At 39.2% G+C, this 72,089-nt stretch overlaps 1 long non-coding RNA gene across 1 annotated transcript; it reads right to left on the bottom strand.

The window, feature by feature from the left end:
- Nucleotides 1-13,161: 13,161 nt before the first annotated feature.
- On the bottom strand, nucleotides 13,162-28,146 carry LOC108448021. Its single transcript, XR_001863795.1, has 5 exons — nucleotides 28,046-28,146; nucleotides 23,406-23,409; nucleotides 17,996-18,000; nucleotides 17,062-17,070; nucleotides 13,162-13,172 (listed from the first exon to the last, which is right to left on the bottom strand). It is a non-coding gene; the product is annotated as an uncharacterized LOC108448021 (long non-coding RNA).
- Between the last annotated feature and the right edge of the window lie 43,943 nt (nucleotides 28,147-72,089).

The following is a 72,089-nucleotide window of genomic DNA, read 5'->3' as shown; positions in this document are numbered from 1 at the left end:
TCAGTTAATGTGGAATTTTCAGGGACTGATTGTGGGGATAAGCAGATATCATATTTTCCCTCAGAGACCTGGGGCAAAGTGTAGGATTGTGTCAATAGTATTCCCAGTGACACCCACTGGGGAGATGTGGCTGATGTGAAGCAGCACAAGGCTGTCAAAGAGAAAGAACCAGATGAAGAATAGAGGGGGGACGAGAGCCATAGAAATGTGTTAACTCTGAATTGCACAAACCCATAGAATTTTTTTCTTACCAGTATTCTTTTATAAATAGGAAGCACTGCTCTGAGAAAACAGAGGAAAAGCTCCTGGGATTACTGCGGGCTGTTATTAGGCTAAAGCTGCGTGAGAAGCACACACAGCTGTAATACATGTAAGGCTTTGCCTTTCCAGGGGAAAGAGGGACATGCTAGTGTATTTCTCCAGGACCATAACAAGGCGTGCAATACAACTCTCACCAGCTGTTTCCAGGAAAGATAAGATCCTCAGACTGAAATCAGAACAGGAAAAAAAAAAAAAAAACGAACAGAAAATAAGTTTCTAGAATCAGAAGGGAGAACTATTCAAATTCACCTAAATTTGTTTTTTTTTTTTCAAAAAAGGCTCAAAGGTGTATGCTTGCTTTCTATACTTCGGGATCAGAAACAGCAGACCAGCTAACGGATTTTTTGAACTAAAGGCCAAAACTGGTACAAGAGCAATTGGGTAGAACACAGGAGGTACTAAATGTTGATAACTGGAAGGCGACTTTTACCTTCCAGAACAGTGATGTTCAGTGATAGCCTTTGGTAAGAGTGATGGAAGTAAAAACATTATTTCTGAGATGAAATTACTTTGTTATGAGGATGTCTTTGCTGATCTTGTTGCCTGTGACAGCTGGTAAGTCGACACTGTGACAAGGGTTATCTCTTTCAATCTGAAGTTCCTGGCTTTCCTGTATTTAACAACCACATATATCTATGAAACCACAACACGTTAAACAATGCACCCAGTGCCCTACAACATATCTCAGCTATTCTGTTCTTCATTCCTTGCAGAGATGGAAAGCTAAGTGTCTTTACAGCGAGACAGCGTGCTGTCAATTTTCTCTGATTTCTAAGATTCTGTTTTAGATCTGTTTCAGAAATCCAAAATTTTGTGTTAGAAATGTGGGACTTCCCACGATGATACTTGGCACAGCAGCTGATACATGCCTCTAAGTGATGCTATCTGGCTTGACTCTGAGACTTAGGTAAAGAGTAATATATTTTTGGACCCAAATATCTTGGACAGATTTCTCTAGCTATTGCTAATCTAATGGTAAACATCAAATGATATTGTTATCTAATAACCAGCAAGATAATTGAGCTATTTGTAAGTATTTATTGCTAGATACTGTTAAATGAAGGAAAGCACAGAGGCAAAGATATAGCCATTTCTTTGTGCAGTTTCTCATAACACATACTAAGCAAAATTCAATCTCACAAGATTTTATAGGGCTTACTGTCTTGGGGTGACTTTTCGATGTGTATCCCCTGTCGCCGCTCTATGCCCAGACACAAATCCTGTGCCTTTCTGTGCCTTTAAAACTGGGTGCGAGAGAAAGAAAAAAAAGCCAGGCGAACTTTTCCCAGCAGTTTGTGCTCCAAGGTCACTCTACTCTGTCTGCTTCTGCGGCAGCAAGCATGGAGGAAACACCCTTTTTGCTGCTTTTCTGCCAGCTTTCAGCCCTGTTTCTCTGGAGAGAGATGGGGAGTTAAACTTTTTTTTTCCCTGGGACTTTGGCTTCCTCTTCTTCTCTTCTGGAACTGTTCAGAACACACCGAGAGACTGTATACCATTGATCCGGAGGGGCGCCCACACTGACCCAGCCCTGAAGAGGGGAAGGGAGAGACCACACCCACAGAAAGGACTGTGAAAATTTACCTGGTTCTCTCCACAGCAAGAGGTTTTATTATTTACCATTATTCTTTTCCCATTGTGCATTGTGTCTGTTAAATAAATAGGTTTTTTTCCTTTCACTTTCCTCCTTGGGAAATTCTTTCCGAACCTGGTGGGGGAGGGTGGCTGTAACCTGCCTTCTATCAGAGGACATTCATTTTGGAAGTTCCTCCAAATTTGTCTCAAACTGGGACAATTACCCAATTTGAAAAGAATTCAAGCAAATTTTTTCAGCCCAAGGCAAATCATCTTAGTCTCTCCTTGCAGAGACACTAGTGGAAGTAATATGATTCATCTTTGTCATATACCTATCTAAGAGAACATGAATTGCCCCTGGACTTCTGTTTCCCTGCAGTGCTTATAGGAGCCAAGATGATTCAAAGGAATTAGATGTCTAAATTTCCAACAGAGAAAATTAGCTTAGAAGAATTGCAGCCTCAACTGAAAGGAGAAAAGTCTTTCCTGATAAATATTGATATGTTTTTTCATCCACTAGCAGAAAGTAACATATACAGACATGATCCAAGAGGACACACAATGCATCTGGACCAACACTAAAGGGCTGAAAGATAATGTGAGTATAGGACTGCTGCTTTTGGAACTGCTCTTCTCAGGGACTGAGGATCTAGGTAGATTCCAAGTGAGTGCAGAAAGGAAAAGGACTGTGATTAATATCAGAGCTGGAAATTTAAAATTGTTTCCTCCAACTCAAGCTGGTTTGCTGAGAACAGTAAGAGTTTGTAGGGGAGGATGGGCCTAGGTGGGAGGATGGCTTTAAGGCTGGTTTTCCTTGCTATTGCAGACATAGCCCATAAGAGATACCATTTTCACCTTTCTTATGTGAAGGAAGGGTATATGCCTGGGCTTTTATATGTGTGATACCTATAAATCATCTTGTCTTTGACCTGAAAAATCACTTCCAAATTAATACTTCAAGTTAATGAAGACTTTCTGTCCAGGAGGGCCTATATAAATTCTGATGGCAGCATGTAATGCAGTCAGGGAGGCTAAATAAAAACTGATGACAACACATTATCCACTTGTCATGTTCCTTGAAGTTGTCACTGGAGAGACAGTATATGGATTATTATATTATCATGTCTGCTAAACACTTATCTTTATAAAGGATTGGGAACATTCAGATCCATTCTTAATGAGTTTAATCCGTTGAAATAAGAGTTGAAGAGAAGGTAGGACAGATTTGACATATTCCCATATTTTACAGAACAGCAATTGTGTTTCTGTACATGTTTCATAGGGTGGTTCAGAGATGAAATTAACCTGGCATGGGTAGAAGGATGAGAAACTACTGAGAAGCTTTGAAATTTGCAGCAAGACGGTAGAAAGTACTGAAAGGACAAAAAGAAAAAATTTAAAATTAGGGCTATCACTATTCTTTTTAGGGGTTGGGGAGGAAAGGTGTGGAGGAGTGGGTGTCTGGGGGTTATTTTGTTTAGTTTTTTGTTTTTCTAAAGTGTTAGTTTTAGCAGAAGACAAGCACCTCTGTCTTAAAAGATTAAAAAGTTATAAATTATAAAATGTGGCAAATCTTTTTTGAGATTATAAAATTTACTGCATAAGTTACCATTTAAATATTGTGGCTCTGACATCACAGGCAACAATACAAGAACCTGTGACAAAATACATGCCCCAGCCTCTGGACATTGATCTAAAATGGCATTGCTTTCTGAACCTCAGCATAGAGCATGAGACAGAGGATATTACAACATTCCCCTTTACATCAGTTGTGGGAGCACAATTATTCAATGCGTAATTTTTGCTGATTGAATTTAACATTGTGCTGGTTTTGGCTGGGGTAGAGTTACTTTTCTTCATAGTAGCTAGTCTGAAGAAAAAAGAGTATGGGGAACCCAGGTGAGTTTGAAGACAGAGGCACAAACAAAAATGAGCTGTGAGGTTGGCCAGTCACTCACACTGCAGTTTCTTGAAATAAGGGTGAGCTGAACTTCTCCTCTCCATCTTCCTCAATGATTTAACTTGCAAGCCCCAGTGTTTGTCTCCGAGCTGCATTAATTGACCAACATGACAAAACAAAAACAAACAAACAAACAAGACCCACAAAAATAAAAAACACCAAAAAACCTGTAGTGGTTCATGCTAAACCATGACAAAAACAAAAACCAAAAAACTTTACAAATAACTGGGCCTTTTAATGCATTAAATAAACCATGGAAGAGTCTGATGAGGTTCAGAGCCAACAAGAGTGTTCTTCTAATGCTACATTTTGGGGCCGTTTTGGATTTGTGCTGTAAACACTGAGGATAACGGTTCTGATCCAGTTAATGAGAGATGCCTCTGCCAGAATTAAGATGTAAATAAGACCATATGCTGAAATCAATAATATAGATTTTTTTAACAGTAAGGTAGAGAGAGAGATCAAGTAGAAGATGGTCACCACCTGTGGATCTGGTGGTGTCCCATTGGTCCTTCTTCACCCTAGGCTTCTCAGTGGTGGGGGTCCCAAGGTAATTCAAAACTTTTCACTATTCATACATCTTAGAAAACAAAGGAATTAATGCTAATTGGCTACACAGTTCTCTAATGCTAATTAGTCTGCATGCTCAGTCTCCCTTTTCTTTTGGTTTTCTTGGGTCAGTGGGCAATGAGAGTTGTGATCTCCCCCTCCTGGAATTACCTTTTTCCTAGTTGGAGCTGATTTCAGCACAGTTGTTGAGTTGGCTTTCCTTATGGCCTGTAAATTCTGCATACTTTGTGTTGATTATTAGTAATATATTCTTCTCCCCCAGCTGTGTTAACCTCCCTCTAGGTCTGAGTTAATACCAGGACAAAAGTAACACCTTCATCTTATCTCAAGTTCCTGCTGCGGCAGCTTAACTTAGAGTCCAAGTTCCAGGTATCCATATCCATGGATGCATGTTTGGGGGGCTTTGGTGGTGGTCACAGATGCCATGTGCCCCATAACTTGGGGTGATCTTTGTTTGACTGGAGGTATGTGTACGAGAAGTTGCTTCTTTACACAGTTTTCCACATAGGGAATTTTTGTCTGGATGCATTACCCAGGATGTAGTGGTCAGATCTTGTCTCCACCAGGCCTAGAGTCAGCGCCATCCCATTGCTCCCTTCTGTGCTTATCTCATGGCAAAGTCCTTCTGTGGCCTTAATAGTGTTTGAGACAGGCAACTGTGCTCTTTAATTCCTTGCAATAACACAGGGATATTGTCATTACTGCTATGAAGCACTTGCACAGGTAAAGGCCTTTTCCGCCTCTCACCCCACCCCACCAGTGAGAAGGCTGAGGGTGCACATGCAGGTGAGAGGGGACACAGCCAGGACAGATGACCCCAGCTGACCAAATGGATAGTCCATACCTCATGGCTGAAGGAATGTTATCTGGGAAGCCACTGCTTGGGAATTGGCAGGACATTTGTTGGCTACATTTGTAGTCACCAAATATTTTCATATTCATCATTTGTCTTTCTTGGACTTATTTATCTGTTATTTTCATTAAAACATTATTATCTTATTTTATTTCAATGACTATTTGTGTTTATCTTGACCCGTGAGTTTTCTCACTTTTATCCTTCCAGTCCTCTTCCTCTCCTTACTGTGGTGAGGAGTGAGTGAGTGGCTGTGTGCTGCTTAGTTGCTGGCTGGGTTAAACCATGACAAGCATAAGGTGTTCAAGTTTTCAATTTGAGATTCTCATTCTGAGTCCAAAAGTAATTTCCAATTTAGCATGATTTATCCTGCCAGTATGAAAGAAATAAAGCAGAAAAAAGGTTCTAACTTTCTCCTAAAAAGACATGGACAAGCAGTCTTCAGATGCTTGAAACCTGTGTGAGCATAATGGTCATTTGACATCTTGCAGGAAGCACAGTTTGACGCTTTTCTTTTCCTATAGATTTTGAATCCTTCAACATTCACAAAGCTAAAGGCACTGGAGGAAAAATATCACATATGCGTCATTCTCCCCATGAGCTCGAGTCATTAGTGCCAGCAGATACACTTTATAGCAGTCTGGCTTTGGTTTTAGTATCATAACCAGATGACAGTGAATCATACTTTGTAATTTGGTTAAAATGTTTGAAAAATAACCATTTTGTCTGGCTCATTCCCTCTAGCTTAATTTTTTCTGTGAAAACATAGCTATTTCATAACTTGTAGCATGCAGTGAAGGCAACATGAAAAGTGTAAAATTAGGAACTCTTCTCACACTGGTTCTTTTGGGAAATTATGGTCATAGAGTTGGAGTTCTGAATGTGCTTTGTGGGTGGCCAGGTGGAGTTCTCCTAGCTGCAGGTTCTTCTGCATCTTCCAATGAGACTGAAAAATAAACTGGTACTTTGCAGTAAACTGGGGGAAAATAAATTGATTAGAGATACTGAGAGGCAGTGGAGAAAAAAGCTTAGACCAGACACCTAATTTGTAAGTGAATTTAAGTATGGTGGTTTCTATATGGTGACTGTGGGTAAGGACCTTTTAAATAAAGTTCTGTAACTACAAGATATGTTATAAATATCGATGTGTTTTAAAAGATATTTTACATAAATAAGTACTGTCAGAAACCCTATTTTATAGTCAGGAAAGTTTGTCAGCCAAAAGATATTTCAAACTAAACCTTTTATTCTCAACAAAAATACGTTGTTCACAATTTTGCTTTCTAGTGAGGTTGCATGGGCTATTAATTTATTAACTTCAGCAAAATTATTCATATTCTTCTTGAAAACTATGTTGTTCAAAATGAACATAAGTCTGGTGGACATCTAGAAATATCAGCCTAGCATAAATAGAAGACATTGGAGCTTTCCTTCAATTCAGTAGACCCAGGGCTGAATTCTGCTTAAAAATGCAGACAGGACATTCTTGACTCTCAATGTGAAAATCGGAACTGCTAAAAGAAGAATGATCTTCTGGAGGAAAAAAAAAAATTACATAAAATCAAATATTTAAAGAGAATGCCATCAGTCATGGTTACTGATTTTTTTTGAAAAGTCTTCTTTGGACCAAAGTCATCTCCTATTATATGTCAGAGTGAGCATGAAGGAAAACAAAAATACAGACATTCCTGCATAGCACAAGGCACTGGTCAGTCTTTAAGAAGATGTGGAATTAAACAAAAAGACTCAGTGGGAAGCACAGATGATATTGAACTTGCAACAAAAAGGACAGCATGCTTCCATGGTAGTGGAACATGGTTGCTAAAGAGAGGAAGAGAAAAATAATCAGAAAACAGAAAGAAGAAAGTTATAAATAATTTAGTTAGAAAATTGAAAGTTATAAATAATTTTCAAATGGGTAAAGTATGGCTATTATAAAGAGGCTACACTAATGCATGATAAGAGAAATCTAATTTGATTGACATGCAGTTTAAAAAGAGTCAAGAAATGATCAGTTCCCTTGAAATTCAGTTTTGAAACTCGTTCTTATATTTGAGTAATGTGATGAATTACAGTCTTCTCCCATATGTCTAAAGAATTTACGAAGAGCAGTATCTTTATTCTCGTTCTTTAGAGAAAAAACATGCAAAAGACAGTAAGTGTTAAGGCAGGAATAAGACATGACATCCTAAATGAGGAAAGACAGAATATCAAAAACTTTATATGAGAAATAATTCATGTCCCAAGTAAAGCCATGTCTTAAAATAGATATTGTTTTTTTTCCAGAAAGAAAGCTTGTGCTTTCTTTTTTATTTTGAGGTAAGTTTTTCCACCTCAAGTACACTTGCCTAGGGAAAGCTGTTCAAGCTACTTCTCTCCCAGTTTTATCACTGCTGACAGCAATTATGACACTATAGCCAATAAATAAAGGTTTTTCTGATAACAATCTTCCAAACTGTTTTAATGCTTGATAGTTGCAGTAAAGCACCTCTGAATCCACCTAGGAGCTTTTATTAGCCAGCAGTTTTGCTAAAAAACCAACAGTTTGTCAGGCTGACTTTAAAATCACCCCACATTCACAATAAAAGTAAGAAACATAATTTACATGATTTATCTTAGTAAATTTTATGACTGATGCAGCATTGGACATCTCCATGTTCTCTTTCACATTTCTCAAAAATAAAAGCCCTTAGAATTGAAGACAGGAGTAGGTCAGACTCAAGAAGGCACTTCCAGAAGAAGCCTGAGCTGAATAAAATGAGCACTACAGGCAAATTAATGTCTGTCATATAGCTGGATAATGCTTTTATTCCCATAAATCCTCTGCTTCATAATAGGAGTGAACTATGTCAAGCAATGGTCCAACAGAAATGTTAGTATTTCAGCATTTCTTTTTGCAAAAAAAATGTCTTTATAAGGTCTTAAGAAGTGGCAAAAACAGTTGTTCTTGTATGGAGCCTTAGGGGTCATTTTATGAGGGGTACAATGTAAAAAATTTTGGTTTTCATGACTCACTTTAATATGAAATAAAAAGCATTAAGAAAATCTGTAAAACTATGCAAGTCAAGTATGCATGTTAAAATTTATGAGACAGTTTTCTAAATTGATATCAGACACATTTTTTTAATACAGATTTATATTTATGCCACAGGCAGATATAACATAAATTAAACCTGGATGCAACTTTGGTAGCACAACTTTTGCCTATGGGTTAAAAGAAAATTTTGTAAGAAGCAACTCACAACATCTGTTCTCTGGACAAGGATGAACCTAGTTACACATAGACAACAATCCTAATGTAAGTTAACTCCCATGTACATGAAGAGTAAATCTGACTGTCCAACAAAAGGATCACTATGCAAATCTGGCCTGAGTGAAATCAGAACTGTGTGCTGCAGACAGCATCTCCTTGAGCTCATATATTGACAGACTTTTATGCTTTTGTCTCTGGTGAAACAGGAGAAATGATGAGCTGAGTGAAAACGGGGTCCATTACGATGTCCTACTCCTCACTTGGAACATTCCAATGTGCCACTTGACTTTAATTGAAGATGAACATTGCAATTAGAATTGTTAGTAACTAAAATGGCAAAGGACTGATTTGGCCAATGACATTTTAAAAAAGAGCCAAGACTTACACATTCAAAGTAACTGATGCTTGTTCTTTCATGGCACAGAAGATGCAGCAGATAAAGCTTATACCAGACTTTCTGTGACAGAAGGCTATGAGGCACATCTCATTCCCTGTAGCATGAATCCACTGGAGCGTGTTAAGGGAAAATACCACCATTTGGGTCCTTCTTGCAGAGTTCACCTGCTTCTGACTAATTTTTCTATGAACTTGGGTTATAAGAAAACGTGTTATCCCCTTGATAGGTGTTCATTTGCCTGTGATTTAAGGTGTACTTTTGGTATGGCACAGCTATATAACCTTGTCTCAGGATCCTGAGAAAGTTGCTAAGCTCTAAGCTGTGTGAAAGTACCTAGAGCAGAACCATGTGTGCCGAGAAAAGTATGATGGATTGAAACCCAAGACAAGATTGCTGAGGTGGAGACAGGCCTTCAGGGGTTCAAGAAGAGAAACATTGGCATGAGGAAATTTAAAATACTAATGAAAATCAAGGGATCTGAAGGTGCCCCTTCATTCCAATTGATACCTGTCCAGCAAAAACCCAGGGGTGTCGTACAAGGGTGGTAAGAGCACTAACACTTGGTCTAGGAGCTTTCTAGTCCTAGCTGTGTGTTGCCTCTATTAGAGATGCCTCTATCATTTATTAGATGATAAATAATTGGTTTTTTGTGAATATCCTGTTTGCAAAATGTCTCTGTGCAGTGGAAAAGTTTTCTGAGCAAGTTCTTGAAGTCTAGGAGTTATGTAGGTACCAGTCAATTTTGAGGGCTTCATAAACATTTATTTAGCCTATACCCTTACAGCTGCAAGCACATGAACAGAGAAGGTTGAGAAGATAAATCTGGAGAAAACAGTTCTGACAGCTGAGAAGAAATAGACAGGTGTTCCAAGCATTTGGAGCAGCCAAGACTGACAAGCATGAGAAATGTGTTCCTGGTTTGCCCATTGTTGTAATGTTGCTCTAAGAAATATTTACCAAGGCAGTATCACTGGCAGGGTGGAGCCAAAACTCTATAAAAATCATAGGCTTTTAGTCATTTAGAACCAGAACCTCTTGATTTGGCATGGACTAATCCATTTACTCATTCCTCACACTCCTTTTTCAATTGCTCCTTACTTCACTTCACAGGCAGCTACAAATTCCCCTGTCACAGGAAAAGGTAAAAGCCTTTTAAAAATTCAATCTCTCGAGCAGCCCATTTGCCTTTGGGTGTAATACACACAAATGCCTCTTGGGCAAGCCTAACAGCAGTATATTTTAAGCCAATCCAGAAAATATATTAATAATTAACATTAAAAAGAATATTTATAGCAATTTTTGATGATGATAATAATAGTGTCAGTATACTATATTGTGACAATATACAATACATAGGAATAATGTTAGGATAGGATAGACCATAGGATAGGTTAAGATATGTCCAGCAGCAGGAAGAAAAAATGAGGAACAATCAAGCTCTACGACACACTTCCCTCTCCTCTTCATATATTCATAACAGAAACACAGCCACATGTTTATGCCTTCAGTAGAAATAAGACAAGATGATTTCTAGTTAGCTACATTAACTAGGAGCACATGCTTTTCATGAAATATTTTCTCTATCCAAGTGTCACCTTGGCTTTCACGATCATATCATGTACTTTGGTGGTCTCAGAGGTGTTCCTCCAGGCAGCATCTTAACAGCGGGTTTGGCAGGAAGGCCAGAAGGAATGAAGCAATAGGCATGGCTAACAAGCACCACACACCTTGTGCCTTGTACTTTTTGAGAGCTCAGCAAGTTCCATCACTGCCTCCTTCTCCCATTCTCTGTGTCAGAGACCCATCTCAGAGACTCTCCTTGTTGTTTGTCTCAGGTAAGTATTATTCAGATTTTTCCCACCAAAAGACTTTTATTACTGATAATTACTTTCTGAGATAAGGACACAGGTCTGCCTTAAGTTCTACTCTCTGTTTGAAGAGGAAATTAGCCCTTACCTGCAAAACAGCATGTTTTCCCAAAAGCACCACTCATGCTTCATTTCACAGATTTATCATCAGAAAACAGACAAGATGGAAAATTACATCCAAACCGAAGGAACCAATAGAAACCCACTGCTACAAAGGAATGGAGACAAAAGCTGCTTGTTAAGCGTTTAGGGTGAGATTAATTTCTTATTGTCTAAAGAAGGCTAAATTGGAACAACAAGCTGGAATAAGTTTGAGTTCTATCAAGAAAAAGAATAATTTACTTTCACATTGAATTGAATTTGTAGTGGTGTTCTCATTCCACCCAGCCTAATGATTTCCTTTTCATCTCTAAATACATTAAATCACTTTTTTTCCTTTGGTTAGATGAATATTAAAAGTGAGAATTAGAGACCCAGATAAATTATCCTTTATAGACACATATGAACGTCCTGCAAACTAATTCATCCAGGAGGCATGAAAAGTCATCTTACAATACCTAGAGAAATACACGTATATGGAGACCAGATTTGCAGGTGTCATGGTGACCCACCCTTCACTTTTGTAGGAACCCTTTGAAAATTCAACTATGTATCCAAGAAAATAGTGTCCACACAGCAAAAGCTGGGATCACCCTACAGACAGGTAGAGATGGGCATCTCTGGAGCTGGAAGATATGGATTCAGTAGCATCCCAGGCTAGAGGGTTCCTATGCACATGCCATGCCTTCCCTTTATGATCTCCAGTGCCCATTTACACACTTCATTTCATTACAAATTGCATTATTCCGATAACCTCTGCAGCTGCTACTGAAATGAGTCACATTTGCTGATGTTAGGTTTCAAGCTGTGCTGGTCTCTGGTCCTTGGAGCAAAGGCAACACCATCCACTAAGCCACACGTCACATGGTGCCTTAAGAGCCTCAGCCTTTTGCACTGCTAACAGGCCTCTCTCTGAAGCTGCATAGCTGGCTTTTAGCTCTGTGCCCGGTCACCCAAGCCGTGGCAGCCTTTCCCAGAGCTTCTGGGGCAGCACTTTCTCAATATTCCCACGCTACAGACCTCGCACTGTTATCCTCCCTGTCCTGCACCTGCAGACACGACAGCACTGTTACAGGGGGTTCTCATGGGAAGTGACTGCCACCAGCGTGAGAATCACCCCTGCTTCCCCTCCCTCTTCCTACCCTGTGGTCAAAGCTTCTGGTCGACATTAGTTGACCCAAAAAACACGCATGACCCAAACTTAATCGCCAGTCAGTCTGCAGCCTCAGCAAAATATGCATTCAGCAACACCAACAGCCTCATAGGCAGGAGCAACTGGTAAGAAGAGAGTCCTGATGAAAACTGGGTTGATACTGTAGAAAAACCATTACAGGCAGAACCATGAACCAGGCACTTGAGCAGAGTCACAGAGAATGATGCTTGCCTGGAATACCAGGAACACCCTCATTGCTCTTCTTCCATCTCACACACTTTAATTCACAGTTTATTTGCTGGTTTGTTGGTTTTGGTTTTTCTGTAACCTCCATTGTTACTTTTTCCTGCATTCATTCTTTGGAAGCAGTTCTGTTAACAATTCTAAAAACAGTTGTAGTATCATCCCCTTTCTTTGCAGAGAGATGTTGTTGCTTGCACCACTTAAACATATGAAAATTAACTCAAAGCTTGCTTACACTGTGCTTACATGGAGACTAAGAGGTGAAGTTTTGTGTAAAGGAGGAACAATCACAATTTAAGAACCTGAGAAGCTTGTAAATTACTCTCAATTACACAGATCCTATAAGCAGTATCGGTGTCAGAAGCTATTTCCAAGAAGCAGCCAGTGAAACAAGAGAGCTCGCTGTACCAAGAGTGGTACAAAGTAGCTCTACCATGACAAATGTAGAGGATTTCTATTCCTTCTGTCACCATTATGAAGAGTGAGAATAACTGCGTGAAATCAGACAGCTTTTTAAGATATCATATGCCAGAGGAGCCTTTTGCTGATTCTAGAATTGATGGTCATTACTTTGACCTCATTTAGTGAAAGAACTTGATTGTTGCAAAGCTTGAATAATGAAAAAAATTCTGTTTCATACTCATATTCAGGCAAGACTGAAAATAATTTATTATCACATGAAATATCAATCTTTCTTCATCTTATGCAATGACTCCTGATCATCATTGGCCCAAGGGCAACGACAATAAGCAGCTGAGATTCTGCAGGCATCCTGTTCTGACAGGCTGCTGAGCCTGATCTGTGAAAAGCAAGGACAGGACATTGAGCAACATCCCAAGGTCTTGCAAGCAACACGTTGCTGGCACCTACAGACAAGGATCATCTCACTGGTATCAGATATTAACATTGTAGAAAATGTGCAAGTATGGTTATGTGTTTGTACAGATACAGCAACACAGGAAAGGAGTGACAGATTTTGAAAGTTCAGTGATAATTTCACCAGTATTTAATATTTCTTAGTTTTATCCTTTCAACTTTTTTGGGTCTTAAGTACTCTTAATATTTAAACACAATGAAGCCTACATAATAGAATTCGGTAGAGAAGTTGCTAATAGTCAATCATCAAGAACATTATTTCTAAATATTGTTTAAATTCCTAGTAATTTGTATTTCTCATAGCAGCTAGTAAGTCACTCATTTTCAGTTAATTTCAGAGAATTACAGTTTCAAAATATTTCTGTGCCTAAGACTCAATGTTTTCAGTCCTTTGAAAGGAACTGAGTCAATCTAACTCCCACAAGAGAGCTGTTTCACTGCGTAAACATCTTCCAGAATTTTGCACATAAAAAGACCTGTGTAATACAATTGAAGAGAACAGAATGAAATTTTTGATATGTTTTTTAGAAACCAGCCTTAGTTTTCTACCCTTAAAAATGCCCCAGATCCTCCTCCCTCCTTCTTTTGTGTGAAGTGTTGGCATTCAAAACCGAGTTATCTCCTTGAGTTTCATCTGCCCCATTTCTCTTCAGTGATACCATTCCTCACACACCTACCAGTTCCTACTGCCACAGGCTGGGTTCTTCCACCTCTCCTTTTCATAGGGAGCAAGTTGGTGGGAGTGGAGCCAAGGCAGAACCATAAGCTGGTGGCAATTGATACAGATGCCATTAGCAGGGCTAGAACTTTAGCAATAGACCTCACATCACATTTTTGGAGAGAAACAGTAACTGATCACATCCATAAGCTGGCAGCAGAGTGATGAGAATCACCCTTCTGCCAAGGGTTTTCTGCTGACAAGAGCAGTATCTGCAGCAGCTGCCTGTGCAGCACTAGCGTGAGGTCAGCTGCTGATGGTTTCTGTTTGCCTCATGTGGTTATATCACCTCAAAGCCATCACAGGGCAGTGCTGCAGCTCCTTTCAACCACATTACAGAGCTCAGTGAGTATGACAGCCACAGAGCAGTACCAAGGCCCAGGACAATAAACATTTTCAGCTTCTGTCACAGCCAGTACCTTTCGGCCAGGCGTCATGGGTTAGCAAGCACTACACCAGGGCCATGGCTGGTCCCAGCATGCCAGATTCTGTATGTGCAAAGGATGGACAGAAAAAGGAAGGAACTTATCTCTTTGTTTTGTTAATTTATTCTAAGATGATTCAACATTATTCTTCCCAAAAAATTAAAGTGTGAATTAGTGATCATGTTAATAGGTAGTCTGATCTCATCTGGAAATGAAGGTTCACCAAATGCAGGGGACTTTCTATGTACCCTATCACTCCTGAAAAAATAGAAAGAAAGAATATCCTCTTTTAACATCTCTTACTTGTGAATTGTTGCATTTAATATTCTGCTTTCAGCTCAAAGATCTGAGGGTGGTAAGAGAAACCCTGTGTCTATTTTTCAGGAACAAACTATAACAAATCAATTTAATTTCCTTCTTTGATGGAAGTCACTTGACAAAGAATAAATAGAAACAAAATAACTTGAATTATACAAAATTCCAGCAAACCAACTAGGAAAGATGGTGTCAATTAGACTACACTCACAATGAAATAATGGTTGAAAACCTGTTCTGAGAAGGTGATTATCACTGATCTACTATCAGACTAGAGAAATATCAGGGGACAAAGCAGACTATGTCCTGCATAAATGCTTGCAAGAATCTTCACTAATTGTACAAGTGCTGGAAAAAGCACATACATAGAGAATTTGGAGAACTGAGAGGTATAATTTGTAGCTATCTTGTACTCAACCGTATTCCTAGAAATGCTGAATGTAGACTGCAATTCTTAGAAGTACTTGCAGTTCTAGGTACCTGCTATTACCACGTATCTCTAAACAAGGATCACCAATCAGAGACCACTTTAGGAAAAATGTCATTCATATATTTTTACCTTTATGAGATGGTCTTTGTATAATGAACTTGTTTGTTCTTTTGTTTTACAGGTATACACTTTATCTTATCATAACAACTTTCTTTTTTCCTTTACCACTGACACTTGTTTGCTATATTTTAATTTTATGTTCCATGTGGGAGATGTATCAGCAAAACAAGAAAGCAGGAAGGTAAAGTATTATTCGTGCTTCTCTCATACTCTGCACGGACTGTAAAGGTTTTATATGTAATAGGGCAAAAGTGACAGTCCTAAAACAATATTTAGGCACTGCATCATGTAGCTTTCAGTCCTCCAGACACTGCATTAGGCTCCAAGGAAACAGGCTACTGATAGGATTCAAGGGAGGGAGCCAAGAGAAACCATTCAGAAGGAAACACTCTGAAGACAGTTATGCCTGGAGTACACCATTCAGGACAACAAAAAGGTACAACTCAACCCTGCCCTTCTGGCTGCAGGAGGACAGCTGCTCATCTTATGACTCCAAGTTCTCAGTTCAGAATTTAGAAAGCCCTGGGAGAATGTGGCTGCCAAGACTAGTATCAGCTGTGGTGCTCCAGAGAGCTGCAGATCAGGTGCCTCCAGTTTGGATTTCCTCCCTTGTGAGAAGGAGACTCCAAGCCTCACATGAATCCCTAGCCACTGTTCACAGTCTCAGAAAGTCTAGGAAATAAAAGAAAATTGGCGCTTGAAACAGGCAAAACACAATTTCCCAGTTTCAGTGAGAACAGCTCCTGGCCAGTCTGTTTTATTTCCAGGACAACATGCTTTGGATTTTGTCTCATAGTAATTTTCTATGGAAAGGAAGTTGATTTCCACTTGAGTGTGGTTTTCAGTTCCTCAGGCAGAAGGATCATATACTTCTTTGCTCTAAGCCTCCTTTAAGCTCATAAGAATCATGTCTTAATTGGATATCTCTGTACCAGTTGATAGCAAAAAAAAAAGTCATAGGTGAAAAGGGATGCAAAGCAATATAGCTCTCATGTTGAAAAAGAGCAAGCATTTTTTATGAAAATAATTGTCAGTATTTCATCAAATACCTGTAAACAATACCCAGCAGCTCCTTAGTGTGTGGCATAGGATCATAGCAGAAAAAACAATAATGTGCAAACAACAGAAAAGTGAAGCTCATGAGGGCTGTCCTTTGCTTGCACTGCTTGGTCTCAAATAACTGCTGTTCATGACTGTATTCAGTCCATGCCATCATCTTCTCACGTTGATTTTCCACACTAAGGATTCTTCCTTGTTTTGCAGTTACACCACCAGTATCCCCAGGCAAAGAGTTATGAGGCTTACTAGGATGGTGCTTGCTCTATCTGTGTGTTTGTGATAAGCACTGCCCCCTTCCATGTGATCCAGCTCATGAATCTTCTAGCTTCTCAGCCAACCCTGACCTTCTACATGAGCTATTACATCTGCCTCAGCTACACCAGCAGCAGCGTTAATCCCTTTCTGTACATCCTGCTTCCAGAAGGATGTCTGGCAGAGCACAAATGTGGAAGACGAGATGGTAGGACAGAATTTCAACATCACTAAATACACCCTCAAGTCAAGTTTTTGAAAGGAGATTCTTCTTCCAACAAAAAAAATGCACTATCTATGTGTAGATTTTATTGGTTGCAATAATTGCAACCAATTATTACAATTGATTTCACTTCCTTCATGAAACTCAGAAGTTTATTGCTGGCTTTTTTGCTGGAATCACAGCAGTGTCAAGCTGATGAAAGAGAAGGATCTGCACCACTGTTTCCAAGGTTAGAGCTCCTAGAATAGGGAATCTGCAAAAGAATTCCTTTCTACTGTGGCATTGTCTTTTTTGTGATGATTTGTACATAGGTTGTCTCCAAAAGGATGGAGACAAAAGTCAGTTTTGAAAGACTGTAGTCCTCTGATAGTAAGACGATAAAATGACTGTGGAGGGCATTTGGGATCTGACACTGTGTGTGAAGTCATGGAAACTGTACGTTAATGACAGCAAAAGAGGCTTAGTTACTGATAACTCAGAAAAGGGTACTATTGATTTTCATCCTAACTACAGCTGTCTCATCTGGCACTCACTTCTGAGCAATTAAAGTCAAGGGAGAGACATGAAAAGCCCTTGTGGAAGAAAATTACTTTTGAATAAACATTTGAACATAATCTTGTAAACAAAGAAGAGAATTCACAGTGTGTGTCATTGGAAATTATTAAATCTAAGTTTTGAAAAGACCTGTATGTGTCAGGGATATGTCTTTGCTCCTCTTTTCTCAAAATCCCTGTTTTTGGGACAGCCCCAAGAAGGGTGCTCCATCCTGAAAGAGCTCAGCACTGGTCTCACTACAAACGCCGAGAGGAACTTGGTGCTTGCCCACGATGTACTCTCCCTCATTTCTAGAGGGGTAGAAGAATGTCTACTTGTCAACACGTAATCTGCAAGGTTTCTAATAGTAGGATGTAATCCAACAACACTATTAGGATCTTGTCAGCTAATACAGAAAATTGGTGAAAGAAAATTCTATTGAAAAACTAATGTTCTTGAGAGTTGTTTGCATTTTTGGTCTTCATCACACTGTGCGTTTATCCACATCATGCTCTCAGACCACTTTCTCTTATCTCAGGACTTCATTTTTCATTTTTTTGGGGTGAAGATACTATTTCACTAGGACCAGAGATTTTATGACTACAGTTTTCTTGTTATTCAGAGACCTGATTAATCTGAAAAGTTTAGATTACACCTCCTCACACTTGCAGTGAGCTTCCCTCTTGTTCATCCACCCAAATGGGCCTTTTATTTACTTATTTGCAGCACTGTGGAGGTCACACTTAGTGATAACACTCCCTGGTCTGCCAGCCTACTGCAGGATTCATGACACAGGGAAGAGGAAAATGTCTTTCAGTGGAAGAAGTCTGTGCCACACATTCCCAAACTGAGAACTGAGGCACTGCTGTCTTATCCTGCCATCACATGAAATGTGCTAGTCCTAGAGGGTCTGGCAAACACAGAAAAAGGCGATCAAGGAGTCTGAAATCACCATTCATAGTTCAAAGCCAAAGTTTTACACAGAAAATACATCACAAAGCATTTGTGTTGGTGTTATTGTAACCATAGGAGCCATGGGGAATACTCAAGATAAACTTTATGAGTGAAAGAAATATCTTAATTAAACTCTGTAGGATAGCTGCAAAATGGTAAGATTTCAATCTGTAAGGGTTTGTTCAGATCTGAAAAGTTTTTCTGCTTTTCCCAGCTGTACAAATTTGTCAATTAGAAGTCTGATCTTGACCTACAGGCCTTGTCATTTAAAATAAATTATTTAATTAACAGTTTGCACACAAGGTGGCTTATCAAGTATTACCAAGATATGGCTGTGCTAAGTATGTTTGTCAGCTCACTGTTCCAGTTTGTGGAATGTGTCACATTTGTTTCTGAATTAGAACTGTGACTTTACAGATTTCTCTTTCTTTTCTTTTTTTCCCTTGTTTAAAATGCGGTGTTTCTGATCAGGATTGTAACATTGTGCTGTAACTACCACCCAGTTAAGCATTTCAAGCTTTTATTGTATTTGAACCTGCGACAATATGTTGAGGGTGCAAATATTCAGCCATTAAATCAGAATATTCTAGCTGAAAGTTTCCAAACCATCAGAAAGCCAGCCCTGACTGTACTACAGGGCACTGTGGACCAGAAACATCTTCCAGAAAATTTAATGTCAAAACTTTGGGGTTTAATATTGTATCACCTGCTACATAAATTGTGATGACTATTTAATCCCACCATCCACTCTAAAACACTGCATGCATGAGCAAACTGGATGCCAGAGTGAAACTGGATAGCTTAAGAGTTGGTAATGGTATGATATATGCAGCATTCCCTATCCAGAAAAAGCATTTAACAGACTTCTTGAATTTTAAGCATGTAGATAGTCTCACAGAAATCAGTGTAGCATGCAACTATGTGACTTGCCATACTGGGGCCCAAACCTTCTGTCCAAATGCCAGTACCATCTGGAGGTGAATTCACAGGGTATAGTCAATTTAAATGTATGTACAAAGGTAGAAAAGAGAGAGGAGATATCTCTGCACAGTTTGTAGCAGGTAAGTGTTTGGAAATAGTTGCAGACATAATTAGCACTTCAGAGGTGATCTTGCAGAGAAATACAATAGGAGGGCTATTCTTGCCTTCAGAAATATTTCCTGGGGCTGGATTGCAAAGGGTTGAGTTTATACCCACATTTGTATTTGACCAGGATACCCTGTCATGGCCATGATTCTGTAGAGCTGTGGTGCCTCCTGTTCCTTGTGCTCTCTGTCAGCTTCCTCTTGCCTTGAAAGAAATTTGTCGCCCGAGTGGCTCTTTAAAGGAGAATAGCACCATCCAAATCAACTTGAATCTCACTAATGTGGTGGTTTCCTGTTTGTGCATACAACACATTTGCACGTGGATATTTGTGGGGGAACTTTCCACACAGCTAAGTGTATTATGTAGAGCGAGAAGTGTGTTTACTGTCCAGTAATTCAGCTAAACTATGTGCAATGTAGTGTTGATCCAATAGTAATGAGAAATCATTTCACCATTAAGTTATTGCAATTAATCACCAAGACCTGTAGGTATCACTAGAGAAGATCCCTGATACTGAAAGAACCTCCAGTTTTGTCCTTATGCAGAGTGACTTCTTACTGCTAAACCTCTACCATGCTGCTAACAATGACCTAGGCCTGTTCCTGGTGCTCAATAAAAAATAATAACTTTTTCTCTCTGACTGGTTCTATGTGAGATAATAAAACATATTTCTTAATTGGGCGTTTTACCATAAAAATTGAAAAGAAACACCTCTGAAGGTGACAAGAGAACCACACAAACTCTTAGGGCCAATAGGTTCTGTCCTAGCTTAGACTTCAAACTTCATCAATATGCCTTTTTTGTACAATTTTCTATATAACGGGAGGATATAAAAGCTAACATTCTTGTTTAGGTCATTTGGACTGAAAAGTAAAATATAGTAAAAGCCTTAGTAAAAGAATTTTTAATATGTTGTTTAAGACAAAAGTTAAAATTTCTTCTGTTTTATCTACTCTAAATACACTGTACTTGCAGCTCTTATTCTGTTACATACTTATGCACCTGCTTCTGCCTATCCAGTTGGTCTGGATTTAGGAATATGTTTGAATATTTTGGCAGGACTATCTTCTGGTCTCTTGTAGAGAAAAGAGAATACCAGAGTTCTCTCTCTCACTATTTGGGAAATCACTCCTTGAAGACAATGAAACTTTGTCTTGGTTTTGTGATATGATGCACTTCTTTGTCTCTTGCATGGTTTGAGATGTGGGCTTTGGCCAGCTTTGCAGCCTCGTGCTAAGAGAGAACAGCCAGGACACAAACCCGCACCCATCAGTTCAGCAAATGAGTTGGATACAGATGAAATTTGATCAAAGATGCATCCTCACAAGATTTTAAGTCATTTGTGTGACTTAAGATGTAGGCTCAAAATAGAAGCCATGCCTGTGAGCCTGGATTTCCCAATTCCTTCATGTACAAACACCTCAGAAAAAGATAATTTTGAAATAGAGCCCATTGGCAAGAAATTAAAAGCAATGCACATGTGGTGTAGAGAAAGGAGAACATGATCAGCAATATTAGATGTTCCAGGCAGGCAATCCTTCCCAGGGCTTCCTCCAGACACGGAGGGGTGGTGAAGTGGTTTTGGGCTGGGAATATGGCAGTGGGCAGCAGTGCCAGCTCTTGGCAAGGAAGGACCTGGGGACTGGCATCTTTCCCTGGGCTCTGGGAAGAGAGAAGCAAGAAACACCTTCCCGTTCTGTTTATCCATCTCCTTTCTAGCTTCAGCTCCCAACATTTATTTTCCTCTCCATGTCCGTGATTCAGAAATCACAGCAAAGGACAGGAGGGAGCAGGTAAGACAAAGTGGGAAAATGCATTTCTTCAGTATTAGAAGAATCAGAGCATGGTGTTCTTGAAAGCATTTTCACTAAGGAAAAGAGAAAATACAGAAATAAAATAATTAATAACAAATGTGTTCATTTAAACTTGAGGATAGGTTTTTTTTCCATTTTTTTTTTCATTAGTGGTGTTTTTAACTGCTGACATCATTAAGCCAGAAGCAAAAGAGAACAAAAGTAGCTTGGATAGTCTCATAATCTGCTCTATTCAAATTAATTGGGGTAAAATCTCACCAAAAAAAAATTTAAAAAGAAAAAATAAATTAAATCTCATTAAATCCTTGCTTTTATCTGGAGAGAGAACTAACAGTTGCATTCTTGGGATATAAGCCATTTTCTCTAAAGCTTATATATAGAGTCTAAAAATTTAGTAAGTATTAGTGGCATAAAGAAAATTGAGAGGAGAGCAAGGTCTGGCTTTTGTCAGCACTGTGCTCTACTCCTAATTTGTGTGGATGTAAAATAGCAATTTAACTATAGAAAAAGAGATACAGTAGAGCTGTGCAAGCAGAAAGAGAAATTAATTTACTTTTTTCCAATAATATCTTGTACAAGAAACCTGAAAGGTTTTCGATTTCAAGGCCTAACATTAATAATTTGACAGCTACATCAGTGAAACATTTAATCTTGCAGTTTTTCCATTCATTTTTGGGCAGAAAAAAAATTACTGAGTTGTAATCAGATTTTTTTTACATACACACTGCTTGGCATTTGCTGCATTTCCTTGCAACCACCATATTCACCAGAGTTTGCCTTTACTTTGACTTTTACTACAAACAGAGACAACTGGACTAATGTGGGTGCCAAGCTGTAGCAGCACTGACTCTTCAGACATATTTACTATGCCTTTTGGCCCTCTGGATCACTTTAAAAAGGTCTCTGATGGAACATATTGGGGGAAATTCATATGACTTTTCTATTCTAGCAGGAGCTCCTCCTTTTCACTGTATTTTTACAGCACAGAATAGCTTTGTGTATTTGCCCAACGACCTTCAGCACAAAGCACAAACAGAAATGTCCTAGTAATCCTTTCTCTAAATTCCACTATTTCATTAGTGAATTCTGAAATACAAGTTTTTAAAATAAATTACTGTGGAAGCACATTTAATTCACCTTTAGTAAGACAACTAGCCACTTTTCAGAGCCTCATTTACATAAAGAGAAAAGCAGCAAAATATATTTTTGGAAATCCTTTACAGGTTCAGATGTCATGAGTTTAGCCCCCAGTTAGTGCATCATAAGGGAGATTGCTGTTACAAGTTTCTGAGCATTCACCTTTTCAGTGGAGGATCCTTCCTGTGGGCAAAATTCACAGTGCACATGCACATACCCCTTGTCCAAGTTATCACCCCTTTTCTCCCAAAAGATTAACATGAATGAAAACATTTCAAAAAGTTGAGCATTTTCAATGAGTCAGCTCAAAACTACAATAAAGGGAAAAGTTCCTGTAGCTCATAGAACTGCTCCATTTTACCAGAACAGGTTCCAAAATTTTAGTAATTATTTTGTGTTGAAAAATACCATCTGTTTCTTGGAAAAGAAACAAATTTTAATGAAATTCACTGTGAATGCAAGCTGCAAGCAACAATAATGAGCAGTCCGGTGATGAGCACCCAGTAAGTCACTGAAAAACCCCTGTACAATTACAGTCTTCAAGATCTCTTGGAATGGGCTCAAGTGATTGAGAAAGGGAGTCTGACTTTTCTATTTCATGTTTAAATACTATTTAAACACTTAATTTCCTCCAAGGGGACCTGAATTTGTGTTTCAATAGCTAAGATTTGCCTGGATTTATGGGAGAGCCATCCTTAGCTTGTGACCACTACACAGAAGACTTAAAACAGGATGCCATCCCCAATAAAAAGGGTGAGTAAACAAATGAATGCAATTATGTAGCTTATTCTCAACTGCAGCACAACAATATTTTGTGAGTAAGCTGATATACCTGGCCATAAGTCAATTCATGCTATATGGTGCAAATGATCCTATTTACATTAAAAGGCCTATTCAAACTACTACTCAAAGTCAGTAACCCTAGGAAATAATTGTTTGATCCTAGGGAAGCTGCACTGTATTTTGAATCATACCATCATTTGTTATTTCACACCTCACCAACATGTCATTTAACATCCTATATTAGATTTGTGGTGAAATGGACAAGAAGGTTTTGTCATCCTTCTGCTAACTTTTGAAGGCTAAGGAGGGGTAAATCAATGTCTGGCACAATTCATGCCAAGACTTACTGTAGAAATCTGTATTAGAATGAGATGGATCCTACCCATTTACTGTTCTTTCATTGAGTTTAGTCTAAGGGGTCCATTCAGATTAGACACGTCCACCACAAATGCAGCATTTCATTAGTTGAATCACACCTAATAAGTCAATCTATGAGTAGAACATATATAGACTACCCATGTGTACTAAATACTATGCCATTTATTGCACTATTAGCATTCAGATGCTCTCTTGATGACATTAAAATCAAAACAGAATAGAATACAGTTGATGATTTATACCAGTTACACAGTTGTGATCACAGTCATTATGGTGATCCAACTGAAGCAAATTGTGGCTCCTGAAAAAATACAGTTAACAAAAAAATTTGACTTCCTATCTTTTGAATTATTTGATCCTTGAAGGCTGGGGTTGGAATATAGCCTGAGAAAGCAGATCTCATAGCATCTCATGTCACTTAGTGAAATTTATTTTTCCATTCATATAAAAAAGACCAAAAAGTTTTGAAGAATTTACACGATACAAGGCTTCTGTACTGAATAGCATAAAATAATTCTTTTTAATATAATTTTAATGTAAATTAAGGAAGAACATTTAAAATCTTTTGTATGTTATTACAAGTTTGGATGAAGTTAGGTGCATGTAAGGGTGACAGAAGAGAGGGCATATGTCAGTCTTTTTCACCTGGACACCTAGAAATACACAGGTACATTTTAATTGGTTCTTTAATTTAGAAATAACTTGGTTTTAAGAGCTGATATTTTACACTAGTATGTATTGTTATTTATTATGATCTCTAAGACACTCTGCTGTGGTTCAGGACCTACCCCCAGAATAAGAGCTAGCTGTGCATAGACTAAGGATACATGATTAATGAGAAAATACTAAATCACATGCTAAGCAGTAGTTTCAATGCCACAGCTCACCTGAAAATCAGTCCACATTTTCTCGGGGTCTGATATTAAGCACACTGAGCCTGTGAAAGACACTTCTTGTTTTTGCCTCCTCCCCATTGCATGATCACAGCAATGCATATGCTTATTGCTACACCTATGGTTTCAGTGGCACTGCTCTACTTGCTTCAGGGCCCACAGGTACTGCAGGGTTCTCTCCTTCAGCAAGAGGTGCTGGTCAGGAACCACACCCAGACTTCTGCGAAGGGAGCTGAGCTGTTTGTACCACAGGGCAAATGAGGTGCAGCATTACAGATTTATGAGATAAGGAAGTTACCCAGAGAAAGACGCTCCAGAAATATAATTTGTGCTAATATATGCAACCAGTTGAAAAGTGTGAGATGGTGAAGTGAAAAGAAATCCTACTGCTGATTCAGACCTTATGAAAAGCAAACTGTGTTCAGTGACAGATGGAACAAATACGAGCTAATATGCCCTGTGGATGATCATAAGACTTACCTCAGTGTTCCAAAAAAAAATATGGGAAAATAAATATTGGAAAAGACTTGTAAAATTACTTCAATGACTGTTTGAAATGAACATTAAGATTTGAGCTGATTGTTGGGGCAAACCTGTAAGATATTTAAAAGTAAAAAAGTATTTTTTGACAGTGGGATATGCAGTATATACAATAATCTCAATCAGACTGCCCTGTGCATCTTAAGATACAAGGGACACCTGTCTTGCAGCTGAACCTGGATCTTACATTGCTACATTTCATCCCATTTAATGGCCAGTCCCTAAACAACTGGTCAGGTTTGGGGCTCCCTTCGGCTGTCTGCATGCCCTGGCAAAGGCCACCACCTGGAAGTGTAGGTTGTTAAGCACTTGTTCTTTTTAACTGTCCCATTCTGCCATGTCCATTTTCTGCCATATCCATTTTTTGTGTTGTCCATTTGCTGTCAAGCTTTGTGAGTTTCCTGAAATTTATAGCCAAACACAGGATTGTCATAAGTCAGTTAGACATGAGTATTTCAACTTGACATTTGATGATAAATGGCCAGGGCATCCTCTGCCTGTAAAACTGCAGATCTGAAACAAAGAAAATTTGTCCAATTTGAACCCAGGAAAATTGGTCCTGCATCCTGGCTATTCAACCCCGACAAATTTTTTGGTTTATTTCAGAAAAATTCCATGAGGGGCTATAAAGAATGAGGTAAAAACATTCAAAGCATGGCCAGGTTTGCAAGGGCAGATTAACCTCATCCTTTTAAGAGTAAAGAATTATGACACCCTCAACCAGGGATTACACGACTGCCCAGGACACCACTGCACAGCTTGACTAGCTGGCCTACTGATACCACTAAGAGGACAAAACCCCAACTGGACATGATTTGCAGCACTAACCCTAACCCTAACCTTCCTGGGTTATGCTGTTTGGAGTGACTTTTAGCTGTACTGGAAAATGAGTCAGTTTTTCTGTATAAGCCACAGGTCTATTAAGGAGCTTTGCTATCAAGACCACACTCTTGACAGACACACCAATGGTGTGCAGACTGACCCCAAAGCTCATGTAGGAAAGACGGGTCTTAATTTGTTCAAGCAATTCTACTGTAGTCCAAAACAGCCAAAAATGTCAGGATGTGACCGTTAAGGTGAGAAAGAGAGGGTGGGTTTATAAAAGAGTTTTCAAGATATCTGACAGTCTTCTTTTTGGAAGACTTGGGTTGTTCAAGCAAGCAAAATAGGCTCTGAGAGCAGGGGATGCAGAAGTGTGACCAGGGATGGAGGCAGGCCAAACATTGGCTCTCAGAGTTTAGAGCTGGACTTCCAACAGATGAGGAGAAGGGAAAGGAGGCACCTGCCATGTGTGGACTGCCAAGACCATAGAACATGTGGAGCAGTTTTCCAGAGGTTGTTTTCTCAGCCAATATCTTGGTAATCAACTGCTCTATTAATAGCCCACACCACCTTCATCAATGACCTGAGTAAGGGTTGCAGGATTTAGATATCCAAGACCAGACTGACTATTGAGAAAAGGTATCCTGCTTCCAAAGGTTTATTGCTACTGCCACTTCTTTAGCTAAGTTTGGTCTACTGAACTGGCTCAATTTAAATTTATCATTGTTCAGCACTCAAAACCTGAATTTGACATCTGCACTGCAGTGGCATCTTCACAAGTGTACAATCTGTATATATAAAGTGGTATACAAAATATTACTGTGAATCTGAGGAAAATGTTTTTATTTTCCCAGTGCTCTGAGCCATGTCAAGGGTAAATCTAAACTCCCAGTCTCTGGAGTCACGCTCAATGAGATGTCAGTGTTATACCGGGCACAGCATACCACATCACTAAATATTATGCTGTCAGAGAGGAGAGACTTGCTTCAGAACAATTTTATGAGTGTACAAAGCTACTATGTATGACTTTTGCAATGAGTTTATACTATTATTAATCATCTGTATTACATGAGTTTAGTGGTTTTTCAGTACAGAAACTGTACTGGAACTATATTCCTGTGAGGAGAACACAGAGAAGATGTTGGATTCCTAAACTTTAGAACAAGAATGGGCTGCTAGACTGGGGGAAGTGAGGTTAAATTACTTCTCTTTACACCTGTAGCTTCTGCTTTACAAAATGTAAGCTATACTCAGCTAAAGCATTTTTCCGAAAGGTAAAAGGCATTAATATGCAGATATCAAGAGACAGAAAATATACTGCCTCTCTAGACTATCCAATCAATAGTCACCTTCAGTACAAAAAATGTATACCAAGTCAATCATTTGGATTTATCCGATTCCAGATTTTGGCAATTGGTCTTTATCTTTAGATCCTAGCATCTGTTTCTGGGACTGTTGGTGTATTTTGTATTAAACGGATTCAGAAATACATCAGGCCTAAGCTGTTCTGAATCCATCAGATTTGGTGTTTGTGGTCCTTTTCTCTTTGCCTTTGACTTTACATATTTCTGAAGCTTCATTTTAGCTCCTCACGCCCAGTCGCACCCAAAGTCTGTAACTTGATGATAGGACATTCCCTTTGAGGGAGTTTTGATTAATCTCAAATAAATAAATTCCAATTCCTGTCTTCCCTGTTCAGTGTGAGTAGGGAGGCACACGAGTAAATATTTTTGGCAAAGAAATAGTTTCTCTAAGAATGTCTTCTAGAGTAGAAATGGCATTAGTTGGCACTTTCACTTTTTTTAAGAATGCTCATAATGAAATCTCACCTTGTCTGGTATTGCTGTGTGATGGGGAGTTTCCATGGTGATCAAATAAATTTTAATTAAGATGCAGAAATCTTGACACTGTGTTGCTTGGCTCAGTTTTATGACATTCATAATGCCCCTTAGCTTCAACGAAGTAGTGCTGCAAGTAATTAGTGACAAGTGGTAGATCTCAACACTACTTAATCATGATCAGTTCTCCTGGAATAACTAATTTTTTGAAAAATTATTCTGCAGAACACACCAGCATTTCTAAAGGAAAAATGAAAGAAAATAAAGTTTGAAGTATTGTAAATATATTAAAAGGAAGAGGTTTGATGTCAAGACCTCAACTAGTGTTGAGTTTTGCACTGAGGACCTGACTGAATAGCATCTGCCAATTTTTTTTCAAATCCTTGTAACTGTAACTTTAATAAAAAACAAAAAAAATTTTTAAAAAAGGAAGCAAATCTTTACTTATGATGTGGCATATGTTTAAATTGTTTTCTTCCAGCTTATATTTGCAAAGTTACAGAGGAGTATTTTCAGAGCCTGAGTCCTGCCCCCAGGGCCAACAGAGTCAGTTCCTGACCCTGCAGAGAACCATCCCCAAGGGTCACAGCATGCGCCTGAGAGCATTGTCCAAATGCTTCTTGAACTCTGCCAGGCTTGGTGCTGTGACCACTGCCCTGGGGAGCCTGTTCCAGTGCCCAACCACCCTCTGGATGGAGAACCTTTTCCTAATGTCCAACCTAAACCTCCCCTGACACAGCTTCAGACCATTCCCACAGGTTCTATCACTGTCATCTGAGGAGAGATGAGAGCCTGCCCCTCCGCTTCCCCTCCTGAGCAAGCTGAGGCTGCTGTGATGTCTCCCATCAGTCTCTTCTTTCAGCTGAACAGACCAAGTGACCTCAGCTGCTCCTCATAACTGACAGTTTATTTATTGTGATTTTTAGATATTTTCTTTTGCAGCTAAAGTTGCTCAAACCTGTCAAGTGCCGCGTGATGAGACAGGGTAATTAAATAAGATACTCCAGGGTGGTATCTACTACTCCTCTGCCAGAGGCTTTTTTCACTCAGCCCCCTCAGAATCAGCAAAAACTGACCTGTGTTCACTTGTCTGTTGCCACACTTCCCAGTGTTCATTAACTTCACCTCATTGTCAGGCTGAGACCCATGGAGCATCAGACGTGCACATGCCTGCTTCTACTTGCCAGAGAAAAGGGAGGTAAACTGAGGATCATAATTCCTTGAAGTATCCTGCCACAAATTGTGACTTTTTTTCTGAATGGTTTCTTATTCACCCAGTTAAAAAAGTGCATCATACAGAGATACAGCAGCATTCTTTTATTATTCAAATGCATTTAAACTGTGGTCTAGATTAAATCAATGCCAAATCGAAGTTAGTGTTAAGGGAAAAAAGTTCCCTTGACGAAATTCCAGGATCTGCTAGACCTTCTCCTCCATTGTGCTTAAAAATTAGTGGCATACCTTTGGATAGATCTGTATTGCAATAAAGCATAAATCTAGTAACAGTGCATCCTGCCTTCTCTAAAACAGACATTTCTATATGAACAATTCTTTTGAACGCTTGCACTGAAGACAACTTCAGCTTCAAAGAGCAAACCACTGACCTGGGTCAGTGCAGAAAATTTGAAGGATTTATTATACAAGCCTGGATAGCAGCCTTAACTAAGTACATTTGAAAACTCTTTTTTTCTGGAAGACAAAACAATTAAATACTATATGAGTAAAATCACTATGACTGAAAATTACAGGTGTGGAACATCCCTTGTACTCTTTGTTATACAGCTGAGAAAAAGCTTGCCAATTTTATGGTAGTGGTTCCTTCCTACAGTTCTGCTGCTGACTAAAATCAAAGACGTAAGGAATTTCTCTTCCAGCAGGAAACAAGTATAAGATTTTAGAGCCATCTGTGTCCCCTACACACCTATGCTTTTAGGTTTTGCCTTGGTTTAGTCTTATACCTGAAAATTATTTCTATTTTTATTCTTATAACACAGAAGTGGTTGAAACATTTCTGTTATGGCAGCTTCCATTATAAAATTATTTTACTCTAAATGTCTGTGGGAGATCTTTGTAAATTTTTAGGCAAAGCAAACCTCTATTACTATCACTTTCGGACGAAGAATTTTCAAAAGAATAGGGGAAATATTCTGCTGATTTCATATACAGAAAAAGAAAAACACCAAAAAAAGGGCCAGGGGAAAAATGGAAAAGGTTGACTGAAAAGGTAGAAGTGTTTCACTTGAAACCAAAATAAGTTTGGACCATCCATTTTCTTATCATCCCCAATGGTATTCAAAATGCAAACATCTGTTGCAAACATCCCTCTTTAATTATGTCTTTGGTTATTTTTAACTAGACAAACTTATCTCAGACATTCAGATCCATGCTAAAAACTTTTCATCTTAGATCTTTGCTCATATTCATACTTCAAGCACACTTCAATGTCTTCCCCACTTTTAATGTACCTACAGTTACAATGATGCTTTGGGGTAGGAAAATTTGCCCATGTCATTCAGCAACTGGTTTCTAGTCAAGATTTTGAAGAAAAAGGCAGATGTTAAGATAAATAAGGTAAAGGAGTATGGCATAAGTGAAAGGATGCAAAAATGAAAATACTCTTGTCTTACAATTCTCCAAAGTTAGTTATGAGGTAAGATAATCTCTCTGGTTTTTAAACTGTTACTGTTAGTAGCTGACATGCTCTTTATATACTCATAATTGCTTGGCTCCAAAAAAACATTGGAGGCCAATACATGCAGTTCCTTTCCTATTGTCTCTATAAAAATATCTGAAGATGAATAAAGTAAATTCAATGTAATTTGTGTCATCCCCTTAAAACAATGAGTTACCTATGAGTCTCTTTTACTATACTTGTCATTTTTATTACATTATGATGATTTTGATCCATCTATTATTGTGCCTGTAAATTCATGGAAGGCATAAAATTACACTTCCCAGGATAGTTTAAGCTTTTTGACATGAGATGTTTTCTTCATGTAGTATGCTCTCAAATATTATCTGTTCCCCTGGGAACATCTTTCAAGCCTGTATAAAACTTTTGGATCAATGCTGCCTTTCATACCTGCACATCTGAGTTGTGTCAGAGTCCCGTGACTCCCCTATGGAGCAATGGACAGAGGGCTAGATCAAATTAACGACTTATGCTTAAAATTTGTATCAAATATGAGAAACTGTATTGTAATGACAATGGTAAATCTAGACAGCCTTCTGTTTTCTAAAAAATTAAGGATGAATCTGCAGCAAGTGAAATCTCTGCTCTTAAGTGGTATCAGCAGCAGAGTGCTTTTTCTTCCTGTAGTCAATGTCCCTTATCTAATAAACTGCTTCACATTGTTCCAACTTTTATGAGCCTTTCAACTCTCATCCCCAGCCTCTCACTCCTGGAAACCCTGCCAACCTGAGCTCTATGGCTTCCCTTATCAATTTTCCATATTTCCTAACTTAAAGCTCTTGATTACTTCCACATTTCTTTTCTTCTTATTATCTGGGGGAGGTTTTAAAAATAAATAAATATATCTATATATATACATATGTATGTATGTATTTAAGGCTATAAATCACTGTGCAATGACTCAGAGCAAATGTGCTCTTAAAAGACTGGAAGTGCTTGTTATCCGGGAAGGGAGTACCTGATGATTCAAACACTGCAAGGATCTACTGTAACATGAATGGCTGAGAAATTTTTGTCCAATTCATTTAAGATTACCTCATAATCTAGTATGGTTTACAAAAATTGTATGTATTAACATCGAATGCACATTGAGATGCATAAATGAGGCAAGCTAGTTGCTTTGTGTCACAGACAATCTGCATAGCTTTAAATACCTATGCAAAAATAAGAATGTTATATTAGAAGTTTTCTGTTGAAAATCAGAGAATGTTCCCTACTGTGTTCTGTAACTTGAGGATATGAAAAGTGTAAACTAATTTGTATGCCACAAGTATGTATCCAGACCAGTAGTTTTTGATCAGGAAACTCAAATAAATTAAATTCAATTCAAAAAGGCCATTTGATTTTCATCATATTCACAGAATCCAATGACTTGCAAAAGTTTTAAAGACTTGGAAAAATAGATAAGTTTAGTAAAAAAAACCCCTCTAGGCACAAAAATCCAAAGTCCACCTTCAATAATGATGCCAGTATGAATTTCAGAAGACACAGCTGGTAATTATTTCAGACTTTATGGAAGCAATTTTTCATGTACAGACAAGCTTTTGGCAAGGCTTGCTTCTCAATAAAGTGAGTTGGACTGCAGATGCAACATGAAAACCCGAAGTTAGCTGAACATTTTGCATAGCATGAACAAGATGCAGCAAAAATTGCTATGGAATGTCAATAATGCTCTCCCAATGTGTTATGAATGATGGAGCTTTATGAAAGATAAGAATTTAATAGTAGCAAGTAGTTATTCCTGAGCTGTGAACCAGGTTTAAGGTACTGAGTCCTCCTGTTTAGCAAAGCATTTACAGACTTACTCAAAGACAAATTAAATGCTTTCCCTGAATTTTAACAAGCTGTCTGTCAGACTCCTCACCAGTTCTTCACTTAAAAAACACAATTAATTCCACTAATTTCGGCTAGACCACTCTCACTATGCCCTTAACTCTATTGTTTAAGAAGAGTCTCAGTCTCATCATGTGCCTATTGATTGCTGAAACTTTATCAAATGTCTTACTCCGTGAAAGACAGGTTACTATGCTTCAACATAAATTTTTCATTTTAACTAAATTATCACCATTTAAAGCCTAATTGCACAAAGGAAGTATCTGAAACTTCTGTAAAATTCAGACACTGTGGAAGGGAACAAATTATTTTTGTCTTCCATGCAATTCTAAGTGAGGGGTGACTGGAAAGCTTAACCCGTTCTGTTGTGCATCTCTCTCCACTGCCTAAAATACTGATCCTCTTTTGAAGCAAATTCTGAACTTCTGGAGTTTACTGCCTGAAATGACAAACCAAATAAATCAGAGGCAGTTTTACTAGCAGATGTCCATGCAGAGGTGTTAGAGTTCAGCTGAAGGTGGCAATTTTGCCCAGCAGCTCCATGGAATCATCTCGACCACAGCTTCATATAATCATTTTATCATTATGTGAACAGCAGTGAAGATATCTATTTTCTTCTGCAGGCAGCTACATGGGGAATCAAAACAATCGTAACTACCATTGGACTGGTAGTCATGCATATATGCTCTGCCATTACAAAGGACATTTATTTATTATTTTGTAAGAAAAAGATATTGTGTTGAATCTTTATGCAGTGGATTCTTCCAGGAATGGAGAAAAGATTGCACAGCATGTGAGACCAAAATATTGTAGTTCCTAGATAAAACTGAATCCAGGAGTCAAGTTAATCTCTGTGTTGCTGAGAACTTCAGGGGGTTTAAAATGTTTGTCATAGAAGAAAAAAAATTGTGTGGTTTTTCTGTGAAAGAAGAGACTAGATGACAACAGAGAAAAGCTAAATTGAAGTCTATTGAAAAGTTTAAAATATTCAACAATTTTTGTCCGACTTCTCTTATTGCTCAGGTGCTCACAGTAATTTTATCATTTGTCCCAGAGCAATTCCTTAGCTGATCCTACCAGCAATGAGGCCAATGCTCAACTAGAGAAAAAGTCCAAATACATAGCCACCAGAGAAATCCCTCAGGATTGTGCTTTATGTACATCAATTTACACAATCACAGAATATGCTGAGTTGGAAGGGACCCACAAGGATCATCCAGTCCAATTCCTGGCCCTGCACAGCACCATCCCCAAGAATCACACCATGTGCCCGAGAGCATTGTCCAGATGCTTCTTGGACTCTGCCAGGCTTGGTGCTGTGACCACTGCCCTGGGGAGCCTGTTCCAGTCCCCAAACCTCTGGGTGAAGAACCTTCTTTTAATATTCAACCTAAACCTCCCCTGACACAGCTTCAGGCCATTCCCACAGGTTATTGGCATACAGCTAAATTCAAGTCCAGAACTAGCAATTGGGTGCTCTAGTCTAAATTCTTTTATATCGCAAACTATAAAAATTTAGCCAGATGCCATGGAATAGAAACCCACATCTTGGATTGACTGATTCTCTCTGTCCACATGAGCTGTTCAAACTTTCAGACATGTAATTCACCAAGTAAACCAGCATCCTCTGTCAGTGCTAATTTGCCAAAATATGTCAAACACTGGCTTTGTTGGTATTGCTATGAGATGCAAAGATTTGTAGTGAACTGCTCAACCTTTCTAACTTATGCAGAGAATATATTGTCTGAATATCTTGCATCAGAGGACTTCTGCTGCAGTGTGCTATGTGGCAACTCATCCTAAATTAATATTCTATACTGCACACAGGTTTTCTTTCTCCCCTCTCCTTTTCTTGTCCCCTTATGCAAGTCAAACACATGCAGTGGCTTGGTCAGAAAGTGATCTAAATGTCTTACAAATGTTACTGAGAACACTCAACAGGGACACCAAGGACATGTGGCAGATATCAAATGCTTCCCTACTCTTGTGGGTACACAAGATTTTTGGAGGCTCTAGGAGGCCTTCTGCAGAATGATGTAACCATACCATCTTGAGGAGAAGGGATGGCTTCCAGTGATGTCAGAACTACCATATGAAGGACTGGAGATTTACAGAGCTATATAGAGTGTCTATCCTAAGTCCATGGTCCCACAACAGAACTAAGGTCCAAGACCAAAAATAGAGATGTTTGCTCTTGTTCTCTGGCAAGACCTACCTGGTGAACTGTTTCTGTCTCTAACAATTGCATAGAGTTGACCAGTCAGCTGGCAAGATGCAGGCTGTTGGTGCCATTATGAAAATTGTTTCCTTACAGGTTTTGAGAACAAAAAATATACCTCAAACAGTGACTGTCTTTCAGAAAGGAGATTGTTAGTGGTAGGGCCACATTTTCCTGGGGCTACCATATTTATTATGCATTCTGAGGAAAAAATGCATTATGACTGCTCAGTGGACCCAGTGGTTTCCAAAAACAATAGATCAGTGCAGAAGTATGACACAACAATTCTGTACATATACAGCACATGTTGCATTTCCCGCTCATAATGGATTAATTATACTCTCACAGAAAAGCAGTATTAATGCTTGTGCATCACAGGCAGTCTGTGTGCATATGGTCAATCTGGTGCTTGAAAATGTACTCTGCCTTTGTAAAATGTCTTCTACATATGTACATCAGTAATATGGTGGGAGAGGTATAACGGGTAGCAAGGAAGCTAAATATAATTGAGTAAGTGACACTACAGGAACAAACAACCTAACTTGTTACCAAGTCCCCAAAATTATATCCAAGAAGTGAATTTTTCTGGCTGAATAAAGTGTGCTTATAGTCTTCATGTGGTCTGTTTTTTGTAGGCAGCCTTTAGTTATTGCTTAAAGTGGCCAAGAACAAGCAGCTTGGTACAGTCAGTAAAGAGCAGGGCAGATTTATGACATTGTAATTTCTACTCTTAAACAAACCAAAACCCTCTTTCCTTAGAGTTACATTGGTAGGGATGGGAAGATGCGATCATCTTTATTTTGGGGAACTCCTCTTTTTTGCCATGGTTTCTGAAACCAAACATAAATAACATGGGACAGTCCACAAAATTCACATACGTGATGTGACAATAGAAAATCAGCCTGGAAAAGCTGAAGGCAAGAGAGACCTCTCTCCACATCACTATATTCAAACAAAAAACCATTGTCCTCCTCCTTCTAACACAATGTCTCCAAACCAAGGGACTTTCTCTCTATGCATTTCTGAGGCATTGTCATCTGAAATGAACCTGGACGTTCAGGTTTCTTTACCCAACATGCTCAACTAGAGACTACTTCCCTCTTCAGTACAGGGTCCCAGGGTCAAGAGGAAAAGGAATGGCATATGTGTTTACATTCACAGAGGCTCAAATATCTTACTGATTTGACATGCATATGGATTGCACATTACCTCAGATATACTTTTCTTTTACAGATATGAGTTTTTCAAACTCCTGTATTATTTGTAAGCTGATTTTTTTATAGGTTTTAGATACATGATATCAGCTAACTATAAGAGTATGACCCATTTTTTACTTATATGTCATTTAATAGATCGATGTGTCAGGTGAGTTCAGGGGAAAATGTCCCTTGAAGTGTTACAAATATCTGATGGAATTTTGTTATGAGTTCACCGTGGCTGGAGGCACAGTCATTGCAGTCATATTTTGACACACAATACTCCCTGAAACCCTCTGTAAAAAGCTCCCATTAGAAAACCCTTTTTTTTTAATGCAATCTCAATGCTCAGTACCTTGCTGGTAACCAACTTAGAGACCTCTGGCTAGCAGGGCATGCTCATCACCAGCATCCTCTGTGTTACAGCCAGACTCTGTAAACTGTTTAGCACACCCCCAGAACTATCTGCCAGGAAAGTTGCCTATGGATGGCTTATCATGGCAGTAACTTATTTCTGCTACTATTGCCAACCTTTTGACTGGATCACCAAAAGCCTTTACACGCTTCCTGTTCCCTACTTCAACACAGTGGGAACATCTCAGCTTGGCAGAATGTACTAGTTTGAAAACTAGTAGGAGACACCAAGTCAGAATAAAAATTAAATAGGGAAATAAAAGGAGGGGGAAAAAAAAAAGTAAAGGCGGATAGCACTGGGTTAAACTGACAGAGTCAGGATACAACCTGGCACCTTGTTAGGCAGGGTGGTGGCAGCAGTCTGGTAGAATGGTAGCTGCAGTCCTCCTGAAGCGGTGATCCTGTAGAAAAAGGGTCTGCTCTTCCTCAGGTACAGTGGTCGCTGTGTAGCTCCTGTCCTCTGGAAATCCAGTGGAAAGGGTTGTCTCTGGTGTTCAGAGTCTCAGATTATACCCACGATGGGCTGCTTGGTTCCTCACTCTGGGTGGAGCATCTCACAATGGGGTAACGAGTCATGAGGCCAAGTGTTGATTAGGCTCATTAACAGAAGATAGTCCAGAGGGAGTTATCTCTGAGTCATGCGGCAGGACAATGATGGGCCATTAACAGAAAGATAGTCTGGGGGGAGGAGGCAAGGAAACACTGCCCCACCTGGTTTCAACAGCTCTTGAGGATGGTAATAGAATACACTGCAACCCAGGACACAGAAAGATAAGGATCTAAATACTGTGTGATAAAGTGCAATATCTACTTCCAGGAAGCAATGTCTTTGGGACAGAGCAGCTGGAAATGACAGTCATTATACCAGACTGTGCTTATTCTAATACCAGGGATATCAGACTGTGCTTATTCTAATAAATACTGGAAGGAAAACAACAGAGTGTTCTGCTCAAAAGTATGAGCCCAAAAATTACATGTACACAAAAAAAATTATTTGAACATTTAGAAATGGACACTTTTAGTGGTGGACTTGGCATTGCAAGGTAACATTGAACTTATGAACATTGATGATCTTAGATGTCTTTTCCAACCTAAGTAACCCTATAATTCTAAGGTCTCCACATTGCTTCTCTTGGTAGATTGTTCAGTCATCAACTTTGCTATGATGTTCTTGAGAGTTCTTAAGGAGGACAGTGCTAGAAAGATCTTTATCATCTTCTTTTTTATGAGTTTATTAAACTCTTCTCTCTAAAAAAGAATGACAATTGCCACTTCTGCCCTTTGAGTCTTACCATTCCCTATAATTCCCTTTATTATTTTAGGGGTTTTATTCATCCTTCAGATTCTTCTCTTCCTTCTTTTTGGTCCTATAAGCCATTGGTAGGTTTTTTGGTTTTGTTTTTTTTTTTTTTTTTTTTTTTTTTTTTCTGAAATCCTGATTCTTGTAGTCAAAGCCATAACTGTATGCTGTGAAAAAAAATTTGTATAGTTGTTCTATTTTTACAATATGTCTTTAACCACCTCTGTTAATCAGTGGAAGAGCACTGGATTATGTGAGTCCTCATCTGAATCAAAACAACCATTTTTATTGCCTGTTGAATTCTTAACAATTTTGTGCATAACAAACCTACTAAATTACAATGTCTTCTTTTGATTTCCCCTACTTCTGGTTGTGGTATATGGATTTATACTCAAATTTCTGTCCAACTCATTTTATTAACAGTATTATTGTCATAGGTGTCCTCTTTCCTACAGGAGCTACAAGACAATGCAGTAAGTTTGTTGCTTTCTACAAATGTTTCCCATTTCACGTGGTTCAAAGTTTTCAGTGGTATCAATCTGCAAATTTTCCTATGCAAACATTAATCAGTTAAATGAACTGTGAATGGGAGGGACTATGTAAATCTGAATCTTCTCAGAGCTTTTTAGACATCCTACACTTCACTTAGGGGTGGGGAAGTTCATGCCTTCCTGGAGTGTTACATTTATACCAAACACATAATCCTTTCCTCATCTAAGATCCACCCTCTTGAAAGGGAATTGTTTTGTGTTCTAATTTCTCCTCAGCAAAACATTTTAAGAGCTCTCACAATGACTCTCAATAGACTTATTTACTTCTGACACAAGAGCTTGCAAACATACCATTTTCAACACACCTGCAGAACCTTTTTCTGCAAATTCCATTGTTAAAAGCAGACCTGACAGTGGTCAGCCTTGTGATGCTTTATGAAGGGCCTGAATTTGCAACTTAAACAAGACAAGTCTCAGTCAGAACGAGATAGGTATTTTGGATGTTCCCATTTCTATGTCTGTCCCATTTTATTTTGGGTTTCACGTGGGATATTTAAACACTATTAAGTAAAAACAGCAGGCTGGTTTGGATGCACATATAGGTTGGTTGGCTGATTGCTATTATTTCACCTCTTTTCCCTTCAGTTTCTGGGTGAACCAACATTTAGGGTCTAAGTATATCAGCTTTGCTAGAGATGCCTTTTACAGCCATCACGGGTATGAAAGGTAAAGGAAGGATCAGCAGTACTTCTCCATTCTAAAAGTTTTTCCACAATTGTTTCAGTTTCCCAGTCTGGAACTCAAACACTTGTCAAGGAACCTAGACCTGAAATCAATTCTTCCTATAACCTGTGGAGACAGAAGACATCTGCTAAGACGGTGCCCTAACAGCCAGGCTGTGCTCTTTGCATTGAAGGTTCTCCATCCGTATTGAAGCAGTGTCACTACACAAAAAAAATCATGATTCATGGGTCCAGAGTGGTCTGGCTCCTGTATGAATATGAGGCACTATTTCTTTTTCCAAATGCCTTTTAGAAGAAATGGGCTGCAATCACACTGTGCAGGGCATCTTGTCCTAGTGGCTGGCAAGTGTGCAGTTTGTTCTGCAAACAAGACCAACGGAGGATCAAAGTGAAGGGGAGTCTGGATTTAATTCGTAACTTGATTAATAATTTCTGAATTATGATTAGCCATGGATTTGAACAAGTCACTGGGATATTTGGACTGGGGCAAACAGAGGTGCAACTGCAATTTCAGAAACAAAGTGAAGGATTTGTGTGTTTCAGTGCTCTAAGGATAATCAGCAGCTGAAAAGGCTATGTGCATTTTTTTTTCATTTCCTCATTTTTGGATTCTGGTTGACCAAATTCTCACTTCAAGAAATAGGGCACAGGATTTGAACTGCTTTTTTGGGGGAATAGGTTGAATTTACGTGCCTAAATCCAGGAGAACAGCTCAGCAAGTTTCATGTCTCATATACCAGTGAATGTTAATAGGACAAGGCTCAAGATTAGAGAATACTTGACTGCATGCAGTAATCATAGCTGATAGCACTTCAGAGAATTGCAAGAAGGCAGCAAGTGTGACTCACAGCAGTGGGCCACAAGACAGGCTGAAAGATGTGAGAGGAAAGGCATTTTGGAATCACAGTCCTGTCACTTTGAATTTTGTTCCTTCCCTTCACTAAATTAGTATGAATGTTTCTCTTATGGTTTTTCTGACTCATTTTTTCTTGTATGTTTTTATTTCAGATTTTATCAGTGTCATATTCAATCTTTCATGCTCCTTTTTTCTTTTTTCTAGTTTGCATTAATTTGTCTAGCAATATAATGACTAGTGGCATATGGGGTTTTTTCTTTCTTAGAAAGCTGTATAACAGGCCTCTAAATTTCCATTTTTAAAGCCTGCAATATTTCTAACAGCACTAACTATGACTCACCAGCAAAATGTCTTAGCAGCTCTGGAACACTGACAAGAGATCCACTTCCAAAGACTGGGTTATGGTTTAGGTCCACAAAATTTGCAGACTTTTAAAGCTCTGTGTTCAACATTTCATTCTTTTAGGAGGAAAATGAACAGATTTAGACTGTTCCTTGAACGAATTACAGTAATATATTGCTGTAAAGTGCAAAAGCACCACAAGCTTTTACAAGCACATTTGGTCTTGCCAACATTATTAAAATAGTATCATCCAATTAGACTGTGAGCATACAGCGTCTAGTAACAAAAATGAAAACAAAGCCCATCAGGAGTCTTACTGCACCAAAAGTCTAGCACTGAGTATAAATTACATCATCAATGTTAGCCTGTGACCCAGCATTCATACTGGCCCATTGGCATGTGTTATGTGAGTGAAGTGCTCCATCTGCTGTGTGCCCAGGTAGGCAAGGCAGGCACTTTGGGACATGTGTTCACATGCCACTCAGGGCTCCAGCACTCTTTATTAGCTGCATTTGCAAGCACAAAACCTGTGAGAGCTCAGAGTCACCTGGTGTTCAGCCAAAACAAAAACCAAAAACCAAAACAAAACAAAAACAACAACAAAAAAAGGAGGCACAGATGATAGGTTACTTGTCTTGTGTAGGCAGTTCCTACAATGCTTTGCAGTTAGCAAACAGGACACTTGAGAGCATCACCTACCTGTGTGACAGAGATATTTGAGCATTAACAATTGAAACATGATGTCAATGTGCTGTGATTTGAATGTGCTTAATTATTTTCCCACTAGATTCCATTGCATCATCCAGTACACTAGGTGTGCAACAACCCAAACTTCAATTAGTACTTGAGCTCCACAGAAAATCAGGAGGCTGTATCCCCAAAATTTCTTTATTTATTTACTTTTATAGTTATTTTCATTTAGATCTAACATATATTTCAAGGTAAATTACTTGTCTTGGTTTATCCTGAGAATCTTTTCTACATTAGCAATTTCTGAACTAAAACTTCCTTTGTCACAGCTGGTTCTGCTATATATTCCCCTTTGGGCTAGCCTTGGTAAACATGCAAACACACTAATTTGGTCTAGATAGAAAGAGATGCTTTCATCTTTGCAGTACAAACTGTTTTTCCCATTTGAAGAAACCCCAAACTACTATCCTTCCAAATAAATATATAACTGCAGTACCAAACACTTAAGCAAATTGTTGCTTCCATTGAAGTTAAAACTGTTAAAATGACAGTATTTCATACTGGAAATAAAAGATGCATTTTGTGTTTTGTGGTCATATTGAGGCTTGGGAAATATGACCTACTTAATAAGGCTAGAACAGGCAAACACCAGCTGGTTATTCCAGATTTCTAAGGGGGTTTTTTGTTAAATACTAGGTGGTTCCTAAAACGTGCTGAGCAAGTAGTTGACACTGCTGAAAGCTCACTTTTCTAGCTTATGAGAAAGAATTGTGTCTTTGAAAATAATTGTATTTTTTTCATGTGCCTAGATAAAATAGAGTTTATGTTTGGAAAGTCCTTGCTGTGGTTATGCCTACGTTTCTTGCCTAGTTTTAAACTAAAGAGGGAGAGACTTAGATTAGATGTTAGCAAGAAATTATTTACTCAGAGGGTGGTGAAGCTGGAACTGGAATAAGTTGCCCAAAGAGGCTGTGGATGCCCCATCCTTGGAAATATTCAAGGACAGGTTGGATGGAACTGTGCGTAACTCAGTCCAGTGGGGGTGGCATCCCTGTCCTCGATGGGTGCGGGGAAAGGGCAGGGGGTTGAAGTAGGGTGAGGGGCACGGGGCTGTAACAGGGAGGAATGGTTGGAATAGATGAACTTTAAGGTTCCTTCTAACTCAAGCCATTCCAGGATTCCACGGTTCTGGGATTTCCCTTTGGGTTTTTTGTTTTCCCTTTGATTTTCCTTTCCACACAAAAAAAATCTCTAATAAGTCATCTGTCTTTTGGGAACTTAGAGGGATCAGAAATGCACTGGATGTCAGATAATATCCAAGCAAGAAGGCCTGCTTACAAGTCAGAGTTTGGTACAGCTCTCCAGTGACTTGAAAAAAGTGGATTAAGTAGAACTGACCTAGTGCCCCAAGGGTTCTTGCTGGGCTGTCACAGTATTGACATGAGAGGTTCAAGGCTACCTGTGTAACATAAACAACGCAATCTGAGGGCTGAGGATAGAGGAGCTAGCCAAGTTTTGGACGTGTCTTTGACAAGGAACATGGTTGCAAAGAGCAATGATGGGTACTCCCCTTAGAGACCCCTTAGGTGTCCGTGGTATCAAGTGTTCTACTCATGTTTGATACACAGTAAATCAGATATAGGGAGAAGGAAATACAGAATGGCCTGGCTGGAAATCTAGGACTCTCACTCTTCTCCCACACCACAGATTGCACTTCATCCCTTCTCCCCCTCATCCAGACGTTACCAGCTTCCAACAGGCTTGAACTCCTCTCTTGTACATCTGTACATCCCAAGAGCCTGCAAGCTGTCACTTCCAAATGGTTTAGCAGGATAACCAGCAGGCTTCTTCATCACCACCAGAGAGTTCGTGTGGGTAGCCAGCTGGTCTGTCTTCCTAGTTAGGCTTCAGAAAAGGGTGGGAATTTCAGAAATGCTTAGCAACACAGGAAATATTTGTACATTATTTGTCCATTCTAAAAGTGATACGTCCTTTTTGATTCGGTAGCAAGATCAAAATGGCTCTATTGATTCTTGATACTGGCAAATAAATTGTTCTGGGGCTAAATAAGACCCAGTAGATATCACAATATAGTGTGATGTCACAGTGAAACAACTTGTTGGAAATTACTCAGAGCTTTTCTTGGAAAGCAGTAGTTCAAACCTGAAGGAAACAAGGGCTACATCTTAGCCCAGAAACACAGACTTTAATAATTTGACTAAAAGACTCCTGGATCACTGTGATCTACTCAGTAAATCTGTAACAGCCCAGGACTACCAGACATGATGAGTTTGCTGTTTTTTGAACTCCTAAATTATTTAGAGAGCAAGAATTGAAGTCTAGATCTCAGACCACAGGTGTTATTAATCTCATATTTTTATAAACTACATGGTTTTCTTGAAGGTACTTCTCCTAAATTAGCATGACCCAGCAGGCATTCTTCTTGTCTCCCCATAAATTTTTGGCTTGAATCAAATTCCTACTTGGAGGAAAATATTTTTTAAAAAACAAACACTACAAATAAGATAGTGGTAATTAAGAGGAATTAAATAAATAAAATGCAAGCCATCAGGCACCAAAGTGTCTGTATACTGTATACTGTTATGCCTGTCTTGCAGGGAGAACAGTTGTGAGCTGATTGTTATGAAGACATAAATTTTTCATGAAACAAAGATTTGTAGGAAAAATAATTGTCCACTAATTCAGCTGGGGGGAAGGAGGGGCAGGGGTGTGGAACAAAATAAGGCAAAGAAGTGCTTGGATATGCAAGCTTTCTTTCAGATTCGAACATCTTTTCTCTGTTTCAGTAGAATATTGTCATATCCAGTAAGCATCCCTAGGGAGAGCCTGGGGCAAAAATCTAGACCCACAATCCCCACACTGCATTGCCTGAAGTTAATTGGGTTTGATCATAGCACTATTAAAGTCAAACCACCACATAATGCATGAATGGAACTCATTCTCACCTTGTAAGATGGTGGTACAGCTGTATCCTTCACTTTACAGTAGAGATTTCAGTCCTTTCTGGATCTTTAAGCTTCAGATAAAATTTTCAGCTGGCTAAGGCTCACACAACGCCACATGCTTCAGAGAGAGGGAAGTCTGGACACTGAAAGCCATGGATCCACACTGGAGGGAAGGTGCTCCACCACACATCTGACAAACTGCATTTTTAATATTGATTCACTTTATGCTGAAGAAATTCAGAAGTCTTGCATAATCAGAGTGACTGGGAATGTGTATACTGTAACTGAGACAGCACACAACTCGATGGAAGTTTGTATTGTTGGTGCTATTTGTCTACTTTGGAAGGGGTGAAATGTAGAGAGAGTACAAGTATGATATGAAAAAACTGCTTAACTGTCAGAAGAAAGCTTCTGAAGAACAGTGACCCTAATTCAATTTAAGGTTAAAACACCTAAGGTTATGTTTCCACATTTAGAGATCCATGTGCTATTCAAGTGCCTAAATTCATATTATGATCTGCAGATAAAAAAGATCAACAGTATTTAACAGTTATTGGGGAGAAATTTAGTTGACCAGCTACTAAGAATCTTATCTTGAGATGAGATCCTACACAATGAGTTCAGGAAAATATGGGGTTTGCTGATAGTGATAAAAAGCTGCTCCCTGCTTACGTAATACCTCCAGGAACCAGGACCTCACAGCAGTACAAATCCAATAGCTATCAATACTCCCGAGAAAATACAAAGTGTGCTCTTTGTGTCTTCCTTCCTCACAAAAGTGCCGTGACAGGAACAGAAAAGATACACAATCTTTGCTACAGGCATCTGAAAAGTTGGCAATATTCCCAGAAAACAGGGGTACTCTGGGCAGAGACAGCATTGCATGACCATTTGTGCCACGGAGCAGAGGGTCCCAAGGGATGCTCTTGAGGCAAGAGGCTCTGCACAGCCTTGAAGGCCAGCCCCTATCTGAAGTAACATAAGGCATTGAGCCTGCTACACATCCCACAGAAATCAATGATAATCCTTTCAATTTCATGGGTTTGATATGCCATTGCTGTCACTGCCCTGTTCCTACACACTTCATCCTGCCTTCTCCCTGCCTCAGCTGCATCCACCCACTGATGCCTCCCAGGAAAAACAAGGTTGCATGAATTTGCAGGCTCAAGTTTTGTGCGAGGAACTTAGATATTTAATATGCAGCTTGCAGTCATTTCTCCCAGCTTCAATAGCCATCTGGAGAAAAGTTTTGAAGCTCACTGACATGCTGGAGAAGTGGACCTGATTGAGAAATGATGTTCAACAGCTGCCAGAGGGGAGGGGGATTGGAGCTGAAAGTTTTCACCAATGACTCTGGCATTGCCCCACAGTGCTACTAGCAAGTAAATATATGTTTGTAAATATCAGAACCTACTGATCGTGCCCAGTTTGCATTTCATAAATCAAAATGTATCAGCTGTTTCTTAAAATTTTATTTTCAGTCTTCTTTTGGTCACAATTTGGCCTAAGGACTACATCTGTTATGAATTCCTTGTAACAGGACCTTGCCATTTGGACTACAGTTGTCATCAAAATATTCTAGCGTGCTCACACAGGCTGAGAGAAATATATTTTTAAAAATATTCTATCACTCAAAAATTAGTTTAAAAAATCAGTATTGCTTACTGAGTTGAAAAATAGTCTGTATTGAAATTCAGTTTCTGCCTTGCTCTGATTGGAAATGTCTATGTGTCTGAGTATATATATATAAACATAAGCACAGCCACACAATAGCAGGGATATGTACAGATAGTAAATAAACCCGTGTAATGTAGTTTTCCAAAACGCAATTTCTCCTCAATTTTAATATTGCATAGCAGCTTGAAGACAACCCCAAGTGTTTGTTTTGACACATTATTTTCTCAAATCTGATTCTTATTTATATTTTGAAATCAAGGCTTGCTTTTATCAAGCTGTATGCTCAGTGCAACAAAAGGTGGCAATTCAGGTGCAAGGTTCTGGAGAAAGACTTGCATTTCAACACTGAAAGGTCCCACCTCCCCTCTGAACACCCCTGTGCCTTTCCCAGCCCTACACCAGGGCATGTTTATATCAATCTGCCCAGACTGTTGAGAATGGTGGCCCACCAAGGCCGGCACGTCAGGAAGAGCTCCACTTCCAGGAGCTGCAGCTGAGGTCTGCTTCAGATGAGGAGTTGCAGGAGGGACAGGGAAGCTGTATGAAATGGAGGTGGTTCATCACTACTGAGTATCTAATGGATTTCAGGAGGGCTGTCCTTGTGGAAAATTAATAACCAAGGTTGTCATTAGATCAAAGGAGAGAATTAAAGCCAAACAGGGATGGTTGTGACATTATTGTCTAACAGACCACAGGCCAAAGCCACCCATTGTGCTGTCCCCATTGGCTGTGATCATACTGAAACAAACTTGGGAGCTGTGGTCCATGTGGAATGTGGGAGTGAGGCCATTGTTTTGCCTCTGTATAGCTGGGCAAGTACACTGCTGTCCAGCTTTCTTATGATTCCTCTCACCTCAACATGAGTTCTTCCTGAGTATTTGTGCTACAAGTGATCCAAAAAGCCCATGAGCTTTCTCAGTCTCCTTCTTCCTATCCCCTATGTCTGACCCCCCTGGGGAAAGGCAGGGTGTGAGATGCTGTGTGGGAGTTTGGCTGCCATGCAGGGCCAATCCACCACACACCAGAGTGGAGGGTCCAGAAGTTTGATTGACTGCTCCCTAGACAACAATAGGATTTCAGGTGTCACCACTCCTGCTCCAAGTATAAACAAGCAAGTCAGCCAGCAAATATTAGCTTTTGCTTTTCTAAGTGCCTCTTCAGCACAGTGTCACTTCTCTCCTATTCATCTGCGGAGACCCATAATGAAGTGTCAAGGCAAACACAGCATGATGTGGAGAAGGGCTGAGAACCAACATCTGCCCAAGCCCTGCTCTTCAGCTGCTTACCACAATACCTGTGCAGAATAAGGAGTATGAGCTCAGACTGGCAGCAAATGAAAAGGGGACAGGAATTTGCCTATTCATTTTTCTTCAGATAATAGATGCCCCTACCAGTGAGAGCAGTGGAATAGGACAGCATCCTCCCATTGCTCCAGGGGTATGTTTACACTGCCAGGTAGCTCTGTCATGTCTGTGCTATCTCTTCACAAACTAGTTCAGGTACTAGTTCAGAGTTCTTGAGCTGTGACTACAAGGCTAGCAGGATAGATTAGCCCCATGGAGCTCTTTGGTGTGCCTAGGCTTACTTGCAAATTACAACATCTTTGCCCCTGCCCTTATTGCGTAATTTTTTAAAGGCTTCATGCTATCAGTGCTTTTCACAGGAAAGTCAGGCCCCACAAAAGCACAAGTGAGAAGGAAAAGACAAGAAGATCTAGGCCCCAGGACACTTTCTAGTAAGTGATATCAGAAATACTTTTCTGAGGAAACATATTTGCATTTCAAAACTCCATGGCAGAAGAGACCTGTTTGTCTCTTCTAGTCCCCATTGACTCTACTAACCATTCCACAACATTTTTCATACTTTGACAGCTTTGACATCTTTGCTGCTGTCATATGCGGGTACACACAGTAGTCCATAGATCATAATCTCCCTTTATCCGAGGAATCATGTCATTGCCAGGGACAGGGGCAGGGAGTTTTTCCAAAAAGGGGTTCCTTCCAGTCAGGGTAGCACGGCCCCGGTTCCAAGCCAGAGGGGTGGGTGTAGCATGGCAGAGGGAGAGGTGGGGTATTGCCTATTACCAGGGGTTTGCACAGTGAATAATAATGTTCCTTTCCTTGTGCACTCTATCATCAGTATTGTTGCTGTTACTATTCCTTTTCTTATCTCATTGCTGTTTCCAGTAAACTGTTCTTATCTCAACTCATGATCGGTGCCTTATTTGTCTCCAATTCTGCTTTCCATCCCGCTGCAGGGGAGGGGGAGAGGAAGGCAGGAGGAGCAAGAGAGCAGCGTGTGGTTTGGAGAGTTTCAGTGGGGGCAATGAATTGGGAAGCACCATTCTCAAGCCACAACACCTTTCTAAATGAGAAAGAAGTAGGCATAGAAAGAAATGACAGCCACCTCAGGAATACTCATCTGAGACATGGAAAGCCCAATTACACAGTTGTCCTCTGTTGCCATCTTCAGCTCCTCAGCTGTGTCAGCACTTTCCCTTGGTTTACACTGAGGTTCAAACATGTTCGGTCCTTTCCTGTCTTCACTGAAACATTTTACTGCCTGCAAGCAGTCCCTGCTCATGATATTCAAACAATTGATTTTTCTTGGTTTCTCACCTGCCCAGTGAAAAATTAACATTTTGGTACAAGCTATTTTTGTTACAACTCCCAGAGGAGGAATTAGGTAGGTACAACTTCAGGGCTTCCATTTAGGTGTACCAGGCTCAAGTCTGAGTCATGTGGGAGTCAGACAGCGCAGGCATCCTGGTGCTGTTCTATTAGATGTCTATCCTAGCACTTCACAGTGCATATCACCACAACTGCAGGATTCCTGTACAATTTGAGTTTTTAAAAGAATAAAATCCTGATCAAGTGTTTCTCCTGTGCACTTCCACCTTTCTGGCCTTTAATAACTCTTGGTAGCTGGAAATTGATTTGGAAAACCCAACAGCAGATAAAATTGCTTAGTTGGATGAATGGTCAATTTCGGCTTCCATTTTTTGATCAAGTTCTCATTTATCCTCATAGTCTCTGAAGTTACTGATTCTTTGAACCTGACTGCTATTCCACATAAGTAGTGTTTTATGTATAATCAACTTCTTTATTATATGACAACCAGTAACATCTGAAAGCTTTAAACATATTCTAACATTTTAATGATAGCAAGGAAAGATTTATGGGCAGAGTAAATATCTTTTATTGGCCCGATGATGTAGCTGGAAAAATGCAGACTTACTTTTGGGCACCCAAACCTTTTTCTGAATTTGAAACAGAAGCTACAAAATTGTGGCTTGATGGTTGCCATTTCTTTTTGTTCTGAAGCAGATCATGGGTGTCTGAAGTCTTGACTGGTTTCCCAGCAGTGCAGATAGACAAAGCATTAAGTCCCTGCAAACCTTAATTTGGTTATACCCTTAGATCATCATGGATACATTACACAACTATTTTAGAATATTATCAGATTCATTGTAGATGGAAAGAGTCATATACTTGATGATCTTGCCCTTGAATTGTCATATTATGTTGTGTTGTTTTTGAGTAGTACCTTACCTCAAAAGTCTTTCTAACCAGCCTTTGTAGATACATAATAATTGATGTTATTTTCTAAGTTGTATTTCTTTTTTTAAACCCATAAAAAATGTTTACTTGCTTTTAGGTCTCCTCCGTGAAATTTTCTCCTTAAAGGGAAGGAAAATGCACCATCTGTGGCATAATTTGTAGCTGCTTATTTGAGGCAGACTGTTCAGAAGGAAGTAAATCTTTCCACATTTTAGAAGGCTTGTGAGGGAAGGAATTTATCCACATTTAGCAGACACTGGGGTAAGTACATTCTTCTGGAAGCCGCAGGTTTGGGGGGCAATAAATCCTTCCATTGCTATTAGACAGGAGGCAATAAATCCTTTGATCTCTACCACACTCAATGATTTTACTCCACTCAGAATGTACATTTCATTGAGGTACTGTCTTCATTTTCCCATTTTCCTGGTATTAATTTATCCTCTTCTTCTAGGTTACTACCCCTATTTTTAATTAATTGGTTGTATTTCTCAACTGTTCACTCTAAGGGCATGGCATTCAGTTACATTATCTGTTAAGAGAGAAAATACTTTTTTTTTACTTTCCTTTCATCATCTGGGCAAGAGACTCTGAAGTTGTACCTGTGTATTCCCTCTCTTAAGAGTAACAAAGTATTTTCTCTTTTAGATAAGCAGGTGCCCTTAAGCTTTTTGAAAGAATTTTTCTCTTGAAGAGCTTTTTTACACTTTTGGCCAATTTCACATCGGACATTTTCTCTTACATCTAGCTACAAGCATCACTAGGCTTAGTGTTGGCCTGAGAAACACTAGAAATCTAATATTTTAGGTGGAAAATCTGGAGGAAAAGGTTTTCTATATTAATTCAGCACTATTTTTATCTGCAGCCTGGATTATGATGCCAGTAAATAAATGTAAATGAAGAATTTTAGCAGCACAGCATGCCTCAAATGCTGAGAAGTTACATTATTTTTCTCATTTTCCAACTGCCTTTGGTATTTATATTAAAAATGAAAGCATTTAAGTCCATTTAAAACAAAAGCATCCCACTCCAACATATCCTTTAAAACTCCATCTACTGAGAGGCCAGATGGAGAATTTTAAAATGAAACCTGCATCTTCCAGCATACGAGCCGAGAAGGCACCCGGAGGTTTTGAGCCTAAGTTTATTTCTGTCAAACAGTGACACCCGGTGGTCAGTCAGACCAAGGCATTGCGCCTTACAGCCCCAGCCCCAGTGCCTGCTTCTGCCCTTGAGAGACGGGGCAGAAAGCAGGAGGGTTTCCGGCAGCCAGACGCCTAATTAGCAATGACGGGGACTGAGTAGCAAATGAAACAAGCACATGGTCGGATATATAAAGCGTGAATACACTGAAAAATCTATCTTCCATCTTTTTTCTTCTGGTGTTTAATAGCATCATATTAGGCTAGAGAGGCTTATCTGTTCCCCTAAGGATAAGAAATATTTTAAATTTTGCTTATAAATATGTCAAGTATTCCCTTCTGTCACTGCATTCTTGTACAGCTGGTAAGCTGGGGACAGTTTCCAAAAACTGCACTACAGGGTGAAACTGTGTTGTCAGACTTTATAAACCATCTGGAACAGCAAGCTGCTTTTCATGCCCTGAAATTCCCAAGCCCTGCTTTTTCACACCACATGTAAAATTGATATCTTCCTATAAAAGTATAAGACTTAACCTATGAAATTATAATAAGAAGTTCCAGACTTTTAATTAAGTTTCTGATCTTATTACCGAGGTGGAAGGCGTGTTTCACACATGAATTATCGGACCAAATGTCTTGCAGCAGCCGTAGCAATACCTCAGCAGTGCCAGTCTCCAGCTCCCCAGGGCTCTTCTCTGCCCATCAGTGCCCTGACACATGGCACTAGCAAACATCAGTTCTACAAATTCAACTTAGGGTCCAGTTTACCATCTTGTCTAGGAAAAAAAACCTGAGAACGAGACAGAGACCTTCCATGACCTTTGCGAGGGAATTTTCTCTAAGCAGCTTGGAGTAGGTAAGATTCTTTCATCCAATACATCCATCACTCCTTTATGAAGGGTGCTCCAGATTAGGAGTTGGGTCGTTGATGACAAAAGTGCCTTTCAAGTACAGCCAAAGGGGACTAGTGAGAGGTGGGAGCAGGACTGGTGAGGTTTTGCATGAGGTCTGCTCACACAGCCAGTGGATTGTTCACTGAAAAATAGACTCTTCCCTGATTCATTCATTCTTCTACAAAGCCCTGTTTTTATTCCATGTGCAAAAAAATAACATTGGGAAGATCCTGTTTTCTGGTTTCATCAATGAGGAGAGCTAACATTCTGTTAACTCTGCTTTACACTATAAACTCTGCCCTTTCCTTCTTTTACATCCCTAAATGAATGGAAAGACCAAGTCTGGTTATAAAACTTCTTTGCTATTGTGAAAGATCTACCATTTTCTCTTATTGATTCTTTTCTGATTATCTCAATCAAAGCTGTGAAATCGAATTAAAGATGAGAGGCTAGCTGAAATATATGTGTGTGTGTGTGTGTGTGTGTGTGTATCTAACAGGAAATTTCTGATTTTCCTTGTAGTCAGGATTCTGAAACATACTGTTATATTCAAAAGAAACTCAAATATGCTATTATGATAAATGCATCGTAAGACACTCAGCTAGCCATAAATCGTTCATAATGATGCCAGGTATTTAAAAAAATGCACTAGGGTATATTACCGTGTCCCACAGCCGTAGGGAGGATGAGAGAAGATCCACCAGGCAGGAATTGCAGCAAGATTGATTTATTTAATTATTTTACAAACTCTTTTATAGACTTTTTTCTTCATAGTCTAATAGGACAAAGGATCAGTCACCCCTTGGGATGATTGGCTAAAATCCTAAAACATCCATTGTCAAAATATTTTTCTACTGTACTATAAACAAGACTTTTCAAGGCTGCAGGTGTTTGGTTGTTTACATAGCTCTGCTACTTCTTCTGTGAGAGAGAAAAGTCTCTCACAGGCTTAGAAAATAGCAAGAAAATCCTTGCTAGCAGCATTTTTGTATCTACAGCCAGACAATGCCATGTTATTGTAACAAAGATATGCGTTCTTATAGTGTCTGAATGGATTTTACTGATTTAGACAACTTTCATGCAAGGCAAAATCAATATTAAGAGTGTTTTCTTTAAACTTTAGGAAAGGAGGAGAGCCATTTGACATTAGTACTGTTCGAAAATATTTTCTTTAAGTCTTTCTGACCTGCATACATTAAAATCATGTTAAAGCAATTACAAATCCAGATACTCAAAACTGACTGTCAGTCCACACTTGAACTTAGTTCCTGAGGAAATAATTTGCTGCATGACATCACCAGGGCAAATGAGGTAGCTTCTAAAATGACTTTCAAATAAAATGCAGGAGCTGATTGAACTGGTGCTCTGAGGTCCAAATTTCCCTCCAAAGTAAAACACCAAGTCAATAAGAGGCTCGTTATATCTGCAACCAGAAGAAAAGGAATGCTGATGTATATTAGTTTGGCTGTGCAAAACCACTGTGGTCTTGATTTTATGATAGTAACACTTCTGCATGGAAATGCACTGCTTTCAGAGAAAACTAGAATAAATATGTCTTATTCATTCTTGGTTTACCCTTTTTTCTGTTCTTTGCTACTCTTCAGTATCCTTTCCTTCTTTTTTTCTCCCCTTTTTTTTTGCTACCAGATTCCAAATCTGTTTGTCCCTTTAGTCTCTATACTGTAAATCTGTCTTACCTCAGTTTCTGTCTCTCCTTCTTCTATCCTCTCTTCAGTCCTTCCCCCTTGTATATCTTGTTACACCTCTCTTCCCAGCACTAATTAATGCTTCATCCTTCTTTCATTTTTTTTTCTAAATCCTATCAGGCTACTAGCTATTCAGTTATTTTGAATGTCCATTATAGCCTGAGAGTTTCTAAACTTTAATTAGTAGTTTTTTAAATGCCCTTAGTATAACATTTTTGTCTTTACTTCTTTCCCAGCAGCTGAAGAAGGAAAGGTTCTTGCACACAGACTGAGTGCCTATTCAGTCAGGTCTGAAAGAAGAGCATAAAAAAGATGGAAACATCTACAGTTACCAGAAATTTTTTAAGTCCTCATATGTGAGTGTGCTTGAAAATATGGCTGTTCCAACCAGGTTCATTTTTATTTTTCTTCATTAATTTTCTGCCCTTTGTCTTCATTTCTATTGTCATTTGGCATTAATTAGTTAGCTGAAATGTTTTGTGTAATTGGACTAAGCAACCAGATTGATAATAAGACAGAGCCCTAAAGGTCCCAAATTCTGTAGCCTCAAAATACTTGCAAATTTTCCTTGTCAACAAATGCTGCCCCTGGCAGACAAAATTCATTTTGTGCTCCATTAGGCTTTGCTGTCCTCAGTTTTCTCTATCATGCCTGCCCCTATCTTTCCTTAGCTGCCTTCTACAGGAGCTTCTGTAGCACTTAGCATCAAAAATGCAGTTCTTCAGAAAAACCTGTCAACGCAAGAATTTAAATCTGAAAAATTTACACAGTAATACCAGCTTGGGGCAATGTACCCTGTACATAAAGAGACCTTTTTATCTTTGGATGTTGGTCCTTGTGACCAATTACCAAACCCATCTTTCCAACTTATTTTTATCATGACATGATAACATAGTGGCTGTCACAAAGACCTGTAACATTTCCAGCGTTAATTCTGCTGATGCACAATTGTGCTTTAACATGCAACTCGAAAATTCCTAAAATATGCCGAAAAAAACCCACATATTTTGCTGTAATTCCAATGGAACATGCCTCCCTTGGATCTTTTTTTTTTTTTAAACCAAAAAAAAAATTAAATAGAATGAAATATTTGTAAAGAGAGGCTAGGAATTTCATGTGCATGTTTCACTGTCTTAAAATGTCAAATAATTTAAATTGCATCATTGTGCAAACCAAGCATTCTACTGAGCTTACTGCATGTTTATTTTTTTTCATGATGGTGCAGCCATCTTACCTCCGTGATGATTTTAAACAAGGGGTTAGAAAAAGAACGGCTCTAGGGGTAATATGAGAATGCCAGCGTTCAATAACTTTGTCCCAATTCCAAGACAGGAGACAAGGGAAAGCCAGATAAACCTTTTGGACTGGACAAAGGGATAGATATAAATACAGATATAGATCTAGAAATAGATTATAGAGATATAAATATAGGTATAAAAGACACTATACAGTGTAGAAAGGTAGAAAGGCAGCAAAGAAAATGGCTAATGAATGTTTATTCACTGTTTATAATATCAAAAATTTGCTGAGTACTTATTCATTGATTCTTTTTGGAACTAGGAACTACGAAATTGAATTAGCAAGTAACACATTTTTTAAAATAAGCAATTTTAATCTGCAGTTTGGCAGATGCTCATTACCAAATAAATGTTATTTTTATGCTAAAAGTATAAATGGATGTTAAGAGCAAAGAGACTAAACCATGGAAGTAGAGCCTACCTGGGTTGCAGCATTTCATCCAAAAACCTGGCATCTTGGAGTGAGCATAAAGGGAAGCGTTTCCTTCTGTTTACAATGTTCTTGCAGGTTTTTCCCTAAGGTCCTGCTCTTGGCTAGAGACAGGATACTAGGCCTCAGTACTTGCTAGATGCAATGTGTCCTTCCCACTTCTGGCCATCACTCTGAGTTCAGTACAGCTGTTCTTGCATCAGTATTTTATCAGTACAGGTCTTGTTTTGTCACTAAGCATTTGAAATCTGTTGCTTTCTAAAAACACAGTATTTTAAACGCATTTCAAAAATATAGGAGAGAACACTATGCATGACTGTTGAACAAGGTCAGTGTCAAATCAGCAAAGAGTTTCCCAAATCCAGACAAGAAATGCCTGAGCAGGATACCTTTCTTATACTTTATACAACTTAAACCAGAGGGATGTTATACCAGCAGATTGAGACTGAGCAACCACGATGTCCCTAGGCCAGCCAGAACTGCAGACCTGCCCCATCAGTTGCCCAGTGAATTCAGATCAATGGTGTGAGTGAAATATTCAGCTTATTCCACACAAGTCAACTTCTCTGTCTCCAAAGGAATTCTATGGAAGTGCTGATGGACTCAGCAAAAGTGGCAGGTGGCTTGTATTCCTGGGTCATGTGAAAGACCCAGCTCATTCTGAGGAGGCACCTAGTCCTGCTAAACAACTGGAGAGGGCCCTCAGACTTTATAGTGGGTGGTACAGGATTTCCAAAAATTCAGCTCTTGAGAGCTGCACTTTAAGAGGAATTTCCTTACTATGGCAGACATGACCTAGGATGCTACAGGGGCCAATGTTCCCTAAATGGAGTGAAGAGCTCTCTCACATCTGAGAAAGCTGTATCAGTTTTCACAGCCACAGCGCATTAAAATCCAAAAACACATAGTACACCAAAAAGCAAAGATTTCAGTGAATAGGCATAATGGCTCTGTTTGTTCCTGCTTTGCTGTTCTGCACACCCTGCAGGAGAAATATCTGCAGAAAAGAATGAAAAATACATACGCTGTAGCTTGTTTCTACATGGGGAATTATCTCCATTCTCTTAAACTGAAGACTGTGTGTAAGTAGCGTCTTGGACTAGCATATATCTTGATGAAAACACACTGATCCGCTCTGAGGAGGTACAGAGACAGTTTGGTGAAGATCTGTGAGTGTTTCTGGCATCAGCTAACAAGGTCTCACTTTTTCTGTTTGAAGGCAGAGCTGAGAACAGCTAGGGATGGTCTATGATATTCTGGCATAGACTTGTTGCTGTGATAAAGACTGAAAATATCACAAAATATAGATCTCAGGTATCACAATATATGCATACAATGTGTCATTCAAAAAGAGAGAAATATAGGTAGAACCAATTTGATCAATTTTCTGCTCTTGTAGTTTGCTGCTACTTGATGATCACCTTTAAAGCAAAAATTCTTTAACAAAAACCCTTTCAAACTCAGGTGGGGTTTTCTATCATAGGCTAAGCCCACTACTTTGTCATATCAATTCCTACATTTGAAGAATCCTCTTGAATAAATTTCAAGAACATTTTCTCTATTCCATTCACTCTCGGTTTCTCAATTTAGGTGACTGTTCTCTCATAGAGGTTAAGGGAAATTGTTAGCAGGGAGAAAAATTGTGATGTGATTTCACTTCAACACATGGACTCAAAGCAGATTTCAATGGCTGCTGGTTCCAATTTAACTTCCAGCCATCCCATTCCCCGGAGGAAAACTTTAAGGCATATGTAACTCCTTTTATACGGCATCTCTTACAAATTTTCTTCCTTCCATAACCAAAATAACTACTTTAGCCTGATGTTCTCATTTTCTACCTTTATAAAGTACAATTCTTCTCAACTTTCATTACAAATGAGTAACAAAAAAAAAAAAAAAAGAAAGAAATAATAAAGGATATGATCCAACGGAAAACTAAATCAAAGCATTCCATCTGAGGCAAAATTACTATATATAGAAACAATTACATTTCTGAAAAACAATACATAAGGCATCACTTCATAAAAACTAAAGTGATGGAAAATCCACTTCTTTCTTAGTAGTTTGTTTCAGTGTTATTCACTCTCACTGCTTGCATTCTGCTATGTTCCCCAATTACATTTGCCTGGTTTCAGCTTCCAGTCATTAATTCTTATGACCCTTTTTCTCTTCTGGATTGAAAAGATCTTTACTAAAATCTTCATTAGTCCTTCTTTCTGAGGAAAAACTTGGTCTTCTTATTGAGGAAGCAAATAGATTACCTTCTTGGCTGTAAGAAATAATCTTCAAGTCTTGAATGATTTTTTTCTCCTCTTTTCTGTGTTCTACATAATTTTTCTTTCTTGTGTGATGTCCAGTAGTGAGATAAACTGAACCCCCAATTCCTATTGCCATCACCTTACTTGTAGAGCTATAGATGTTTTTTCTCTGCTGAGTTGGGCCTCACTGAGACACAATGTAGACCTATACATTAAGATGCTCTGCAGTAAGAATGACAACAAGTAACATGGTTAGTAAATAAATCTGTACCTACCCACAAGGTCCACCTCAAGTGAGCTGTAAGAGCGAACACTTCATGAAAATATTCCACTTGTCCTTTCTGCTCCTTTTGACAAAATCAACACTTTCTGATTAATGCATATTTCTAAACTTCAGATTATCCCTCTCTGTTTACTCAGCTGGGGTTATAGTAGAGCATGAACTACAATTTATTTTGATGTGAATTTTATTAATTTCTAAGATGACTGTCAGAGCATGTCATCCTTCTGCTCACTTTTTAGAATGCAAGGAGCTTGTCACTGGTAGAGAGGATTCTCAGTTTTGCACTGAGCCTGGCAGACAGCAAAACATCATTGTCGTCAACATGTCCTTATTAAGCAAAGTACTGGGAAATCAAAAGGCAGAGGAGAGAGAAATGCTGGTGAACACAGAGCATGAGAATGGTAGGCTGAATATCTGTCTACTGCAGCTTTTACAAAAGACCTTCACTCATGAAAATGCAGAAATAAACTGAAGAGAGGGTGAAGCCCAAGAGAGGTTTGGGGTTATGTCACAGGATTATGTAGGAAATTTTTTCTCATACATTTCAAGATAGAAGAATATCATGCAAGTGCTGGTAGTGATCTCAAGGTGCAGGGCCAAAAACAAAACAAAAAAGTAAAAGAGTAAAATTAAAATAAATGGACTGGAAGGTGAGAAAATATTTATTCTATCTATAAGTATTCCTTAAAAGTATTCCATTTCCTAATTAACAACGACATTTGTACAATCCCAGCTCGTTATGGGTCTGCAGAGGCTGAGCCTCTGCCGCGCCGAAGCCCAGCAGCAGATGGAGCTCTCGGCTTGCGTTTGAGCTGCCTTTTCCAGGCTTGGTTTCATCTCTTTGTACTTTTTTTGGTACATTTCCGTTTGCCAATTAAATACATATATTGCAGTTGAAATTTAGAAACAAGATGAAACAGGAAAAATAAATTTGATATTTTTTTTAACACTAAAAAACTATATTTCTTTTTGCGCTTTCACACCATATATGTCTTTTACAAAGCCACTGCTGCTCTTGTCCAACAACTGTAAAAATCGTTTTTTCTGTAGCTGAATCAGGCCCCAAATGAGATCACACCTGTAAAAACTTTAGTAAATTCACTTCTAATAAAACTCACTTTTTTATTAGAAGTTAATTAGTCATTAATTAGTAAAAAGGAACTATATTATTGGTATGATACTATATCAACTATATTATGTAATTGGTTTCATAGCAGATTTCATCTAAGGTTTAGCCTGGGTTGATATGTATCTAAAAATACTGATTTAGATGCTTTTTTTAGTGCAGAGAATTTGAATTGCCATTCTTATTTGGACAAAATAGTTTCCATGTTACTTTAAAGTTGAAGAAATCAGACACGTGTCTTAGGGTGACCTTATGATGTGTATCCCATATCGCTGCCTATGCCCAGAAATTAATTTTTGTGCCTTTCTATGCCTCTAAACTGACTCTGACAGGGGGAAGGAAAAAAACTGAGTAAAACTTTTTCAAAGCAGTTTGCAGTTTGTTCAAGGTCACACAGAGATAGTGCTTTTTTTCCAGCTGCAGCAGGGGAGGGAGGAGGCACCCAGCTTGCTGGTTTTTCCAGTCAGCTTTTGGCCAGTGGTTCAGCTTCTTCTTCTCTGGAGAGAGACTGAGAGTTGAATTTTTTTTTCCCTTGCCTGGAATTTTGGATTTTCTCCCTTTCCTACTGGACTGCTACAATATTAGAACACATCAGGAGGACTTTCCACTGGGCACAGAGGGCCTGGCCCTTGGCCAAGCCCCAGCTCCGAGGAGACCAAAGGGAGGACTCTAACACTTGCCCCAGGTTTTTCTCCACAGTGAGAGATTTTATTTAGCATTATTTTCCTTTTCCTCTCTGTTTGTTAAATAAATAGTTTTATCTCCTTCACTTTCCTTTGAGGAATTTTTTTTTTTTTCCTGAACCTGGTGGGGAGGCGTGGTTGTGCCTTCCCTCAGAGGATATATTTCTAAATTTGGCCAAACCGGAACAACATGTTTGGTTCAAGACAGCTGATAGGACAGGTGGCAGCATCCTTTTATATGCCGTCTTAGCAGGCAGGAATCCTGAACTTCAGGTCCACCAAAGTCTTATCACTTGATTGTTTGCATCAACTGATTTAATTCCTAGTAAAATGCCATGTTTCCCAGCTCCAGGGATATAGTCTGGCACAGGGCGTTTGGAATGAGGAAGGTGGTGTTTGCAGGTAGGAGGGGTGCAGAAAAGAAACCCAAGAGTTATGGGATAAGGTAAGGAGTAAGTACAAAGCAGCTTGACTGTGATGCCCTTACCAAGGGTGCTTTCCAGAAGTGACTGAGAGGAATGGCATCAGGTTTCTGCTTAAAATGGTATTTAGTTTCCCTGTTTAATTTTAATTGGAAATACATAACCCATATGCATGACAAGGATTAGAGCCCAAGATTTCCATATTTATGAGAGGAAGTAAGGGGTTTGCTCCTCATGTGCAGGGAGCTTTTTGCAAGCTACAGTCTCATATCACCAGACTGGTTTTTGCAATAAAAAGAGTGTATTGATTCCTCTTTCTCTGAGAGTCATGTGGCCTTACCAAATTTTTGGAAGTATTTTAGCAGACCTCATGTTAAAACACCCTTGCAAAGCACACTAGCTCTATCATCTAAATATGTTCTATTGCCTAAAGACAGATTGTTATCTCTGAGGAAAACAAAAATGCTTCCTTTTCATTAAATTAATAATTCCAAAGCACAATAGTGAAAGTCATAGATATACCATGTAGCATTCTTGCAACATTTACATTTTTACATCTTGGATCTGGTAGCAGAGTGTAAAATGTAGTCACTCCGTGCCAGGAAAGCAAAATTAGTGTTTCTGGAATCTTCTTTTTCCTTCAGCAGCAAACAAACTGGTCAATCTGTTTTAATCTCTCAGGAGCAAAACTGCTGGGAGCAGTATCCACTGCTTCTGGGATCAGCTAGCAGACAGAAGTCATATAACCAGCCTGGTCATATATATTTCACAAAATATACTAGAGAGGTTCCTTAGCTTAACCATTTTGATTTAAATTTGTAAAGAAACTCCAGACTCTGTCTTTTGACCTCTCGGGCAATTTTCTGGCTTAAAGAATTTCCAAAGAGTAGAACCTGGCAGAGAAGGAAAATCCAGCTGCCAGGAGCAGGCTGCCAAAGGTTGCCAAGCTCTGTAGTGGATAAAGGGTACAAAGAGAGCATGACTGGTAGAGAAATTGAGCTTTTCAGCCTAGAGAGACAGTTATATGAATGCTGAAGCCAAACATAAAATTGAAACAGATAATTCAGCTCAGAAAAGCCTACTTAAGTACTATTACGCTGGAACCCCTGAAAGGAGAGTCGATTTTGAAAGTACCTGCTGTGTGGGGTTTTGAGCCAGCACAGGGAAATTCAAGCAGCAAATGGGCATGAAACAGGATTCTGTGTTTTCTCTTCACCACCACCATGTTTGTACTCTCCAGCTCAGTCTGTTTGTAGAATATTTATTTCTGCACAACAGTTTGCCTGCATGAAAAGAAGCATACACAACAACCAATAGCTGAACATCACATTAAAATAATTCAACATAAAGTTTTACATTTTTTCCGGTTTCAGAAGCATTGAGAAGCTTTGAGTTATAGCTGTATTTGTGATTTAAGATTCACATCTGAAACCTTTGAGCAGAAACATACAATATTAAATCCTACAATCCTAAACTGTTCAGGATATATGAAATACATTCCAACAGTGAACAGGTATAACAACATTAGAACTGTTTTCAAAGGAAAAGTCGGTGTAGACAGGGATGACTCAATGTAAGAATCACTGAAAAATTATTTGAACTCACATATTCTGCAATTTTTTTTCCTATGGTTAAAAACTACCAGCAGTTTTCACACAATATTCCATAGACTTTCATGAACATGTCTCCATTTACACAGAAGATCCTTTAAAAGCAAACCTAAAACATTTCTGTAAATATATATAGATTATGCGTTACCGAGATTACATTTGTTACCTGGTGATCCAACCAATTTTTTTATGTACCTGCAGTAGGATGATGCATCTATTTTTAAAATCTCTGATATAGACACAGATTAGATATATCAAGGAAGAACTTGAGTCCTTAAGTAAGGGGCAGCAAAAGGATGCTGTTCAAAACAGAGCAGCAGCACGTCTAACCCCAGGAGTCTTGCTCCTATGCATCGCCACCTTAGGAGCATTTGGGCTGACTTGACTTATTCCAGGGGCCGAGCAGGTTCTCAGCTAATCCTAGGACATTCAGCAGTTTGTACAGCTGCCTCTGACTTCCCACAACCATAGCTGAAGTCTTTTGACATCATCAAAATCCTTATGTTAACATGAGGGTGAGTAATACAGTTAAACAGTATAATTGTTTTTGAGACAGCCTTCTCAATTAATTCTGTGCTGTCCTGAATTTGTGACTTTAAAGTGCAGCACATCTGCAGGTCTTCAGAAATATCAAAGCATCAGTAAAAACAAAAAAAAACATTTAAATTAACATCCATAAATAATACTACATCTCATGAGTATGAGTGTTTGAAAACTGAGAGAGACATTCACAGGGAAGTACAATTTTTAAAAAATATTTCCATGCTTCTTCACACTGGACCTTTTTATCTTCTTGTGGAAATGTATGCTGTAGTACACTTTAGTCCCCACTCATAGCTGGCATGGCTTTCATCTTCCTGCTTGATGCATGGTGGCTTTTTTCTCTGCCTTGCTTGTGGCAGAAAAATGTTGCCTGAATTTTTATTGCCTTACCTGCATGAGAGTGGTAGCTTCCATGTGCAAAATGATTTACCAGCACTTTAGAAAACTGGCCAGTAAGCTTGTAGGTAGCTCTTCTTGTAAGAAGTAATAGGAACTCTATTACATAATCAGTCAGCATCACTGTTCTTTTTGACAAAACAGAAGAGGGGGAAAGAGCAAACCCATGGAAGTACAAAGACACTGTCAACATTTACCTCTGCGTTCATTCAACTTGTTTCAATTACAGGAAAAGCTCTGGTGAGTCTGCCTGTACTAAGGGCTCACCCAAGCAGTGAGACAATGAGAAACTGATCCCTGTGCTTGGAAGGATGGTTTCTGAATACATCCCCAAGGTTTCCCCACGTTCCGCCATCGCCAAGGACAGTTTCCCCAGTGCTCAACCATGGAGCAGGGTTCTGTCATCCTATACCTATGTCCCCTCCTTACATCTCAAGGATAGTGGCTGTTATGAGCACTAGTCTTTAGGTCTAGAGCTAAAATGCTTTCATCCAAGAGATGACATTCACCTTTAAGCCATTTAACACATGCAGTCCATAATTATAAGAACCTTGGACTGGCCTAGAAAACACTCGTGAAGGGAGGAAGAATATGGCCTTTTTCAGAGTGAGAAGACACAGGCTTAGAAAGTGATTAACTAAAGTCACAAAAACATACATCACAAAGAAACCTCGTGTTCTAATGTATGGCCTCTTACAAGTCCTGGGGATTCCTGCAAGCTGTGAATATACCTGAAACGTCAAGTGTGATTCCTACCTGAGCACAAATGCCTTCTCCAAGCGACTAGTTGCCTTTACTGAAATAGTGCAAGTAGGGGAATGACTTGGACACGACTGTAACTTTTCCCCCTCTCTTTAAGAGACTAGTTGATACTATACAGACCAGATTCTAAGTCTATCCTTTTCTCCTTGGCCCTGAGGAATACTGCTCCTTTCAAACTCTGCTGTTCTGGCTTTTCTTCTGTTTTATGCCAAAGGAAATAAGCTTGCATGGAATCCCTGCCAGTAAAAAACAGTGCACCCTGAGAATCTTCCTCCTGCTCTTTGATGAGCTCTATTGATGTCAATGGCATTTGTCTGTGAGATGAAGATCCCCATTCAGAGCCCATCTCATTATCTTGTAACATAGTGGAGGAGAAGCTGTATCCCTCCACAGCTTCCTATCATCACTGCAGTTGTAAGAGCTTCTGCAGCCTGTTGGTGCCCACTAATAATTTTTGTGAATGACAACTGGATATGAAAACAGTGTAACATTCATCATCATTTTTTACATATATTGGTCACATCAACCCTAACAGCTTGCTGAAAACCACCTACAATTGTATTTCTAATCAAAATCAGCAATAAAAAGCTCACCATCAGAAATTATTTACAAGCTACTATGAGAAAATTTTTGTCCCCCACCTTCTATTCTTCATAAAAATCACTGCTTCTGAAAATTGAAGACCTTGAAATTCCTTAGGTCTGAAACTGGAGCCCAGCAAGATAGTAATTATCTCCTATCAATTTTCTACTTGCCCTTTATCCCTGCAAACGTCACATTTGTGTGGAAGGGCAGCAGAACATAATGCATCCAGGGAATGCTGTGACAAAAGCCTGCTTCAGCTCATTTCCCAAGGCTGAAAGTGAGCACCTTGACACAAGGCTCTAAAGGCACCTGAACAATGAAAAATATTCAGGGACTATCTCAGCATAGGAACGGCCTCACATTTTGGATTCTTGAATGAAAATACATGAAGCCATGTCTTTCAGTGTCTCACTAGTTTGATGATTATAGTTTTTAGTCTATTTAGGGGCTACCATGAGCATAAATCAGAAAATAAATACAGCCTTTAAGGAATAGGAGTTTTAGCCTGTCTTCAATCTCCATCATATTCACAAATCCATAAATTTTCAGGCACCTGCCCCTGCCTGGAGTCTGAACAAAGGCGTAGAGAGGCTGAATAGGGATGATCCACTGCAAGAGCAAACTCTCAGCATGGCAGTCCTATATCAGCTGGGCAGGGTAGATGGTAAATTGGGGTGGGCATCACCTCCCACCCCCTGGATTTCTTCACCTCTTTTACAGTGTGATGCTACTGGAGACATCAGACACAGATACGGCAAGCAACAAAAAGACTCTTCTGCTGCCAGAAAGTTAGGGGAGGGTTCTCCTCCCAATGCTTTGAGTTAACATAAGCTGTCAAGTAGCCTAGACTGAAACATCAATAAGAGATGAGGCATTAAATGTGGTTAATCTCACAGGGCCTCAGAGAGAAGTGGGTTTGTTCTACCTCTGTTTAGTGTTAGATGGGCTAATGGCTGGCACCCATGTCCATACAGATTTTGAAGACTTTCCTCATGCAATATTAGTTATCCACATCACAGACAGCTTCTGGCTCCTGGCAGGGTGATCTAGTCCTCTGGCAAGCTCCATCACTGCAGCCACTCTGGCTGTGCAGAGAACTGTGCTGTACTGAACAACACGCACCTAGCCACTTCCCTCTTAATTTTTGCATTCCTTCTCAAAATGAACTTAAACTTTTGAAAAAAAATGCTTGAAAAATTTTTGTCAGCACAGAAGTCTAAGTTTTCTGCAGATGATGTAACAGTAATGCAACCCCCAAAGGGATGAATGAGGAGCAGCTCAGCTCCAAGCAACTTCTTCTTCTGCAGTTGGCTCTGAATGCCAAGAAGCTGGGGTGCAGGTGCACATTTCTGCTTATGCCCAGTGTCATAGTTAGATACAAATTTATGTGGAACAGAATGGCAAAGACAACCATCTTTTGATTCAGGCTAAATCTGAGCATTTTCTAAGGTGCCTTGCCCCTACTTTCTCATACTTACTTGTCTCCCAATAATGCTCTGATTTCTAATTCCAAAAAAGCTACAGTTTTGCCTGTTTTCACTGTCCAATAAGTAATGCACTAGTAATGTGGAAAGGATGAAACTTCAGGGTCACAAGCCACACTAGATTTGTGAAGAGCTGACATCACTGAAAGCTGTGTGTGTGGAACAAGGACAGTACATAACGCTGCTCCCAATGATGACTTATAAATGTTTCTATTGGCTTTACATGGACAGGCTTAGTGGTATTATCTGTGTCCTTAACAGAATATTCATCAAATGAAAAATGTGTCTGATAACCCACTCTACTGGACAGCATGTCCTGACAGCTAGGGACTACCACTGCACTCCCTCAACTTGGAACAAACCAATTTTGCCAATGTCATTTTTCACTAACTGAAGCCTTTTCACCTCATTTTTATCTCACTGACAGCCCATCTCCAGTAACCACCATTTACACTGACAACAATCTCCTTCCACCACATGCTCCACTTGTCAACAACAGCCACTTTGTTAATATAAAAGCAGTTTCTTGGAATTTTGCTCAGAGTCTCACTCAAGTGTAACTGTATAAGATGTATCTTCCTTCAAAATCCTCATCATCTTATTTTGCCCTGCTTTACTCAGCCAGCTAAGGGTCTAGAAATTATAGCCACATTTCCTCTTCAAAATATATCTATTTGTTATCATAGAATCATAGAATGATTTGGACTGGAAGGAACCTTTAAGATCATGTAGTTCCAAGCTCCCTGCCACATGCAGGGACACATTTCACTGAACCAGGTTGCTCAGAGCTCCATCCAGCCTGGCCTTGAACACCTCCATATGTGGAGCATCCATAACTTCTCTGGAAAACCAGTTCCAGTGCCTCGCCACCCTCATAGCAAAGAACTTCCTCCTAATACCTAATCTAACCTACTGTCTTTCAGTGTGAAGCCATTCTCCCTTGTCCTGTCACTACACACTCTTGTGGAAAGTCCCTCTCTGCCTTTCTTGCAGGCCCCCTTCAGGTACTGGAAGGTCACAGTTAAATCACCCTGAAGCCTTTTCTAGGCTAAACAGATCCAATTCTCTCAGTCTTTCCTCATATTAGAGGTCCTCCATCTCTCTAATCACCTCGGTGGCCCTGCTCTGGACAAGTTCACGTCCTTCCTGTAGTGTGTTCCCCAGATCTGGATGGAGCACTCCAGCTGGGGTCTCACCAGCAAAGCACAGAGGTACAGAATGCCGTCCCCCACCCTGCTGGCCACACTGCTTTTGGTACAGCTCAGGACACAATTGGCTCTCTGGGCTGAAAGAGCACACTGCTGGCTCATGCCCAGCCTCTCATCCACCAGGATGGGTGTGTGCATTTGCAGTGGTTCTCATTTCTGTATTTCTTCTTACCTTATAATTTCCATTTAAATTCCCAAAAACCAGGGATGCAGTCTCATTTAACATCTTTCTGTCTCATTATCCAGTTCTAAACCAGGCAAACCAACTCTGGAGTGGAGCTTCAGTGTACATATTGTAAAAGGAGAAAGGGAAGGAGCATGGAAAGATGCGTATCTTCCAGTGGAGAGTAGTGGATCAGTGGGTAGCCTCTGGACACTGGGGACATTTGCTGGGATGAAGGTTGTCCAACAGACCACTGTTACCACAGCCACCCATCAGGGATACCTGCTCCATATTCCACTGATTAATTTGGTCCTCCTGACCTTCACCTATCTTATCTGTTGCATGTCAAAGAGACATTTCTTTGCATTTCCGAGTCAAAGGCCAAGTACAGCAGTTAAAGGGAAGTCAAAGCAGGATATTTTGAAGACTTTGGAGAAAGATTAGATAGCTATACTGATACTGTATAAACATGGGAAGGGCAAAACATGGGATTCCTGTGTTGTCTGCTAAATCATGGAGCCTAAGAGAAGCAGAGACCCTCAAAGCAATGAATCATGAGGAAAAGAATACCAAAAAAAGTAAAAATGCTTGGTGCTCCTGCTTACAGTTGATATCAACTGCAGTGAGAGCCTATACACATAAATAGACACTCTGAACATTAAACAGAGAGTTTCTGTTTATCACACATTTTGGCTGGCAGTCTTTCTACTGAATGCACTAAAAAACTTGCCTATTGCCCAGAGACCTGGATCCCAGCAAAAGCACAAAAACCTGCTTGGAAGGTTTGGAAGGTTTTTGAACAAGGAAATTGAAACTGGGATCCATCGGTGGTCAGTTTTTTCCCTCCCAAAGTCTCAGGCTTTTGGTCTCTTCCAGGACTATTGCACATCAGGAGGTATCTTCCCTTGGTCCTGGTGGATGTAAAAAGGAAAGTAAGCATTAGATTGCTTTCAAGACAAACAGAGGACTAGAAGGGAAAGATATCACTGCCAGATCTACTAACATAACTGTTCCAGGCTTGGATTATTTTCCCACTTTTGTATGTTGATTCACTGTTGCAGATTTGTACCATTTTTTTTCTCACGGTCTCTGTTCTATATTCCCAGTTTTCTTTCTCCTGTTCCTTTTTTTCTCCATCTGCCATTTTTGTACACTGTACTGCTCCTCCCAACCCTTTCTTGTCCTCTTTTGAGGTCAGAAGTATGTGCAGTGCAACAGTTGCTTTCTCTAGCATTTTCAATCATACATGTATACACAGACAGACAAATTCATATACTCAAGAAGACAAATCCAAAGCCCTTTATTGCTTCTTCATCAGGAGCAGAAGATGGTGATGTTTGTGATGAATGTCATGACTCACTTAAATCTGGGCCCTGAGAGCCCTGTCCTCTGCGCAGACAGGTTTTGTCTCGGTGTAGATGATCCACTAAGAGAGCACTACAACTCTTCGGTTGGATCCTCATCCCAAACCTCTCTGTATTTCAGGCCACTGAAAGCCAGTTAGAATGTAAGACCAGCCTTGGAAGTAGGTTTGATATTCTACAAAGACGTAGTGCAACCTCACAGAGGTATGGTATCCTTGTAGTAGCCATCCAGAATGATGCTTCAGGGCTCTGTGCCAGCCAGAGCATCAGGCCTAGGAAAGAAGAATTGTATTGCACTGTTACTTTTCAAATGGCCCTCTCATTGCCCAACCAGAGAGATAGACTCTGGTAGATAATTTGAGTTAATACAAAGCTTTGTTGAGGCTACAAGAGTGCTTAGCATCAGCAAGGAAGTCTGTTGGAAACTGAAGAGTTAAGCTTCAGGTGAGAGGCAACTCAGAGCCTCACTTGATAGGAGGAATCCCATTGCTACCCATCAGACAGGTTCGTGGAAGGACTCACATCTCTCTTACTCCTCTCAGCCCTGTCACCTTTCAGATGATGAATTAAGGACATATTTGAATGAACACATGGATGTTGTATGAGGAGGAAGGAACTTCACTTATCCCAGACACCATGTAAATATGTCTTGCAACTTTTCTGGTCAGTGCTTGTTCCTTCTGGTACATAACACTGCTTAACTCATAAGAAGGGGTACTAGCAGATGAAATAAGAACAATTTGTCTTAGGTCATGACAAAATTGACAATGTCACTGGACATAACACTGAAGCCTATAAAAGGCCTAACAACAAGGCAGAGTAATGGAATAAATAAATCAGAGATGACTTATAAATCATACAAAATTAATAACAAATTTTTTCTATAATACTAAAGCCCCTGTTCTGAAAAAAATTTACATGACAGACCACAAAGGATTGTTAATATTGTATATATGGAAGTACACACACATAGAAGAGTACCTTGAAAAGGCTTGAAAAGCTCACAAAACCAGCACTTCCACAATTATGCAACCCAGAATTAAAGTTTTCCATATACCCTTAATTTTGTCTGTTTATGAATGACACAACAATCGTTAGGTAAATTTGTAAAGTTATCTTTTCCACACAACTTGGTTGGTGATTGAAAGAAAAGCAGTTTATTGGATTCTTTAGCTTGGTTCTTCAGGCAGAGGCCCCAGACACAGCTTGAATATGGTGTTCACAGCCTGTTCGGTTTGGCATTATTAGTTTCCAACTGGGATTTTCTCTAGCGCTTGCTCTTTACTATATGAGTGGTCAATTTCCACCAGAATTTAGCATTGCATGATCTCTTCTTGGTACCTAATCAGTAGGACTTACAACCTCTAGTTTGGATCCAAGTACTCTTCAAATTACTTTTTGTTAGAGCTAGGCATCAGCAAGTGGGAGCCACAAAATCAGCATAAGGGTATCCAGTAAAAAATGTCAAGAATGTGTATAAGGTCCTAAATGAACTTTAAGAGAGAGAGAGCTCTTAGAAGTTAGAAGATCCTCAAACTGTCTGCACTCAGTTTGGTAAGATGGAAAGATGGGTGGGACTTCCATTTGGAGTCCTTCAAAGGCATCTCCCACACTCCAGTGCCTAAGCAGGGAACTATGCTGTTTATTATAGAAAAGCATTTGGATAAAGTGCCTGAAAGCCCTTCACCCCCAGGACCATGACTGAGGATTTGCTGGGGAAAGATGCAAAGTGGAGGAATTCAAAGCCATGAGAGCACTTTTTTCACATTTCATGCAACTTTGTGAGACATTAATTCAGGTCACTTTACAGAAGGATCTTCAACCCTAGTCTCTATAGATTTCTGCCTGAGTGTTTTTAACTGCTACTTACTTTAAAAAAATCCTTCTCTGAGAAGTCTATTGGATTGAGCCTCCAAAATGAGATCAGCATCACACAGCCATATTTTATGATTCTTCACAGGCCTGGAAGAAAAAGGGGACAGAAAATAGTCTTAGAAAGAGGACATCATTATATGACTGTATATGTCTAGTGACAAAATGAAGATACATAAGTCACAAAATGATGAAAAGAATTGTATATGCATTTAGGCATTTCCAGGACAAGGTATAAACTCAGTTGGTGGGATGGGGATATGAGCACTAAATTTAAGCACCTAAAATGGCAGTGGCCATTATGTCTTACCTGTACCTCTTCTTAAGTCCTTCTGTGCTACACAGGATTTCCAAAAGGACAGTTTCTCAGGCAAACAGAGACCTTGGTGACACACAGACCACGTGAAAACATTTGCATGTGTGCATGGTATTACTTACATTTTTAACTTTGTGTTTATGAAAGACTGCCTTTTAAGTAGTAAAATTAATGTCAGGAAGAGGACCCAGAAGGTATTAAACCATCTTTACATTATTTAGTTTATGTGGTCTAACTAAGGCAGCAGGGAATTCAGAAGTGCTAGAGGGGAAACCGCAGGCTGATAGTACCATATGCTTTGGGGTACTCTGAAGGGGAAAAAAAAGTGAGAATACTTTTTATAAGACCTTATAGTCTTTCTTTTCATGAAAAAGTGCATAGAACAAGGCATAGCGAAGCAGTTGAAGTTTTGTTTCCAATGCATGGCGCACAAAGCCCACTACTCTTTATATAAGCACCATTCTTTATAATGATTCATACAGTTGCTTTTGTATTATCTACTCTCTACCATGTCTACAGAACTTCCATAAATCTGCCATTTTCTGCTCAATGCATTGACATAACTGAGTTTTACCTTATTTTGGATGTCACATAAAGTATGTGTGATTCTACCAAACAACTTGTAGGTCAGAATTATATCGAACCATCCAGTGCTACACCTTTGATATTGTGTTTCTGGAACAAACTTACATAAAATCACTAAATACTGTTAGCTGTTGAAAGAAGTTATATATATATATATATATAAAATGAGATTATATATACAATAAAAAATATGTTTCCATATGTGTTTTATTTTTGTTAAGTACATTTTTATTTTTGTTATAGTTGCAAAACCAATCTCTTTTTGCAAGTATGATGTTCCATTGTATTTTAAGGTATTCTTGCTTAGGACAAATTAGGATAATGATTATATTATTATATTAATATAATCAAAATATCTACTTGGCAAAAGAAAATCTGCAGCAAGTATCAGCAAAATTTTTACATAACTTTTAAAATACTTACTGCAGCTGGACATAGGAAGCTAACTAGATATCAGCGCTGCAGCAACCAGCATTTTGACAGTCCTGTGTCATTCTGGCTAACTATATAATACACTATATATACTAACAATATAAGCATCCCCTTAGTGATGCTCTTTCAGAAATGGATTAAATAGTCAATCAAGTTCAATGGTTTTCCACGGTATGGAATTGTATACGGCATATCTGCCAAAAGTCATTGCTACATATTCAAAAGCATGTTATTACTCCCCTGTTAGGTCTTGAGGACAGACTAGTGTTCAGCTGGTTTTATCTAGTCCATCTTTCTATCTATATTATATTAAGTTCTAGAATTCCTATCGCGGTTTGTTTTTATCATCTGAAATTGTGGAATGTAAGTAATCGGAATTCTTTTGAGTCTCATTATTTTTAAAGTTTTCATTTTGATTTTTGTTAGGCAAGAATGGTTTGAATAAATTCAGGACTACATCTTTGCCTGGTTGAAGCTAGTCTTCAATTGCCTAAAACTGCCTTGATCTCACAACACTGCAGCTTAGTCATAAATTCAAGGAGGCACAAGTCCTTAGTTTGCTTTACCACTGGTAGAGATATCATTTATTGAAAATGCAGTTCTATCTAAAAGTCTGTTGCACAAGCTTTGTGGAATTTTAGTCATCATTTTAGTAGGTGATACTTACAGTTTGACCATTCTCTATCTTGCCATTCAGGACAAGGATGTACAAAATGACAACTGGAAAAAAAAATCTGTGAACTTGTGCCTGCTTTCGAATTGTTTACTGTGTTTTTTGTTTGCTAAGAAATTAGAGACATTTCCAGGTCCGAACAGTCCAGGACACATAATGCAACAGCAACCAGATTACTGAGGAAGACATCTGCAAGAAAGTCTGATGTATATATCAGCACATGGGGGATGCTGGGATTTTTCTTCAGCAGGGCTGAGTAGGAAATTCTTTTCTCATTCTGGCAGGATTTTATGATACCAAAGAGAGTATTCTTTGAAAATCTCTCTCAATCTCTCTTTGAAAACTCCATTTTTTTTTCCACAGAGAGATTATCAGTGAAATATTGGCTAAGGTCAATTGAAGCAGATTTATTTCCACATTTCTTATCAACCATTTTATGGTTTAACTTTTTTTTAATATATTTTTCTTCTTAAAAGGAGAAATTATTACAGGAAAACATACTTTGGAAATGCCAAATATGAACATTTATAATTTCAGAAAAACTGTATAAATTGTCAAAACAGAACTTTTTTATGTTGATTTCAAAGGACTACGTTTCTAAGGAAAACTTCCCCCTGTTCTCCTGCTCCACAGCTTTGTGTCCCATGTTTCCCATGTAAAATCTACCAACACCTCTGTAATTAAGGTGCCTGTTAGCAGAATGGCTGATTCAATTTCTTACCCTTGTTTCATCAGTCCTGCTGGCTTTCCTCTGATGGTTTGATCCAACACCTCCAAGGCCTTTTCTAGGCTAGGAAACTGAACAGGACACGGTCCTGAGCACTGCCTTGCAGTCATGCATGCTGCTTAAATCATTAGCATCTTCCCCAGTATGGTTTTGGTCCATGCCAACCAGCACTCTCCCTGCTGGTGCTATAGCATGAACAGATACACAGCTTAAAAACACAGGTATCTAATGATCAAGTGCAGGTTTGGGAACAATTCTGATAGCAATTCTGAGTAGGGATGCCCTATTTTGCTTGGAAAAAATCTTATCTTTATGGATTAAAAACCTGCTATGTTCAGGTAAGTCTCACTCAAAGCAGTCAGAGAAACCTCTCAGTCAATGCTCTTTCCTAAAAGTGTTCCACTACTGAAATAGATCATTTGGGTATGTAGAGACACCTCATTCATAAATAGGTTTTTGTGTAGACACTTTGTCAGAAGTTGCTTTCAAAGTGTTAAACACAGTCTGGTCTGTTACTATCATGTATGTTTTTCTGTGAGAGTTGAAAGGCCAGGCTTCAGTAGGAGCACCTTAAATTAAAAAAAATAAATCAAAATGCATCTTTTCTTTGCACATAGATGTGCTAGCACTTCCTTCCCTCTCACTTAGCCCCACTTGCCACTCATGA

This window comes from Corvus brachyrhynchos, unplaced genomic scaffold, assembly GCF_000691975.1.
Source record: "Corvus brachyrhynchos isolate BGI_N302 unplaced genomic scaffold, ASM69197v1 scaffold14, whole genome shotgun sequence".
Lineage (NCBI taxonomy): Eukaryota > Metazoa > Chordata > Aves > Passeriformes > Corvidae > Corvus > Corvus brachyrhynchos.
This window is presented reverse-complemented; position numbering and strand designations above follow the sequence as displayed.